At 40.4% G+C, this 72,089-nt stretch overlaps 2 protein-coding genes across 2 annotated transcripts in view; both read left to right on the top strand.

Moving 5' to 3' along the window:
* LOC117438367 (ras-related protein Rab-12) overlaps positions 1-23,376 on the top strand; it is a 25,206-nt gene extending 1,830 nt beyond the window's left edge. Inside the window, exons 2-6 of the mRNA XM_034073908.1 lie at positions 11,663-11,723; positions 18,819-18,957; positions 19,490-19,579; positions 20,516-20,620; positions 21,144-23,376. Coding sequence (XP_033929799.1) covers positions 11,663-11,723; positions 18,819-18,957; positions 19,490-19,579; positions 20,516-20,620; positions 21,144-21,257 — 509 coding nt within the window. The 3' untranslated portion in view covers positions 21,258-23,376. The remainder of the gene's footprint in view (positions 1-11,662; positions 11,724-18,818; positions 18,958-19,489; positions 19,580-20,515; positions 20,621-21,143) is intronic.
* A 37,283-nt stretch (positions 23,377-60,659) lies between these two features.
* On the top strand, positions 60,660-72,008 carry LOC117438366 (microtubule cross-linking factor 1-like; the record flags this gene model as incomplete). The annotated part of the gene is made up of 2 exons (XM_034073907.1): positions 60,660-61,514; positions 71,781-72,008. Coding segments are annotated over exons 1-2 (1,083 nt in total), but the record flags the coding sequence as incomplete, so codon positions are not given.
* Between the last annotated feature and the right edge of the window lie 81 nt (positions 72,009-72,089).

The following is a 72,089-nucleotide window of genomic DNA, read 5'->3' as shown; positions in this document are numbered from 1 at the left end:
ACTAGAGAACTCAGACAGTGATTGAAGCAGAGAAGATTCCTTATTTTAGAAAAGAAACAGGAAATAAACGTGGTATGCTGCTAGACAGAAGATTACATAATGTTTGATGTGCAAAGTGTGCCAACATAAAGCACCATAAAAACAGCTTGTACCAAAATACATCTAGAAAGACCTGCACTAACGGCATTCTTTCAAGGTCCTCTGACTAAACTTGAGAGCTGTTGAGATTCCCCCAGATCTTTTGACTGCCAAGTGGAAGAGCTTTTCACAGCTTGCACTCTACTTTTTTGAACTACAGAGTAAAAAAGTAACCTCTGCTAATAACATTTCATGTAAATTGAAAATAACCCATACTCCAAAATGACCTGAGGTCAGACTTTGATACACAGTTGAAATCATAAAGCCCTTTCTTTGCCACCACTTGCTGCCCTGGTTTTCAAGAGTTACCAGTGGAGAACATATTTTGAAATACTGTTGAAAACCTTGTGGCTGGCTGATCTGATTCCAGGAGAAGTTTTGTAAACCGAGTATATGTCAACATTAAATTTGAAAGGGGATGTAACCAAGCAAACAACTAAATTTGTTGTATCTGCCTTATATTAGTGAAGCTGTATTTTAAATACCATGCTAGAATACATATTTACTCCCTTAACCTTTACCATGGCTTCTACGTTTTCTGATTTAATTCTAAACCCATGGAAGTATAGGCCAAACAGAACAACTTTCAACGCTTTACCTTTTGTATGAAAGTGTACAGGCTACCTGAAGGTCTTCTCAGACAGTGGAAAAATGCACATGTCCAAAATCTTTGGCCATCTCCTGCCCCTAAGTGCTGTTTAGGATAATAACGCTGTGTCTCTGAAAACTGGAGTGTATCTGCTGAAAAGGGGAGGTATAGATTCAATTAAGAAAGGTACAATATTTTAATGCTAATTTAAGAAGACTACACTGCCAGATTGGTAAATTCTGTAATAAAAAACACATCAACATGTCTTCAGTCTTGTCTCAAATACTGAAGTTCTTTGAAAGTGTTCAAAAATAGCTTGGCAGATTTCAGCACATTATTCCTAACGGCACACAATGTGCTGTTGATCTAAAATTCTTTTGATGTATTTATTTTGGGCATTAAGTTAGTTGCATAGAATATTGTGTCTACTGAGTCTGCTATTTACATAGTACTGTGAATACTCAATATGCTCAAATGTTTACTGATTTTAGCATGTGCTTGACAGAGAAATAATGTTGCTGTTTCCAATTTTATGTGGGATTTGAATGTTTGTTCTTACTACTAGGTTATAACTATTTTTATTACTTGTTTGGGTGAAGAAATTGTTTTTAGATATGTTTCTCTGTATCTTCAGTGATGTAAAATTACTCTCTTCTTGCCAGTGTTAAATCCAGAGGAGTTACAGTAACTTCTTTTCTATAATGGATTAACACTTGTCAATGGGTAATATTGGCATCAAATTATCTTTGTCAACGAACAAAATACACATCTTTTTTTTCTAAATACAATTTGTTCTCTGTTTATGGTTTGTTATCTTACTCCCATGCACCTGCATTATTCATACAGGAGCAAAACCCAAAACTGTCACTTGGAGGTTTTTCAGACTTGACAATTAAAAATAGGAATGCCAAATTTGGCATGAGAAAGGATGATCTTTCCAAAAGTAGTGGATAAATACTCACTGCCTCATTTGTGAAAAGATTCAAAGATGGGAAGTGAAGGAAGAATACTTGCCTTTGCTTCTTCCCACTCCTTACCCTGCCCCAAGTAGTTATTATTCTGAAAGAATTTCATCTTAATTCAGATTTCCATAGTGGTGATGTTATAATTTATATATGTATATATATATATATTTTAATGGTGCTATTTCACCCTCTTTTTCATCAGAGTCCCTTTATTTAGCAGTCAAATTTCTCTGTTCTCTTCCCAGCATCTGTCCAAGTCTCACAGTTGTCTGTCCTACCTGCATATACCAATCTTAGCTCATTCCCAATCTCTCTCCTCTGGTTTTCTTCCATGACAGATCAAAAAATTCCTGTACTCAGCAGTATTTCCTGTCTACCTAATTTTGCTGCAGGCAACACCCTTCTCTCTGGGTTTTAATCTCTGACCCTGAGGCCCCACACTGGCTCACCTCTCAGATGGCTGGCTCTCCCACTCAAATCAAGTTGAGCTCCCTTGGCTTTTCTTTTACATGCTGGCTTAGTGTGTGAAGTTTCCGAGGCCTAGTCTTATCCTTCAGCTCTTTTCCACCAAGTCTGAAAGCATCCCAGGATAGAGGCCTTGTCCTTGGTAAGGTCAGAGCTATTCACAGGAAACTACAGTCAGACCTGTAAACACTGAAGGTTTCTTTAGTCCTGGTTTACAAGCAAAATCACAGGTGGAGCTACTCATCTAAATTTGTAGTGGAAAGATTTGTTGTGGATCAGGATGGAAATGTGGCAACCTGTGACCTGTTTTGGACTAATAGTAGCTTATGGGATCCAGATCAGTGGCATGTAAATGTACTGCAGTGTAAGATTCCTTTGACTCACAGAAATACTCTTTGACCTTGTTTCACCTTACTTTGATGTTAGTGTGAGATGGCATGTAAGTTGGAAACTCATTAGATTTACAGCACTCCATAGCTTTTTCTTCCAAGAAGTCTTCTCTATCAGTTCTTTTTAAAATACCCATGTCCATGCAAAATGCCTAACGTCCATCAAATAAACAATATCAGTGGTGAAAACTTTAGGTTTTATATTTTATCAGAGTAATCTTAAGGAAGGCAGCTTCTAGTTTTAATCCATGCACACATATATGATACATGTATACAAACATATATATGCATACATATATTTGGGGGTTCTGACACAATTCAAACCCTTTCCTCATTCTCCTTATCCTTAAAGAATGTGGACTAGCAACATAAATGTTAAGTTCCATTCCCAAAGGCTTGTCATATAACATAATTATATTCACTTAAATGTATCAGCCTATTCATTTAAAAAGTATTAATTAGTCGTTTTTCAGAACTGCCCTAGAAGTTGCTCATCAGTTTTTCAGTTACCTACTTAGTGTTTATTCTCACAAGCACTATAAATGTGGCATGTGGTTTTGAAAAATAGTTTTCTGTAAATAATTATTAAAATTATTTTAAAAACAAATTTAGTAATCTCATGTAATCTGAGATTAAGAACAATCTATAAAGTTTTCCAGAAAACATCCCTTATCAACTAGAACAACATTTATCTTTTTGCTGTGCTTGTATGTGTGTGTACTCTTTGTGATAAGTATAATCTGTTTTAATTTTTCTTTAAAGTTTGTTTTTCCCCTTCCATAAGATGGCACTGAAAACTTAGTTGGGGTGGGGAAGGGGAAGGTAAGATAGAAATAGGTGTCTCTTGCTTTACCACCTCATGACAAAATAGCAGAAGGATGTTCTTGCTTTCCACACAAAATCAGCTGTGAACTCAGACTGATACATTTTTGCTGTTGTACAAACAAAGGAAGAAAATTCTGGTCAGTGATAAGTATTTCTCTGAGAATCAGTCATTCTTATCTTTGCATGTCCAGGGTGTTAATACATATATTTTCTTATATATTGGATTTTTGGCTAGAGAGAAATAGTGTAAATAAACAAGTATCTCATTAATGGTGCTGCAACTGCTTGACAAACTGCAAATAAAAGAGAGCAGGAGGTTGGAAACTCTCATAGAAAACAATTTTGACTTGCACAAAACCTTTAGATAATTAGAGAGTACCTATGAACTTGTCTTGTTTGTTTTAAGTTCTGTAACCATGAGTTTAGGAAATGAAACTTGCAGTAGAAGCCTGTGTTGCCTGGAAGCTGTATTTTACCTTTAGGAGCAGTGTAGCCACTTGTGATTGACACAAGAGACTACACCAGCCTAAAGCACCAGGCAAGTCATGGTTTGCCTTATGTGTCAGCTAAGCATTTTACAGCATTTGGTGTAGTCAGCAATTGTTTTCTATGCATAATGAATCCTCATAACGTAACAAAGCTATATTCTAAAATAGAAATACGTACTAGGTAGGTGACACAAATTACCAGGGTTCAAGAACTCAGTTTTGGGGAGGTATGAGGGTTTTAATTAACAAAAGCTTGCAAAGAAAAGCCAGTATGAAATTGAATTTGTTTTCTTCATTTGTAAATCAGATGTTAACTTCAGCTGATAGAAATGTGCTGGTACTGGGTTATATCAACACTACAGAACTGTCAGAACACCTTCTAGATGCCTAGTTAGTACATGTATGAGAATGTACAAATAAAGCAACAGGCAAAATGAAGAGGCCACTTGAATGGTGTTGAATATAGAGTTTAGTTTGCAAGGAGAGTGGAATGCAGCTGTCAAACTCAGTCTCTGCTGTGAACAGCTGAGCACGTCAGTAGCAAAGGAAAGAAAGTACAGTCAGGTCGTATGAGTCTTGGTTATGGACTTTCTGCTGGGAGCTTAAATGTTCATTTAATTAAAATAGTGCATGCACTATGCAAAATAATTATAGTTTACCTATACTAAAAAATTGAAGAGATGGGATTTTTAGAGTGCTTTTCATCACAAACATGCTGAAATCTTTGTAAACTATCTTCACTAGGCTGTCCTTAAACAGGATTAGTATTTCCAGTTAAGATTGCAACTGTTTAACAGCATATAGCAACACCTTTATAACTTATTTCTTCCAATATGTCAAGGATTGGAAAACTTAATACCCAAACCAAAACACTAAATTCAGTCTTACTTTGAAATATATTCCACCTTTTTAAAATCTAGATAGTGCTGCTCATTAATGTAGGGTTTTTTCATATGCAGTTTTCTGTTCAGGTCAGGTAGTGGTAGACCAGTGGCTTACTATGTTTTCCTGTCTGTAATCAGAAGTTTTGAAATTAAGTCTTGTTTGGAAGACACAGAGTCTTATTCCTTACAAGTTCCCTTTCCACCTCATTCTGTTTATCAAAATTTTGGTGTGCACTTTGAACTTTGTGCCATAAATAGTGCCAAAAGCCTACGTTTTGTGAAAGGTTGAATTTACTGTCCACAAGAATGTAAACAAGTTGTAACTTTCTCCATTCTCATGGAGTTTGGAAGTACTAAAGATCTGGAATGTTTAAAGGATGTATGATGGACATTCAAAAATCACCTTAGTGTTCCAAAACCTCATTAAAATTACACCTTCAACATTTAGTCATGACATATACATTAATAAATTATTTTTCCCTGTTGTTGGTTTATCTGTTCCACTCTGGGCTGTAGCCCAGTTGCCAGTTGAGATACGGGTACACTTTTATTTTAGGCAAGCAGTTCTCGAATGTCTGCATGTCAGTCATTCTAGAATTACATGCTGAAGCTTTATGGACAATTAACTTTACCTGCCTCTAAAATAATATCCAAACTGGCTCATATCTGACTAATAATGCTTGCAAATCTTTAATTTATAACATGCAGTTTGAAAGAGGTGTTTGTGGTTTAGTGTATGTTAAAATTAACTGCATGTCCTACAGCTTAAGTTAAAATAAGATACAGTGTGTTTGGGTTTGTTTTTTTCTCCAAACAGTTTTTATAATCTTTCCCCTCTCCTGCCTACCCCCCCATGTACTTTTTGTTGTTGTTGGCTTCCCCCATCTCAAGAAAGACGGTACAAATCAGTATCGAAGCTACTGAGCATCTTCTCATTGACTTCAATAGTTTCTGGATAGGTCTAAGTGTTGTATTGTATTTAGTTAAGGTCTAATGAAGCTGGTTCGTAGCTCAAGAAGCATGTGACCTCACTCATTAGTTGTAGCAGAAGTTAAGAAAATTTATCTATATGATGCTGTCAGATGTCCAAATTAAATAAACTGTTGCGGTCTTTGAATTATATGTTTGTTCTAATGGTTAATTAATGAACAACCTCTGATTGTTTAAACTGATTGTGTTTCTTTAAATATGGTCTAATTATTTTTCACTGATCGAATTGCTTTGATGCAAATCACTAATAGGCCTATGCAAATTTAGTCTGTTGGAATTGATTTTAGTTGGAGGGGTTTTTTGTGCTCCATTTGCATCTGTTTTCCCAGTTCTTCCTTTAATTTTATTATCAGGAAATCTTGGCCTCAGAAAGGTCACTGTGTGCATTAAGGAAAACAGCTTCCACTTCCTTTTTCTGGCACTGAGTGGGGAGGGGAGAGAAAAAGTATTGAAAACATAAATGTAAAATACATTTTAAGAAGTTTTTTCACTATTTGTTTTATTCCTAAACAAATATTTTTGGCTTTAAAGACAGAGGCTAGACCCAGTTGTGTATGTTTCAGTTTGTGCTTTCATAGATAGCTTTTATTTCCTGTTTGGGGCAAGAAAATAATATGCTATAATCTTTTCTGGGCTAGACTCCATTTTTATTGGATTTCAGTCTCAAGTTTGGAATGGTCTGAAGTTTGGTTCAGTGACAAGATAAATCACCCTCACTGACTTACCCTTATCTAGAGCTTCATTAGTGCACTTCTATTTTGAGTGTCTGTTTTCTTTCCTTTAAGGCTGTTTATTTTTGAAAGGAGTGCAGACAGTTTGCTTAACAGTGTGCTTAACAGACTTGAAAAAAAACCCTCGTCTATTCTACTAGCCCTTTATTTTCCCTGGGAAAAAAAAATAAAAAGCATAGTTTCAATTGAGCGCTTGTCGTAATAGATGTTCTCATTTGCATGAAGCATATTTTTAATCTAAAGTTCATGTGCTATGAAACAGTGTGCTTTGTATAAAATTTGAAAATCCTCACCTAATAATCTTACCTTACGCACACCATGTAAGTGTTAATATACTCAATGCCTTATTTGACGTGTACCTAGCCTGCAGGGAAAGGGAAGTAACTCATTTTGTAGTTCCTAGTGGTAGGCAAGCTGAAGACCTATACTTTGAAACACTTCACAGGTACAAAATCAGAAACCCAAACTAGGGGCTGAGATCTGTATTTTTGTGCCTTTTTCATTACTTCTTAAATGTGTATGGTTGTCTGTTTGGATTGCTAGTTGAAAAAAAAACAACAAACAAAAAACCCAAGCCTTTTTCCAGAGTAAAATGGGGGTCAAATTGACATCCAAAAATGCACAACTTTAAATCATACAAAGAGAGGTGATGATCTGGATTTACTAATAGTGCGAGTATAATGATTTAGACAGCTGAATACATTGATTGCCTGTGGTCCATACAAGTCTGATACGTGGATAGGAGGCTGAATTTGTAATTGCAGGGGAGATTCTGATAAGCCTTTTCATTTCCCTCACATCACTGTGACCTGACAAAGGGGCACACTTCAGTATGATCATAAGCACATGCACTTGTTGGCTCACTGACATGGGTACAGTTGGTTATTCATTAACAATAAATTATCCAGAAGGCATATAAAATGCAAACTAGGTAGCATGCAAACCCAGGCAATAGTTTGATGGTGTTGTAGCAGCTGAAGAGAGCCTTCTAAATCCTTTATTTTTATAAGACATGCTGTTCACATTTAATGCAGTTGTCAACAGTAATTATTGATTCCTCTGTTTTGTTGAACTATATATAAGCTCATGCCCTCAGTTCTATTTACATAATTAAGGACACAAGATGCTTAAATGGCTTGTGTTAGCTGGTGTTGACAACCTTTCAGGCGATACCCACCATAACTGGAGGTGCACAGTGGGAAACTTGTTGGTGTAGCTGTGCTAGTACAATGTTATACCAGTCCTGTCTGTCAGTGCACGTGTCTTAGCACACCACTGTTCATGCAGCTATATAGCTTCAAGTAGCCTTTGGTGGGACTGAACACAGAACAAATGCACAATTTTATTAAACTTGGGTATTAGTTGTGTTTTGGGATCTGGCTTACAGGAGTAGTAGCTGTGCAAGGACTACAACTATCATTACAAACAGCATGAAACCTGAAAAAATTCTGACAGTTTTCCTCTACTCAACATGTCTTAGAATAAGGTTAACAAGACTGAGAAACATGCATCTTGCTTAGAGCAACTGTAAATTAGGAGTTTGTTGAAGGAAGGATTTTAAAGAATTTATCAAGTATTGCTGGCATCAATACTGTGTTGATTGAAGTAAACCCCAAACACCATTTCCTAAGAGCAGACTTAATATCTCCTTTATGCTGTGCCAAATGGAGATAACTTAAAAGAATTGTTTTCAGTTATTTTGCTGAAAAATTGGAGTTTCAGGAGTTAGTCCAAATCTTCTGTGCTACAACTGCAAGTACAAACAATGAAAAGGTGCAGTTGTATAACTCTGAATGTCCATGTGTGACTAGTATTTGTTATCTGTAATAATGGAAAGTGTTAGTTTTTCTGACTGACTTCAGAGAACATTGTTTTTCATCTTGTTTTAATAGCTGGAGTAATTTTATGGATAGAGAAACTTTTCGTTGAGGTATTTCACTGACATTAATCAAGCTAAATAATTTGTTTCCTTGAACTTTTTCTTAAGATGATACTCGAAATTGGAAGTGGAAAAAAATTACTGTGTTGCTGTTTTAATTAAATTACTAATTTGTACGTAAACTCGAAGCACTACCTTTGGCAGGTCTATGGTGAAGCATGGTAATGAAACCTGAACAGGCTTAGGAATTTGTTTCTTCATGTGCAAAAGGAAAGGTGCCAGATTTTTTTCTTTCAGTATTGGCATACATAAAGCTTTTGGTATTGTGTTGATGCTTGCAGAGCATTCCTTATTATGAAAAGCAGTTGAGCAACCTTTGTTTAGTTCTGGCAAGCTATCTGACTTAAGTGTTAATAATTCAAACAGTTCTGTAGAAGAGTCTGCTTTTCCAAAACTGTTACTGGTTTGCCCTGTTTGTTGCAAAATTTAACAGGGGAAATGTTTCATGGTCTGACTTAAGATGATTAATAGAAAGATCTGCCTTTGAAGTAAGTACACTGTTAACGTATTTTAAAATCATCTCTTTGATATGTAGCTGTTTTCTACTCCATATGTTGTGTCTGCTAGTCCCAGGAAGTCCAAGTTGAAAATGTATTATAACTAGGTGAATTTTCTCTCTATAGTTCATTATTTATTTTTCCTTTTAAAAAATGCAACAAAACCTTTTTGTTCATTGGTTCATATAAACCACTTCTACAGAAATAAAAATATTTGTTGTGAAGTTAGTGAAACTTGCATTAAATTTCTTTGAGGGTTTTTTATGGCCAATTTTTGGATTGGAGACGGTTGGACTCCTTTTTGCTGTGTGACAGTGGGGCTTTTTCTTTAAACAGCAGAGCTATATTCTCTCTCTGCTTAGATCAAGCTCCTCTACCAGTATAATTTTTAGCCTAAGACAAGTATACCCACCTGTATACCCACCTTCTTTCTGCTTGTGTTTCTGTGGGAGAGAAGAGCAAGATTATTTTTTTGTTTTACCCTAAACTTCTCAGGTGAAAGGCATATTGTATACTGTGTTGTATATAGAGGTTAATGGCAGGATTGAGAATTGGAGTTGAGACGCATGGGCGGATAATTCAAAACTTCCTTGAGAAAATGAGAGATTTGAAGCAATTTTAGTGAATACCTATTATATCCTTAGCAAGTAAAGTTCCTGTCTTTGCTGTAGACAAAGCTATGACAATTAAGACGATTGTATTTCATAGTCTGAATGTATTTATGTAGAGAAGACTTTTAACAGTAGAAATGGTTGTGTGTCTCTTAATAAAAAAAGACAGCTCTCATTAATAGAATTCTTGTAATTACTGCTTTTCTTATTTCCCGTATTTTGGATAGTACAGCATAGCTGGATTATTTCACTCTCTTCTGCTGTTACACTAATGCAGATGGTGGTTTTTCAGAAGTGTAGAAACTGTTTCTTAACGTGAGGATTAATAAATGCCCTGAAATGATAATCATCCTATTTTTCTATTTTTTTTTCAATTTGCATGTGAATACTTGAAAATTGCCATTAAAATTGTAAGCCATAGTACAAATCAGTTTAACTCTTCAGCTGCTGTACTGGCTAAGAACTTTACTAGGGTTTGAATGGGATACATTTTAGTAAATGAAGTATAAGCATCGTATGTTCTGAATAGTTCTCCTAGAATTGGTGAATAAGTGTGCTAGATGCTAATGGAGAAGGAGGACAAATGTTACGGTGGTAACAAATACTTTTATCACAATGTGATGGGCAAATGCAAGCTGTTCAAAGGGATTTTTGTTAAGGAGAATAAAGATCAGTGATCTTTCCATTTATTTAGTCTAGCTGAATAGTGGCAACCTGTTTTGCAAGATAAAAATAGAATTGACTGTATCCTTTATATTTCAATCAGTAAAGCGTATCTAGTTTTTTAAAACTTATTCCATTTTATTGTCTCATATCAACAACTTTACAGGCATAACTGTCTTTAAAACATTTTGAAATATATGCTAAGTCAACAATGTGTAGCTGGATGTAAAATACCCCCCTTTTTTTCCCCCATACCTAAATTATTAGAATTTTTTAAAACTTTGCATAAGGCCAAGGTCAGTCCTTTTTTTCAAAGTTACAATGCAGTCTTGATTCTAACAACATCAGCAGGGGCACTCAGTTTTTACCAAGGGCTGACATTGGGAAAATGTGTAGTTACAGAAAAAAAAAATCTTTCCTCTTCACTTTGATCCCAATGCTGTACAATTGTACGTGAAGTAGTGAAAGTGTTTCACACTATGCTTCTGCACTTTTGTGTTTTAAGTGTACTAGTCTGTACCGTTTCTCTTGTTTTTTTCTTTCCCCCTATTTTATTTATCACTGTTTACAAGAGATGAATGTTCAGAAAGAACTGAAGCAAAACTCGTCATACACATATGTACAAAAGTCAACTGGTTCACAACCTACAAATGCTGTGATAACTGTAGGACATTTATAACCTGAAATATTCTTGTAGTTGAGATGGTAATCTTTTGTGTTTAGGTATTGTTTGATCATAGTATGTCTGACTTGTTGATTGCCAGCCTAGGATTGTTTTGGGTTTGTTTTTTTTTTTTTTTTAATAGAAGAAAAATTTTTCTGCCTAACAAGGTCTTCATGGTTTTATATTTAGCATGCATTCAGAGTAGGGTTGGAGTTTTGAGATGATGGATAAAAGTACCATACAGGTATAAAAGAAATTATAAAAGTCAAATACCCTTTCTAAATCTAAGCAGTTTGCTGATATGTATTTGCAGGAATTAAGAATGACAGTGCTGACAAACTTCATAAACCAGCCGCTATTCCAGCACTTTCTACTAAATTGCTTTACAGAAGCTAAGCATCCAGCTTGGAAACCAGATGTGTATTGTTCCTTTTAACAGAGAGCAAAACTGATGTGGAGGGATTGGTTCACTCCACAGCTCCAGGGCATCTGTGCCAGTTGGAGGGAGAGCAGGCTTGTACTTTAGAGTCAAGGTGAATAGGGAGGAAACAGACATACCCTGCCTGTTGTTTTACTGTTCCCTTGGGTTTACCTGCTGCTGGAAGTGTTGCACAAAGTGAAAGGTTTATGGTGTGATGCTGCCAAATTGGAAGGCTCACAGACTATATCTTGGTTATCAAATCCCCATGATGTTCCTAATGTGACCCATAGTGGTGCAAACCCTTACTGTTATAAGTTGATATTAAAATTATTTAAAAAAAAAACAACACTCATTAGTTTTGCTTCTTATTCCTCCTTTTCTGTTTACTGTATTTTATTTATAGGTGTTGATTTTAAAATCAAAACAGTAGAGCTAAGAGGAAAGAAAATTAGATTACAAATCTGGTAAGTAAAACAAATGTGCAACCAGCAGTATGTTTTTTTTTGTTCTAGCATGAATTAATATGCTTGTCTAATACTATTAACTGTAATAAGCTGGTTTAGCTCTTACCCTGTTCCTCCTCTGCCATTCCCATAAGACTTAAGCAAAACCAAGTAGTTCTTAGAATTTTATGAGGGGAAAGGGGAAAGAAGGGGAGGTAAAGAGGTCTCAGGCTCCTTTTCCAAAAGAATTACGTAATCTATGTAAGAAACAAAATTAGGAGCTCTACAAACAACAAAAGGTGACTGTTAAATAGACACTATTTAAAAGTACACTTTGCTGCTGCTGTTGTATTTTATTTTTTTTTATTTTCTGGACTGTTTAAAACTGACTTTAATTGTAACAACAATTCTAAAACAACTGTCCAGTGTTTTCTAAACTGTTTTTCTAAAACTTGGTATAGGTAGTGCTGTCTCTTTGGAACCATAGTAAAGAACTTTAAAGTGAAGGGCATTCCAGACTAAGTAAATTATATCCACTCAAAACAACACTGAGAAGTAAAATGATCCCATACAAATAAGACTACACCTTAACTGATACCAGTGTCCTATGACAGAATACTCAAAGTCTGAGCTAAGTTTTCCTTTGTGGAGTAGTTTACATGTTTTCTGATAATGATTCTCCATGTCAATGATAAATACAGTTTTTATAGTTCAGAAATTATTGAGCTTAACAGCTCCTTTGTCATGCAAAGTAATACAATACATAAACATTTTTATGAGAGAATAAACCAGCTGTTCTATACATTAAACTTACATACTGCTGTGTAGAAGCTTAGCTTTGGTTTATTAACAGTGTGTGATGCATAATTGGCATTGTAGTTAAAGTCGCTAACAGTTCATAGCGGGGAGGAAGCTCTAAATATACTCACTGTTACACTTTTGGGATATTCTGGTGGTTTCTCATTAATTACATGGATGCAGTAAATTCAGCTTACTAACTCCTCTTGGCAGGTCACCATCAACTCTGTCACACCATGTGTCTGTCTTGCTTCCCTCTGAGTTAACTGCTGCTTCATCTTTGGTATCATCAGTCACCTAATACTTGAATGTTAGTGGCATGTCTTCATCCATCATCTGTCCCTGTTTGGAAACCTGTGACCACAAGGCTGGCAGTTGAGCCAGCAATTGTTAGCCAGGGTCTGCTGAAGCTAACAGAGGTAACAAAAAAATTCTGATACAGAGATGCTACTGTATGCCTGATATGAATTCTTGCTATGAAATGTGCTAAGCTTATCAAACAATTTCTTCATGTTGAATAAATACTTTATAGGGGTGATCTCTTGTTGGGAAAGATATGTTTAAGCCATTATTTTCCACATATTGAGAATATGCTAGTAGGATATAGAAAACTTAAAACTAAAAATTGATAGGATGCTAAAATATGACCATTACTCCTGTGTGAAGCCCTGCTAAAATGGAGAAAATTGAATATAAAAAGGTAGTATTTTAGAATATGATTAAATCCCTTAATATAACATGTTTAGTAGTATACAAATTGGTCTTGTCTCCTGTATCCCTTTGCTGATGGAATACTGTGCACTAAGGATCACAGAGGCGTCTGCTTTCACCTGTAGCTTACCTATTCCTATCTGGTCCCTGAGTTTCAGTCAGGAAACATTATGAGAGGAGCATAATCCTGCTCGTTAGAGAATTAAACGATAGAGCAGCACTGAGAGCACAGAGTGGTGTCCATATTTTCTATGCCACGTGGAATAGTAGTAGTGCGCCTTGGGCTGCCAGAAGTCGTAAATAGAGTAAATTTGCTTTCACATTGCAGTTCTTGGCTGAAACAACCTCATGTATTCTGTAAGAAATTTGCGTGCATGCAGCTCAGGCTGTGGGTTAAAGTAATGACAACTATTGGATAGCTTAAGTGTCCAAGTGAGTAAGAGCATCTGTGAATCAGTCATTGTTTTTCCAAAGCTTGTTAGACCAAATAATAGGAACCCCCTCTTTCATGCTTTGAAGAATAGGTGTGCTGGCAGTTGCTATGCAGGACAGTAGTGTGTCTGACTGTGCCCCCTTACCTGGGTCTTTTGGGCACTTGGCTGACAGAAGCAGCTGTCACTTCTGGCTTCCCTTATGAAAGGATGTGGTTGCTGGAAGCTGTGGTTCCCTACCACTACACCCAGTTCCATGCTGCGAAGCCAAAGGGGCTCTCTGGTACCTCTGCAGGTTAAATGCCAAGGAAGCCAGTGGCCAGGCAAGGCAAGAGTTTTGATTTCCTTCTGAAGGTTGTTTAAATTGGTTCCTTCTCATAAAAATTTCACATTCTGACAGCTTGGCATTTTCTAATGAACAGTTACTGTCTTGGAAAATCTTTGGGTTGAGGAGTAGTTTGAGGAAAAGATCAGCTATCCTGGAATAAAACAGAATGTAGTTCCTTCTGTTCAGGTCCTCTGAAATAAATAATTTCATATAAGAAAAAGATCTTAACTGTAATTGTGTTTTGTGGGAGGAAGAAAGCTCAGCTTGACAACTAAAATCAATCTCTAAAATAACTAAAATGTTTAAAAAAATACTCCATGTAGGGTCCATAAAAACACAGAGAACGTGGAAGTGTTAAATTTTTATCTGTGTTTTAAAAATTTCCTTTCTATTGCCACTTCACACTACCAGTCATAAAAAACTGATTTATCTTCAGAGCCAGACAGTTTTGAGTCTGTCCTTGTGGTCGTTTTGTTCGTTCCAGTTTTGAGTCTGTCCATGTGTTCGTTTAGAGAGAACATTTATGTAAAGTAAAAAGTATCCAGACCTATTTTAATTAAGATAAACTGTATTTGTATTGTACTTTATGCAGTCTGAAATAGTGTGAGTATGACATGTCAACACTTGAAATGGTCTTTGTGTGTTTTCTCTATTTGCTTTTGTTTGGTGTAATGTTTGTATTTTTGGAGTGGTGTCTAGTTTCTGTTTTGGAAGCAGAAAAACAGTCATGCGGTGGGATTTTATTGTGGCAGATGATAGGTAGTCAAGGAGTCATACACTGCTTCTGATTATAATTTAGAAATACTGGTGTTTTTCCATTAGAACAATTTATTAAAAAAAAAAAAACACAAAACTTTTACTATTAAAAAGGAGTAGTCTGTTGTCCAGGTTGGTTTTGGTTTTGTTTTTTTTTTTTAGTGACGACAGAAGCATTGATCAAGTTGTAGTATTTTATTATTTGGACTTCTTGAGTTTGATCACTTGGAGTATTGTGTGCAGTTCTGGTGTCCTCAACATAAAAAGGACATGGAACTGTTAGAACAAGTCCAGAGGAGGGCCATGAGGATGATCAGGGGACTGGAGCACCTCCCGTATGAAGACAGGTTGAGAAAGTTGGGGCTATTCAGCCTGGAGAAGACTGCATGGAGACCTCATAGCAGCCTTCCAGTATCTGAAGGGGGCCTACAGGGTTGCTGGGGAAGGACTGTTCATTAGGGACTGTAGTGATAGGACAAGGGGTAATGGGTTGAAACTTAAACAGCAGAGGTTTAGACTGGATATAAGGAAGAAATTCTTTACTGTTAAGGTGGTGAGGCACAGGAATGGGTTGCCCAGGGAGGCAGTGAATGCTCCATCCCTGGCAGTGTTCAGGACCAGGTTGGATGAAGCATTGGGTGATATGGTTTAGTGTGAGGTGTCCCTGCCCGTGGCAGGGAGGTTGGAACTAGATGATCTTGAGGTCCTTTCCAACCCTAACTATTCTATGATTCTATGAATTTAATTGAACTGTCTTATTCTGTTATGTTGATTTTGACCAGAGCAAGTAAAGAACTAGTAGCCCTTAGTATCACTTATGAAATTAATGAAGTTGCATACTGTTAGCCCAGTTAAATAGTGCTCAACTCTTTTTCCAGCATTCAACTAGTGCTTCAGTAGCTGTTCTTACTAAAATAGTCCAGTGGCAGGAGTGTAATACGTTGATGAAAATGATGTAACCAACTTAGTTGCTCCAGCACTGCACATGGAAAGAAGGCATTTTAAGTCAGATATGCTTTTAATAATAGCTCTGCATTAGGGTTTGTAATTTTTCCCTCAATATTAGAAGAATTTAGTGCACATTTTCATGAAAAAAAAAAAGATAGGAACTGCTCAGATGAGATTTGCCACATGAAGGATCAACTTGATACTCAAGCAAAAGCTTACTTAGGTAGTTGGGGGTTGCATTCTAAAATTATTGCAGAAATAGTTTTCCAATTTTCACTTTACTATTTGAAGACTAGTACAATGTTATATAATGTTAGAGACCACAAATTCATCTTAGTTTGAAAGGGTTCATTCTTGCAGTCAGAAAGGGTTATCATTCTTGCAGTCACAAACCTGTTGACTGGTTTCATTTAAACTTGCTGCATCAGTAGAGGCATTGGTTGCATGAAGTGTGGGGAAATCAATGACTTAAGGCCAAGAAAGTCAGCCATAATACACTGTAATTAGCCAGGCTATCTGTCCATGGGTGTTTTAAACTGGCCACAGTATGTGGTGTGTCTGAAATAGTCAGCAAGCCAGCCTACAAGTTTCGTGTGATATTTGTGTGAACAGCCTACACAAGGGGAATGCAGTACCTGGGGGTACAGCAGCTGAGAAGAGCAACAGCCTGGGAATACTATAAACTTAAAGAGCCTGAGGGTGTTGTGGGGTGAGAAGAGGCTGATAGTACCAGGTAGACTTGGTGATACAGCACTCAGCGGCATTGGGAAACGTGAAGTTGAAGACAGCTGTAGTGGAAGAGAGTAATGTTACATGATTGGCTCTATTGCTTACCCCTAGGCTTATCCAGTGATGATGACTGTCTTCAGGGAGGGTAGTTGAACACTGGTGTGTTTGTTTCCTCTTTTTTTTTCTAATATATTAACTGAGTGATCTGGTAGTCTCTCAGAGCTGGAGTTGCTGTAAGTCCTTAGCCTGGTGACTCTGAAATAGCCCTTTTAGTTCTGTGTTCTGGTAGGGGCACAGAGAAAACAGGGAAGATTGGTCAGGAGGGGGGGAGGAAGGGAAGGAACATTTTTCTTCTCCCATCATTCTGGCCAAAGCTGGGATTGATGCATTCTTCCACATGAGATATGCCCTTCCACCTGCCATCTAGTTATGTCTTTGCAGAATGATGGAACTAAAATGATCTCATCCTTAATACAGTTGATCAGTATGATGGATTAGCAAGGCATGGCAGTGGCTGCTCTGCAAGGTCTTTATTCTGAGTAGTATGTTCATAAGTACTAAAGCAATGTTATCCATATGTGGAAAATCAACGGTTCATACTAGAATTTTTAAATATTTAATGGAATGAACATCCAAAGCACCTTTCAAAAATGAAATCTGACCATAGCGAAGAAGTGATGGAAGAGCGAGTAGAGTTACTAGCTCTGAGCAATACTTACATATGTAATTTCAGCTGCCAGAACTTACATTGCTTTAATAAAAATGCCTCATTAGTGATAAGAAAGCAACCAATTCACCATCTAAAGTTGGTCTGACCTTACAGAAACAGGCTGCCTGTTTTCACCTTCTGTAGAGTCCCAAAAATTTGTATGAATGTAACTCAGAAGTTCTGAGTAGAGAATGGGATTTGAATAAAATAAAAATGAATGTGATATATTCTCTTCTGCCCCTTGCTGCAATGCCATTGGCTTGCAGTGAAGTGTTAGTGTTTTTCCCCAGACTATGAAGCAGAGGTTTCAAATCTATTTCTTATCAACACTGCTTTACTTCGTGAAATTGCTAGCAAAAATTTGTTGCTATCAAGTACACTTGTGGCAATTTCAGAAGAAAATATTCCACTTACAAACCTGCTTAGCTGAAATTCTTAAAGACATTTTGAAGATCGAGATAGGCTTGTGGTACTCTATTCTACTGCTTGTTGAGCATAAACTTTAAGAGAATTCTTCAGGATAATCAGTGTGGCATGTTGTGAACATTACTTTTTTTTTGGTAACAAGTGTTTCAGGTCTCCATTGTTAATCTCATTCCCAAATTCATCCTCCTCCTCCTTTTGTCTAAAATGTGACTGCTAAAGAGAGTTCCTTTTGAGTGCCAACACACGTGAACTTTTTTCCGCACCCGCTCTTAATTTTGGTCCATCTTTTGGCGTGCTCCAACAGTGAAATTTCAAATTTATCTATTGACCCTGGAGTCTGAATTCAAACAGCAAATGCTTGATCTCTTTGGGGCACCATATAACTTACTTTCCAGTTGTGATACCAGTCACATTTTAAGACTTAGGATTATGCACCAGCTACTTTTTTTAGTATACTAAACTGCCAAAAGTCTTCCATAAGTAGGCTTGATGATATTAAAAGCAGTTCACTGGTTTTCATGGTTCAGTAAAATATAGCCCTTCTGTCTCATCTACGTTGGAACATAATCTGTAGCTAGTACAGAAAACCTGGTGTCATTGCTGGAAAATAGCCTCTAAAGTAAATACCCTTGTCCAAAACGCCTACAGTGATAAAAATGAGAATGGAAATGTTATTTGAACACCTGCATTAGTAGATGCATGCATGAAAGCCAGGCATCTACTTTCAAAAACCATATGACATAGTGGTTGCTCACCCTTTTCATTCAGCTTTGCCAGTAGCATTAGTTTTGGAACCATGGTTGAATTGCTGTGGTTGATCCAGAAAGGCTCTGAAAGCTCAAATCATAGTGATCAGTGCATTGCTCGTTTTATAGCTGGGTGTCTGGCTGTGTTTGATAAGCATGTATCCATTTATTTTTTTCTTTTTTTTTTCCCCAGAGCTATTAAAACAACAACAAAAAAACCCAAACAAACATAAAGACCTCACAAACAAACCCCAACAACACAAAAGGGGCTCCATTCTCAGACACATGTAGAACTGTTTGGTGGCCTTTCTTGGCAAAGTTAGTATGGGATAAGTAGTCTGGATACAAAACTTTCTATGATTGAAAGTGCTGCTCCATTAATTTTTTTCCCTGAAATTCCCACATATAGAGGGAAAACTTGGAAATAGAGTGTCTAATGAGTGTGGGGACATTTTTATTAAAATGTAAACAAAGTTATTCTGTACTTTGCAAATTGGTGAAATATTTGTGCCAATGTTTGCTGCTGCTTCTTAGGGACACAGCAGGTCAGGAGAGATTCAACAGCATTACCTCAGCTTATTACAGAAGTGCCAAGGGAATTATTTTGGTGTATGATATCACCAAGAAGGAAACATTTGACGATTTGCCAAAATGGATGAAAATGATTGATAAGGTAGGCCTTAAGTATTTTCTTTTTATGTAGTTTTTGTAAGAAGCCATTTTTTCCTCAAAAATACTCTATAAGACTTGTAACAGCATTGATACAGGATTGTTAAACTAACGCTGACTAATTTTCAGTGGATTCTTTTAGCCAGGAGTTAACATTAATGCACTGATTTTGCAAAATGGTTGTCCATTCCCACTTCTTTGAACTAGAATTGTTCCAATTGTCTCAGTGGAAATATGTAACATTACTCATTTACCTGTTCACTGGGGGCGAGTTTTGTTTCCTGTCTGTGAAATAAGGTCATTCTGTTCATTCTTAGATAAACTAGAACAGCTAGTTCTAAATTCTTGTTTTAAAAATGGAATTTAAAAATTGAAGTTGAAGATTTTTGAAATACCTTTTGGAAAGAACGCTTGCATATAAACTGTATAGGTGTGGTTCCTTATTTAGTAGGGAAATTGCCCTTTTTCATATTGTGTTTACATTACACAATCTTTACATTTCTAGATTTAGTTCATTAAAAATGTTCTAATTGCAGTATGCTTCAGAAGATGCAGAGCTTCTGTTAGTTGGCAATAAACTGGACTGTGAAGTTGATCGAGAGATTACTCGACAGCAGGGAGAAAAGGTAAGAACAGGTCTAACCAAATTCTTAGTTATTATTAGAAGCAAAACTGCTGTGGGGTTGTTGCTGATCATCCATAGCTAGCCTTGTTCAGACTTATATATTGAGAAGCATATTGAGAGTGCTGGCATTCTGTCAAAATCCATATGGTATTTACTTCTATGGAATGTGCAGATATATGTGTTGATACTGGAACAGCATGTCTTTGATCTAAAGAAAGAGTAAACTACAAGTTGGTTTGCACTACACAGTAGTTCAGGGGATACTCCTTTTTGGGCTCTGAAAGATTATATAGTGGAAACTTGACTCACAAATGCTCTGCACATCTTTGTGAGCCTTCTTCCAAACATGCTTTTCAGTAGTACCTTAGGACAGGCAGCAGTCCTGCTTGATTACTTAGCTCACCTTTTCATGTTTCTTTTGTTCTCTTCCAACTCCCAAAGTGGTAAGGAACTTGACAAAAGGATACATCTTAGTGTGACCATCATAGCACCATCTTCATCAGGACACAATCAGTATGGACATCCTCAAAACATTTTCCTTCAGCTACCTGTTATCTGTTGGAGTCAAGGCTAATTCTTACATCTGTACTTCTCTTTTTTGAATTTTAATAGTAAGGTTGAGATTAACTCTTGTGAGAAGTTCCTACTTTTTGGCAATCTGCAACAATCCATGTTAACTGAAGACATGAGTTTCTCAGACTTAAGTCTGGAAAAATGCAGCACACTTTTCAAGTAAACAGACTTAAAGTGAAAATTATATGTGGCAATATTTGCTGTACCTCGGAGATTCAGAATTATTAATTGAATTAGACTTTAGTTGCAGATTTGAGGAAGGTTATGGGTTTTGTTTTCCTTGAAGGTTTAATGAGGAGTGCTTGTTTTGCTGTTTTGTTGCTATTTGTGCATATCTTCATGTAGTTGTTTTCTTTTCCATCAGTTTGCACAGCAAATAACTGGGATGCGGTTCTGTGAAGCAAGTGCCAAGGATAATTTTAATGTGGATGAAATATTTCTAAAACTTGTTGATGACATTCTGAAAAAGGTAAAATATATAGAGGTGGTAGCACCTCTGACCACAAAAATGGTCAGTGTTTAAATAGTGACTGCTGATACTTGTTGGGAGGACATAGAGGGCAAGTGCACAGTCAGGTGAAATTTTTGGTTAATACATAGTGAGCATGATGTAGTTCACAGACTCTGCTGAACACTTCTGTTAATAAATACTGCTTTCAAATTTGGTAAACATCTCCTATTTGCTATACTTCCTCTTTGCTACAACTTCCATATATATCAGCAGCTGACTGTATGTTTGCCTGCTTTCATTTGTAGGCAGTTCTGTTGTGATTTGTTGTAATTAGTTTAGGAAGTGGCTTTATTTTCACCAATGTCTTGTAACTTTTTTTCTGAAAGAAATTATTAACTAAACTTACTAGAATGTAGTTCACTCATACAAACCAGAAGATCCTTCAATTAAGGCTTTGGCTGACAATGAACTCTTGAAACGAGTTCTTTGTGCCGAGTTCTTTGCAGATGACTGTTTACAGGTGATTTTTCTTTTCTTTAAGATGCCACTGGATGTTATAAGAAATGAGTTGTCCAACAGTATCCTGTCCCTGCAACCAGAGCCAGAAATCCCACCAGAACTGCCTCCTCCAAGGCCACATGTCCGTTGCTGTTGACTTGTTACTCCATACAGTGTGAAAAATAGGAGCAGGAGGGTAAAGAAAGTATCTGTACTACTCTGCACTACAATCATTCGGCAGTTTCTCGTTGCACTTTGTTATTCAAGTCAGAGCTACACACTAACTTGTAAATATGCAAATATGTGATCCTATATAGGATTCAGCTATAACATTTAATTATTACCCCTCTCCCTCACAATGATGTTTCATTCATTGCCCCAGTGTTATAAATACTGTACAGTTGGTGGGGGGTTTACCACACTTCTGGTTGAGGAGGAGGAGAAATTAAATCTATACCTATTCTTGACATAAATGTTGTAATAGTTCTTTGTTATTATAAACAGGCAGGCAGAAGCTCTTCTGGTATGAAGATAAGTATATGGTGCTTTGCTAACTATTTTAAAGACAAATTTTTTAAAAACAGAGGACTTTATGTACAAAGCTTCCATAATCAGCATTATGTTTCCTTTTTAATGTAGTGAAAACACTTTTGGCTGTAGCATCCTCTGCTGACTGGATTTATTGAAAAGCTAAGTTTAATTTTTTTGGCAGTCTTTTATTTATTTTGTTTAATGCTGCACCCTTTCTTTGTGTACCAAGACATCACATCTGGTGCAGATCTAAGATTGCACTCTGAGATAGCATATATAATTTTCTGCGTAAGCATAAAGTTGGTTGCAAGAATCATTAAGTTTCGATAAGAGAATGGAGATATATTCAAGTTTTAAAAGAAGGTATAAAAAGCAATGCTGCTGTCCTAGACAAATTCTTAAAAAAAAAAAAAAAGAAAAAAAAAGATACATTTTCCTGTGGTAAGGAATATATATGTGTATTTGTCTGGACATCTGTAGGGTTGGGGGGAAGGGACTCTAAGGTAAACTTATTTTCTTTCCTAATGATGGAAATTATTCCCATCAAGCAAATACTGTGTTAGGTTTTGGTCTGATAATGAATTTGTGAATTATATCTTTGGTATATCTTTTATTAAAATGCACTGTTTAGTTTAGCTGTGGTAAATCAATAGTTACATATTTGAATAACTTGGTGTGTCCTGAATGTTGTGGTATTGAAAAACATTGTGGTCTTTCTAAACTAATGAAGTGCAAATAAAATTTTGTATTTATGAATGACAGTGGAACTGCACCTGTTATTAGAATGGCAAGTATCAAATGATGGGTAAAAGGTAGAATCTGGACTATGGAACAACACTTGTGTTAATTTTGTTAGGATTTGATTTTCAGTTTGACAGTTCCTTTAGGTGTAGTTAGAAAAGCAGCAGATGTTAGTTGTTCACCTTGATCACTGCTCTGTTGGGAGAGCAGCTGATGACCTAGCCCAGCTGATACCTTCAAACAGCATGTGACTGCTTGTCATGCTATCTTAGCGGGTGGTCACCAAACTATTAATTACATTGGCAACACAAGTATGAACCAGTCTTTTTCACACTACAGCTTCTCTGCTTCTCATTCTCTGGTGCCAGAACCCAGTTTGTCACTTTTGCCACTCTTCTAGCCAGAACACTGGAATTGACCAGGAAAGTATACCACTGACTTAAACAGCTTCTCTCTGTTTTCTAGAAGGAAAAAAGACACAGCAAACTGTTAACATTTTAATAAATAAATAAGAGATGAGCCTTTATTTCACCGAGTAAGCTCTGACATTCTGAATACAATACCATGCAGGTCCTTAGCACACCTGGATTTCAACAGGCAAAGTAAAGAAGTGTGGTTGATATTTGTGCTTATGTCTTCTGCCACCTTGTGCCTAAATGGTTTGCTTTTTTACATAGTAAACTTCCTGTTTACTATCATATTGATAAGATGAAATCAATTTCTAAAGTGCTTACAGGATTTCTGATGGTACTGTGGGCAGTAGCAAGGAGGGGAAAATTATGGAAATGAGTTTTAATTTGACAACTATTTTATTTTAGCCAATTTGTCTTTATTTGTACTTAGAAACTTGTGATTTTTTTTTCCTGCAGTTTTGGATTTAATAAAAATTAAGAAATTTGACTTAGATAAACTTTCTTTTTGTAATTCTGTGCTGTTTGTATATAGGTAGATTGGGATTCCAGTCTCTTGTACCAAAAATTAAAAATTATTGCATTTGAGAAAGACGTATTTATGTAAGTGTGTTTGATTATTCATTAGAAATTATAAAACATTCAGGAAACCTGTTTGCTTTGCATCCATTGTACTATGAGACCAACGAGGGTTTTCTCTCCTAATGTTATCTCTGCAACTTTTATATCAGTCAAAAAAAGTTCATTTATGTCCTTGTTTTACCTAGTATGCCTTTGCAGTGTGCCATGGAAAGATGGGTTGGGAAAAGGGTTATTCTTGTTGCTCTGTTGCCTCATCTGGAAGTTCAGCAGCCATTGTTGACATCTAATGATAAACTGTTTGAATGGTCTGCACAACCACTGAGAGGTCACAGGATGAAGGGGAGATGACCATTAGCTGCAGCATTAAGTCTGATTTAACTTACATTAGCAGATGGCTGTTCTTTGGGAGTCCTGGTTAAGGGTAACCCATTCCCAGTCTTCAGGGGGTGTGTGGGGATTGTTTTCTTTTAATACCAAGCCCAGTCTGCTTTATCACCAAACTCATCAGATGCTGCCAAGTTCCTCTAGTCCCTGGCGGTTTCTTCATGCTGACAGAAATACACAGTAGTGTCTTTCAATAAGCAAACATGGCAAGCAGAAATCACAGGAGTGTCAGAAATTAGGTAGTAACATCTCCAAAGTAGTGGTGGTTTCTTGACTTTCATGAATTAATGGTAGGCAGGTCATGGTCATTGAGCAGTAGTTTGCCACTGATTTCAGCGTGGTTAGGTTTTAAAATACTGAATTCCTGCAGTTGCACAATTTCATCTGGTTTGCACAGTTTCACGATCTAGTTAGCAGTGTGTCTTGTACCAAAACCAAAGGTTATGTCTATCAGAAGACTCATACAGTATTTGATTGTGTCCATAAAGTTTTAGATCTACCCGTAATGGACATCTAGCCAGTGGTTAACAGACTGCTTCTTCATAGGTGAGCAGAAGGAAAGCAGGAAGATGAGAAGTTTCTCTTTTGTGTAATAGTGAGTCTTGGTACAGAGAAAGCAGAAAATTGCTGGCTTACCAGGACATCTTTAATTACATACTGGTGATGTGAGCTAGAGGAATAGTGACAGTCACATCTTCCTTCCACCAGATGTTCTGCTGCTGCAGAGCAGAAATACACAACTAATGTCAACATTTGGTACTTCTGATGAAGGAGGATGAGAAGAATGGGGGGAAAAAAAAAAAAAAAGACTGGAAGTTAAAAGCCAGGATACAGAAACTTACTAAAGCAAATTGAGGGCTGGGTGTTTGTGCCCTTGCTGGAGATTTCAGCATTCCCTCATTTATAGTATCATAGAATTAGTTAGGTTGGGAAAGACCTTTAGGATGGTCAAGTCCGAAAGTTAACCTAACCTTGCCAAGTCCACCACTAAACCACATCCCTAAGCTCCACATCTGCCTATCTTTGAAATATGTTCAGGGATGGTAACTCCAGCACTTGTCTGCAGAGCTGTTCAATGGTTGACAACCCTCCGGGTGAAGAAATTTTTCCAAATATCCAATCTAAATCTCCCGTGGCACAACTTGAGGCCATTTCCTATTGTCCCTCCTGTCCTGTCTCGTTACCTGGGAGAAGATGCCAACACCCACTTCACTACAACCTCCTTTCAGGTAGTTGTAGGGAGCTGTAAGTTATCCCCTGAGCCTCCTCCTGATTAAACAACCCATTTCCTCAGCTGCTCCTCATAAGAGTTATGGTCTAGACCCTTCACCACTTGTGTTGCCTTTCTTTGGACACACTCCAGCACCTCAGTGTCTCTCTTGTAGTGAGGAGACCAGAACTGAACACAGGATTTGAGATGTGGCCTCACCAGTGCCGAGTACGGGGAGATGATCACTTCCCTGGCCCTGCTGGCCACACTGTTTCTGATACAGGCCAGGATGCTGTTGGCTGCCTTGGCTCGCTGGGCATAAGCTGGTTCATATTCAGCTGGCTGTTGACCAACATTTCCAAGCCCCTTTCTGCCAGGCAGCTTTCTAGCCACTCTTCCCAAGCCTGTAGCATTGCATGGGGTTGCTGTGACCCAGGTGCAGGAACTGGCACTGAGCCTTGGTGAGCCTCATGCAATTAGCCTCAGTGCAGATCTCTCTGCAGAGCCTTCCTACCCTCAAGCAGATCAACACTCCTGCCCAACTTGGTGGTGTCTGCAAACTTAGTGAGGATGCACTTAATCTCCTTATCCAGATCATTGATAAAGATACTCAACAGAACTGGCCCCAATACTGAGCCCTGGGGAACATCACTTGTGACTGACCACTGCCTTGAACTCCATTCACCACCACTCTTTGAGCTTGGACATCCAGCCAGCTTTTTGCCTAGCAAGCAGGACAACCATTCAAGCCATGAGCTGTCAGTTTCTCCAGAAGGATGCTGTGGGAAACAGTGTCAAAGGCTCCACTGAAAAGTCTAGGTCGACAACAGCCACAGCCCTTCCCTCATCCACTAAGGCGGTTACCTTGTCCTAGAAGGAGATCAGGTTAGTCAAGCAGGACCTGCCTTTCACAAACCTATGCTGACTGAGCCTGATCGCCTTACCGTTCTGTATATGCTGTGTGATGGCACTCAGGACAATCTGCTCCATAACCTTTCCCAGCACTGAGGTCAGACTGACAGGCCTGTAATTCCCCAGATCCTCCTCCAGGCCCTTCTTGTAGATGGGAGTCACATTTGCTCCCTTCCAGTCAATGGGGACCTCCCTGATTAGACAGAATAGCTGAGAAATGGCTGAAAGTGGCTTGGTGAGCCCTTCTGACAATTCCCTCAGTACTCTTGGGTGGATCCCATTGGCCCCATAGACGTGTGTGCCTGAGTGTTGCAGCAGGTCACTGACCGTTTCTCCCTGGATTATGGGGACTTCATTCTGCTCCCTATCTTCCAGCTTGGTGGAGCTGGGTAGCCAAAGAACAACTGGTGTTACTGTTAAAGACACAGGCAAAAAAGGTATTAAGCGACTCAGCCTTTTCCTCATCCTTTGTCATTACATTCCCCCAACATTCAGTAAAGGATGAAGATTCTCCTTAGCCCTCCTTTTGTTGCTAATGTATTTAAAAAACATTTTGGATTGTCCTTTACAGCAGTCACCAGATTAAGTTCTAGTTGAGCTTTGGTCCTTTTAATTTCTCCCTGTATAACCTCACGACATCATTGTAGTCCTGAATTGCCTGCCACTTCTTCCGAAGGCCATAAACTCTTCTTTATTTTCTCCAAGTTCCAGTCAAAGCTCTCTCTTCAGCCAGGCCAGTCTTCTAATGAGCTGGCTCATGTTTTGGCCAACGGTGATGTCCTGCTCCTGCACCTCTAAGATTTCCTTCTTGAAGAATGCCCAGCCTTCCTGGCTCATTTGCCCTTCCAGGACTGCCTTCCAGGGGACTCTATCAATGAGAGATTAATTTAATTGATCTGTTGCTTCACTGTTGCCACACTGAAGGATCAAGAATTTCTGGCAGTAAAGGGCTTGCCTTCATTAGTTTGCCTTTTTATCATTATTATTTGTGAAAGTGATAACATAATGTAATAAATCATAAAGTAAATCATAAGCTGATCATTACTTAGAATGCTAGATTTACCCAGGGTTGGGAATTTGGTAGGTCTTTCGAACTTGGGCAAGGATTTCTTGTTATTCCAGTTAAGCTTGGAAGCTAATAGTTGTCTTACAGGCTAGTGCTATCAGTTGTCTAAATGGGGCTGTTCTGCTAGCTGTCAGTGCTAGCATCACCTCTGTGATCCTTTTGTTCCATACCTTTACCTTTCTGTGTGTCAAAATCTCACTGAGATAGGAAATTTTATAACAGGTGCATTTCTGAGGTGGGAAGGAAAGGAAGGTACGTAAGAAAATGGGAACAGGGCAACCAAGCTGGTAAAGAAAGAACATGGACACAAACATTTTCTAAAAGGGGAGTAGGGAATGTAGCCCATTTCCAGCTTGGTCACAGTCCTGTAGTGCGAGTTCATTTACATGAGTTCATCTCTGCAGTTTGTGAAAAGACAAAAAGAAACTGCACCAACCAGCATGAATTCATTCTCCCTTCTTGTGTTGGCAGTTTTTCATTCAGTGGAAACGGTAGTAGTTTTGCTAAAGTAAAGAATCCTTTTGCTGTAATGAAGATGTCTCATTCCTGTACTAACGGCAGGTATGCATTACTTCGGGGAGAAAAGGCAGAAATACTTTGACTGTGTCTTTCAGCTTACTGCTGTCATTTATACAGACTCTTCTTGATTGTCCTGATTGCAAATCTTCCTTCTCAAACAGCTTAAATGGATCAGTTTGAGATATTGGTCCTTGATACTTTTTGTTTCTTGTTGCAAGATGTAAAACCAATTGGCTCTAGTTCTTAAAAGGCTGAGTTTGCTTTGTCCTAACTAGTTGTCTATCTGAATTGCACATACTGTTTGCTCACCTTCCTCTTTCTTCTGATTTAGAACATTTCAGCCTAGTAGATACAGCCGTCTTGAGTGTGAGCTACAAATACGTTGATGCTAAATAATGAAAAGCCGAAGTGCCAGAGTTCATATTAGGCTGAAACGAGAAGGTTTGGGTACTGCGAGTTTTCATGGCATACCTTGAATGTCCTGCAAGGGCAGGCGCACCGATGGAAGATGTCCATTAGGGGTCACTGAAGATCCGCCGGTGAGAGTCTATTACCTGGCCCGTTGGATAGCAATTGCTGTTCACTGATTCCTACCGACTGAACGTCCCTTTTGTCAAACTGCTGCTTTTTCCAAAGCAGCAACTTAAAGTATAATAGCGGTGAATAGCTGTGGGCGATGAAAATAGAGCCAAAGAAATGCACGAGTGTGTTGTGTTGATACAAGGAAGGAAGTAGTGAAGGATTAAAAATAGACACTTCTCTTTCTGTATGTGAAGCTGTGTTTGCCTAAGTATCTTTTCTGACAGAAAGGACATTTTAATCTAACTTCCAGAGGTCTGTGTGATAGATGCAATTTATTTTAGCTGTAATTCTTGAGGATCCCCTTCCGTAACCTATTCAGACATCGTTAGGTATCCAGATGGTACTTCCTTTCCTAATAAATGAATCAAAATGTAAAAAAACCCCAACCAAACAGTGCGGTTTATTACTTGTGTTTCTATCAGAACTCATAATATCTTTTCTAATTCTTAGATTTGCCGCTAAAATCTGTTCTTTGTTCTATTACTTGATTAAGTGGTCTTGAGTAAAATTATTTTTCCTTCTGACTGTGGCCACATTTTCTCTGGGGAATGATGTTTTTCCTTAAAATCGTAAAGCTAAAATTTTGATTTTAAGTATTTCAGAGGTCCAATTCTATAAATTATGCTTCAAGGATGCTGGTCTGTCACAGAGGGTTACAGGGGCAGTGTTATTAAAACAAAAGTTTATGTCAGTCTGGGTATGTGCCAGCCTTTGCAAAAGAATCCATCTTTCTGTAGATCCTAACAAATACTTACTGAAACATTTAGGTTTTATTTATAATTTAAAATTTTTATTTCTTGAAGATTATTTTGGTTCTGGAATCAAGCAGGAGGAATCCTATTTAGTATTTGCTAAGATTTTTATTGTGATGTGGCAATTAAGATGCTTTTTAGACTAAAATCATGTTTTTCTCTAACTCAAGAGTTTCTTATCACATCCTCTATAGCCTCATGTTGTGTTTAAGGGTTATAAAATCTACCAAGTGTATCTCATGTGTTACATTGAAGCACAATCCTAGAGACATCTTCACTAGCTGGCAGGAAATTTCGGGTCCCTAGAAGCTGGCTAATACTGAAGCGGTCAGTTTTCTTTCTCAGGGACAGGGATGCAAATTCACAGTAGTAATGTAAACACAGGTTTTATGGAATTGTCCAAGCTTGCATAAAAAGTGGGAGGGAAGGCAGTAGGACAACCAAAATGTGTTACCTGCCAAGTCAAGAATTTACTTACTTTATGCTACAGGTTTCTGACTTTGGTCACTTCTTGGAGGATACTTCAAGCTGCTCCTAATGGGGTTTCTAGTGGCATGTCAGGAGGGGGACAAAATCCAAAGAGCTCTGATAACAGCTGGGAGAAAAAGGAAACCAGAATATCCATCTGTAGCCAGTGATGACCTCTGCATTAGGGCATTGCTTTGTTTGCTTCATTGCAGTTCCAGTTTTTAAGAACAGATTAGTGGAAGGGGCTGCTCAGGCCTTTTTAACTTAATCCCCCATGATCATAGGCAAACACCAATAGAGGCCTTTTCCCTACTGCCATCCTGTAATAGACACAGATTTAAAGAAAATAAAGCTTTTTCTCTGCTGGATAAGAAATCTTGATGGTGAACTGCTCTCCCTGAGCTGATAAATCGTAATAGCACAATGGATTTTTCTTCCAAGAACTGGTCTGATTGCTTGCATTTTTTTAGACCCATGTGACTTATTGATACCTTCAATATAGTGTGGTAGTAAGTTCTACAGCAAAACAGTACATTGCAGGAAAAAGTGCTTCACTTTACTTTTAACCTATCACCTGCTAATTCATTTAATTCCCCAGCATTCTCTTACCAGAATAAACAGTTGAACAATTGTTTCCTTTTTGCCTTTTCTATGCTTCCCATAAATTTCAGATCCTTTATAAAATGTTTCCACCAGTCATATCCTTTGCAGGCTTGACAAGTCCTAATATTTTCAATTGTTCCTGTTATCGAAGCCATTTCGTACCTTTAAACATAGTACAGCCGTGCTCTGTATGGGGTTTTTTATTGCTGTCTTTTATTCAAGAAGGCCAGCACTGCATTCAAATATGTGTTTTCAGCATAGGTTTACACGGTAGGTCTTTATCATTTAATCAGTAGTTTATCCACAAGAGGACTTTTTTTTTATCCTGCAGCATCTTAGTGTCTCTAAGACCCTTCAATGAGGGATGTGGTTGAATGGCTTTTAGAAATCCAAGGAAATTAGATCAGATGGATCCCTCTTTTCATGCAGTCCATGATGGCTGGATGTCACAAATATTTTTAGATCCCCAAAATAATTTTGTCTTCTATTCTTTGATGTCAGTACCTGCCAACTACCCCATATCAATGTCAGTCTGATATTCCTTCAAGAATTCCATTCAGTGGAATGTGCAAGGGAGGACAGACAAGATGGGTGGGTTTTGCACTAGGTGTACATAGTCACCGCTCTAGGGAAAGCACAGGCAGGTTGCACTATTTCTGTCAGCTGAAGAGCAGATGGAAAGCAGTTTAAAAGCAGTGAGACTTTCCATGTTCACACATTTCAAAGTTTAAACTTGATTATGTTTAACTTGCATCACTGGGTTCTTCTGGATACAAATCTATACTGAAATAACTCACCTTTGCAGGTTCTTGTGAACTCTGTGCATCCACACAAGGGTTACTCAAAATGGCAAAGAAATAAATCTCAATTGGAATCAGCTTGTTATTCTCAAAATGTTATTATAGGCAAAAATGGGGACATGCCTTGTATGCAAAGCCCAAAATTGTTGGTGTAACAAAAAATTTAGTAGAGTTAAATATAATGCGGTAAACAGTTACTACTATTAGTCCAGTTACTAGATTTCACAATCCCAATTATCTAATTAAGTGAATACTTCTCACTGTTTAATAAAATACCAGTTTGAATTGTTGCAGTGAAGCACAAATGAGCACACACACACTGGGTGGAGTGTGATGTTGATGATGGGCTTTCATGCTGTTCTTTGCCAGGAGGAATATGATGTTGGCCACCTCATCACTCTGGATTCCACTTGGAGCTATTTTCATGTTTGCTGACTCTCCCATACACTTTGTTCTTTCTTCACTGGTCCGCAAGTACATTCCATCCATGTTTATGATGCACAGTGAATTTTACATGTGTTGGATACTACATTTTATTCTTTTACTCCTAACACTGGTTTTGCCCAGCTCCAAATTGTGCTTGTCTTTAATTGACTGTGGGTGAGCACTTACATCCTTAATGTTACCTGGAGGCAAGGCCTTTGTTTTTCTAGATTGCATCTAATGTCCCAATTTTGGAGGCTTTTGCTGCCATACCTCTTCTATCTGATTACACTGACCACTGTAGGTTTCAGTCCTAAATACATCTTTCAATGTAAAATAACCAACTGCCACTACTGTATCTATAAAATTAATACATCACATGATTAAAATAAGCAAAAGTACACAGAATGGGTAGTAGCCATCTTATCACTAGAAAAAGTGTTGTTACAGCTAAGTGAGTTCAACCAAGGTTTCCAGTCAGACCTAGACTAAATTCAGCCAAAGAGGAAAACCAGACAACCACTCTAGTAAGTCAAACATCACATTAAAGAGACATCACTTGCAACAGAAAAAATTACAGAAAAAGCTTATTGTTTTCTATAGGTAACTGTAGATCCTCTGTAGGTTCTTGCAAGGAATCACCAAATTAAAACAGAAGAAAGCTGTATACAGTTAAGTATGCTGTGGATGTTATGTCAGTCGTAACAAGTAATGTGTTCCCAAAATGAATAAATCTTGAATTGGTGCTGGGGATAGAGTCATAGAATCATAGAATAGTTAGGATTGGAAAGGCCCTTAAGATCATCGAGTTCCAACCCTCCTGCCATGGGCAGGGACACCTCACACTAAACCATGTCACCCAAGGCTCTGTCCAACCTGGCCTTGAACACCGCCAGGGATGGAGCATTCACAACCTCCCTGGGCAACCCATTCCAGTATCTCACCACCCTCCCAGTAAAGAACTTCCTCTTTATATCCAATCTAAACTTCCCCTGTTTAAGTTTGAACCTGCTACCCCTTGTCCTGTCACTACAGTCCCTAATGAAGAGTCCCTCCCCAGCATCCCTGTAGGTCCCCTTCAGATACTGGAAGGCTGCTATGAGGTCTCCACGCAGCCTTCTCTTCTCCAGGCTGAACAGCCCCAACTTTCTCAGCCTGTCTTCATACGGATCTGCAAAGACATTGCTAGGGAGGGTATTGGGCTTTCTCTGATCTGGCCTTAGGCACTGACTGCCGATAGCAATCAGAATTTGTTTTCTTGTGCTCCTGAAGAACATCTTCTGGTTTAGACTCCTCTAGAAGAAATCCACTCCATTTTCTTTCACACAATTCCACAATGTAAATGAAAGTGCAGTAAAAAGGGATGATCTTGATCTGAATTAAAATACTAACGTAGGCATGCCTTGCATAAGATCAAAACCATGGTGATTAAAGCTGTTAACTGGCATTTTTTGCTTACTGAAGCATCTTCCAGTAGTGAAGGAAGAAAGTAGGAAATTAGAGCTGGAACCAGGAAACTAAACAAGTTAAATGTGAGAGAAATGTGAGGTTGCATAATAAATGCACTCAAGCAACCAGCGAGATATCTCTGCAAAGGCCATGAAATATGAAATGTAACTGTAAGAGACCAGGGTCACCTACACTTAGATCAAGCTGATAAATTCAAAAGCTCTGTCTGCAAACCTGGAAAAGCATACAGTCATGGTTCAAAAGCGTACAGTCATGGAGGAAAAAAAATGGAAAGTTACAATATTGAAAGACAAGTGCACTTCAAACTGAATCTCATTCTGCTCACTCCAGTCCTTATTTGTGATGTCATGATCTCTTTCGTGGCAGCTGGGGCAAGGCACACAAGGCTGTATGAAATGCCAGCTAACATCTTGAATTACAAAAGTCAGGGAGAAAAACAAGATCTGATTCTGTGGTGAAACCATCCCCTTGGAAAATGCTTTTCAATGCAAAAGTAATAACTGCATGCTATTAAATGTAACTGTAAACCTGAGCTAATATAATATTCTGTTTATTCCCACTGGGTGGGTTCCTGTGAGTCTGATCTTTTGCATCTCCTTAATCCCTGCACATGTAACTTTATGCATTTTCCTTTCTAATACTCTGCTTTGCTACCTGCTGTCTGTGCACTACATAAATTATTGTAAGCATGTGGGATTATCTTTTTAGCAGTAGCTAGCACTGGCTGGCATTTGCATGCTCCCCTCATTCAATTCAATTACTGATTGTCCACAGGGCAGTAATTGCAGTTTCAGGAAGCTGAGGTTAATGGGTAAATTGAGTTTTATGTCTTCCTGGGTCATAAGATACTGATGGGTAAAATGTATTTGGATAGTGTAGATTTAAATTGTGGCAGGCTGTGCTAGCAGCTCATAAAGTTTAGGTGTCTGCTGAAACTGAAAATGTCATTAGTGATAATGGAACCGAAAGGATGGAAGAGAGCTATCCTGACCAGTTCAGCTTCTCTTTTCCCAGTAAATAGACACAGCATGCAATTTGGTTGGTGAGAAAATGAGCATTTCTGGTTTTCTGCAATAAAGACAACTTTCCCTGTGCATTGTCCAACTCATAAGTAAACATCATTGTTTGAAGGACAAAAAGCTTTGAAGAGGGTTTTGTCTAATGTAGGGGTCCAAATGAAAATTGGACATTTGCTTCCAGGTGCCCGTCCATTTTTGGAGATGTCCCTGGAGTACATCAGTTATCAGCTTGATCAACAGGCATGAGGGTTGATGAACTGTATCAGCCATCCAGTTCTAAACAGCCACTATCTAGAAAACAAATTCCCACCAAATATAGGGCTTTTCTGTATGTCTCAGTTTTTTAAAAAACCTTTTCAAGTCAGTGGTTCCAGAGAAAGACTAATTTGTCCCAGCTCTGCCAGGCGAAGAGAAAGAGGTTTTGCTGCCATAATGGCTTTCTGAAAGCGCTGTGCCTTTCAATAAAACATTAAGGCTCACATTTTCCTGTATGGCAAAAGGTTAAGAGTAACTAAAATGAATAAGAGGGAGAATGCAAATGTAAGTAGGGATGTGGGACAGGCAAGCCTCACATCTCAAATGTTACACACCAAGTAGTAATTCAGCTGGGAGTCAGGTCTGCTCCGTGTTGCTTGGGGCATTCAATGCCTTATGCTTTCCATCTTTCTTTATATCCCCTCAGTCTCCTGTGGGGTGCTTCAGCGAAGGCTAACTGCAGGGATCTGGCCCTGTTTTCTTCCTCCTCTGGCACGCTGCAACCTTAGCCCATCTGGCCTCATCTTTGACCTCCCTTAAAAACTCTTCATTAGAAAGTATGTCTCAGTCACAGCTGGAACCTTGACCTCTCTCATTTAACCCCATACAAGGCTGTGTTAGCCAGGGTCTGGAAGGTCAGTAACTGCTTACTGGGCTTTAACTTCTCAGTGCACTTTGCTACTGTGGCTTTAGGGAGGAGAATTAGAGGATTGTTTGAGGAAAAAACAAGAAGTGGAGAACGGATGGCGGTATATCACAGATAGACTGAATTTAGATGAGTGAAAGTGGGGAGGCAAAGGGAGAAGACATGAGAATTATCAAGCAAATATCACTTAGGTACTGGAAGAGGAAATTGTGCTCATTAGCATTAGACCTGTAAAGTCAGCCTGTTAGTTAGTGGAGGAGATGCCTACCTTGTCAGCACTAGCTGAGCTGAGCTCCTGGTGTGCCCAAACGAACCATCAAGACTGTGTCTTGCCAGTCAGAAGGGGGGTAGCTGAACACCAGACAGGTTGCACACCAGTCCCCCCTGGGCAGCCCTGGTGAGCAAGCAGAGCTCAGATCCTCAGGCCAGGATCCAAGGACCCATAGCATGAAAGTCTTGTGCACATTTCATACCTACAGGATGGGACTGACAGGAGCCTGCAGAACACTATTGCAATGACTGCAAAAGAATTAGAAGAGAGAAAGAAAAGGGAAGAAAGAAGCAAACAGACTGAAATGGAAGAGGAAAACTGAAATTAATGTTGATAATATTGAAGGCATAGTCTAGATCTTGCCAACAAAATAGTTAGCATGTGAGTGGAAGCATCTTTCAGCTAGAATCCACTTGTATGCACTTTGGTTATTTCTAAAATGTATATGTAGGTCTGCTTTTGTGGTGGCATAGGAAACCAGCCCTCTGCTTTTTTTGAAACTGTGCCAGTAACAGCAGCAAAACCTTTTTCTAGCATTGCAATACTGGGACTTGGCATCACATGTGATGCTCAAGACAGCAGAAGCAAAAGGGAGGTGGTAGGTATTTTCTGCACTGGTTTCAGCTGGGATAGAGTTAATTTTCTTCCTAGTAGCTGTGTTTCAGATTTAGTATAAGCATAATGTTGATAACACACTGATGATATAGGTTGTTGCTGAGCAGTGCTTACCCTAAGTCAAGGACTTTTCAGCTTCTCATGCCCTGCCAACAAGGAGGTTGGGAGGGGCATAAGAAACTGGGAGGGGACCCAGCCAGGACAGCCAACCCAAACTGGACAAAGGTATATTCCATACCATGTAGCGACATGCTCAGCATATAAACTGCGGGAAAGCTGGTCGGGAACCACTGCTGGGCAGCTGGCTGGGAATAAGTCAGCAAGTGGTGAGCAATTGTATTGTGCATCACTTGTATAATTTAATAATTCTAACATTATTATTATCATCATCACTATTTTCTTCCTTTTCTGTCCCATTAAACTGTCTTTATCTCAACCCACAAGTTTGAGTCTTACAGTTCTCTCCCCCATCCTGCTGTGAGGGGGAGTGAGAGAGCGGCTGTGTGATGCTTAGTTGTCAGCTGGGGTTAAACCACAATGATTGGATAAACCTATTTAATGCCATTACACTATACCTTCTTATTCCTCCCTGTGGAAACACAAGCACCTAAGCATATGGCAAATAGTTTGAAAACATTGCTGGCAATTAGAAGTCCTGTGTCCTTGACCATCCACCTCTGGCAGAGCCATAATTAAGTTTAATTCCTCAAATTCTGAATGGGAATTATGGGAGCATTTTATACCATTTACTTGTATTTTATGGTAATGCAACACATCAAAGGTATATCTTGGCCTTTCTTTGCCTTCACATCTTTTGTTTTCAAATTTCCACATAATATTGCCTATATCCCACTCCTTCTCTTAGCATATGGTCAGCTGAGGGTGCTCTCTCCTAATGACTAGTAATTATTTTCTGATAATACTAGTGTTTCCATAACCAAGATGGATATTTCTAAGGGAATGAAACAAGGGGAACAGAAAAATCACAAAATGGAATTTATAAACCTTTAGAATTAGTTTTAAGCAATGTTAAGTTTAATGGCTTTGTAACAGTAGCAGTGGAAAATTACTGAGGTGCATAATACATAGAAAAAATAGAGTACAGATAGAGAACATACTGGCACAAGATAAATCGTTATAGTTGATGTGGTCTTAAGAAAAACAGTCTAGAAAAACAGGACACAGGGATAAGGAGTATCTGGGAATAGCAGGTGTCCAGGATAGGCTGTGGGTAAACTAACTGATAAGTAGGAGGATAGGGGGATTATTATGTCTCTGGTGCTAGTGAACCAATTAAACTGGTATGAGCATCTACTGCGCGTGCTTCAAAGGCTGCCAGAAGTGATGAAGATTGTTGGAAGAAGTAAACGACCCTCAGAGACCACCACCACAGTTCTGTACGCATGCGGGGAGCTTTCTGGAAAATGATGTAATCCATACGTAGCCTCATGAATATGTATGTATGCCCAGGGACTATATAAGGATGGCTTGTGTAGTAATAGAGAGACACACGTTAGGAGGAGTTATCCCCCGTGTCTCCCGGCGCCGCAATAAAGAATACCTGCTTGTCAGCTTGAAAACTTTGTTGGCAAGTTTGTTCCTGGAGTTTTCTCCGAATCAATTTGGCGACCCAGATGGGACCCTCTCTGCTCGGCTGCAGGACCCGCTGAGGACAGGGCTCCCTAGGGCCCTCGGGAGTTTTTCCCGGAGGGACCCCTCGACTCATTCGGATCACTGCGGGAGCAGACAAGGACCATCTTCATAAAAGGTATTCTTTTCTTTTCTGTAGTCTGTAAGGTGCAGGGGGCATCTTGCATAAAGACTGCATTGGTAATTGGGTTGGTTTGGTAAGCGTACGCATTGTTTGGAAGCCTTCCGTAAATCGAGATAAGAAATCTCGTAGGTAAAGGCGTATACCCGGCTGCTAGCGTCCGTTTGGTATACACCCACAAGAAGCAGGGGGCTTCTTGTGGTTTGGGTTGTACAAGACGCAGTGGGAGTCTTGTACAAAAGGTTTTGGATTTTACTGGTATACACCCTCAAGAAGCAGGGGGCTTCTTGTGGTTTGGGTCCTGCAAGATGCAGGGGGTGTCTCGTGGAAATGGTTTTGGATCTTGTTGTGGCTTGTGACATTAAGGATTTTGGTCTTGTGATTTTGGTATTGGTGACAGGATATTATAACTGTGTTATTAACTGTGGTTTGTTTGATAGAATTTTAGTCTCTGTCTGTTTCAAGTGTTGTAACTGTGTGGAGCGTGTCTGTGGGATCCCGTGTGTGTGTGGGTGAGAGATTAATAATGGAAAATCAGCAGAGTGAAGAGATCATGCAAAAGAGTCCTTTAGGGTGCATTTTGGCACACTGGAAAGAACTAGGAGGGTCTCCTGGGGGCTCGGTAAATAAGAAAAAGTTGTCCAGCTGTTTTGAAAAATTTTGTAACTGATGGTGACCTTTGTATACTTTGGAAGATCAGGAAAAATGGTCTAAAAATGGAATCTGAACTATAATACATTGTTACAATTAATGTTGTTTTGAGGCTGCAAGAAAAATGGCATGAAGTAATGTATGCCGATATGTTCTTCACTTTAAGAGACCACGTGGAGTGACAGACGCAATGCAAAATTAATATGGCTCCACCAGATCCCTTAATTTTGGCTTTGGAAAAGGACAGGGAAAAACTGAAAGTTAAGATGGAGAGATGTTGTTCAGCCTGTGATACTGGGGAAAGATGTTTAAAGTTAAAAAACAGTAATCAGGAAGATAGGCTGTAAAATTATCTATCACAGGTACCTCCGAGGAGCACCCTCTGCATCTCTCCTATCTGATATTCATAAGGAGCGAGAGATCACTGTCACTGGCACCAAGCGGCAGATGCACATTCCCAGTTCAGAAAGGGTTAAACCAGCAGTGCTGTTGCAGAGGCATCTGCAGCCCCTGCAGAGCAGGGTGAGCAGCTGTGAGGAAAAAAAAAAAAAAGGAAAACCAAGGGGGAAAGGAGGGGGGAGCTCGCGCAGCTCCTGTGTTTGAGCGTGGGATGCTGGGTGCTGGGGCAGGCAAACGAGTGGGAACAGACATGTGCACGGATGGATCTGAGGGGTTGTTGAATAAATGTGGACAGGAGGAAGCATGGAGAGCGTATAGGAATCGGGAACGAGTAGAAAAGAAAAAGCCGGGTCGTGCTATAGCCACGGCTGCGGTGGTTGCTTTGAAACTGCGGGAGAGAGTTCGGACGCTGGAAGCGAGACTGCCCTTGGGGGGGGGGTAGTGCCATAGTGTGGCTCCAGCGACTGAATTGGAACCAGACTGACAGGGATCTGGGGAATCTACCCTGGCAGATCCACTGGTTAAATTAAAAGTAGAAACTAAAGGAAATAAAGTGGAATTTTAGTGGATAGAGGAGCAACTTATTTGGTGTTAAATCTGAGAGAAAGGAATTTGTTACAGATGTGGGAGCTACTGGCCACCAAGAAAAACAGAAAAAAAAAAACCAACTCACAAACAGCCCGAGGCATTCTTTCTGAAACCCTTAAAGTACAAATTGGGAAAAAAAAATAGGAATGCATAAATTTTGATGCATGCCAAATTCTCTAAAATATTTCTTAGGGTGAGAAGCCACATTTAAAGAAGGCAGAATGGAATTTAGAGTTAAAAACAAACAGTTAATTGCAGTTTTGAGTTTATCTTTAATTCAACAGAAAAGCAAACACGAGAACCTCCCTGAAATAGAAGAAATCCTTAATCAGGTATATCTGGGAGTATGGGCATCTGAAATTCCAGGTAAGGTGAAAAATGCTTTGCCTGTTAAAGTGGAAATAAAAAGGGGGGCCTGCCCAATTAGAATAAAACAATATCCCTGAAAATTAGAAGATCAAAGGGAATTAAAAAAAAAAAAGTCATTGATAAATTTTAAAATATACATTATTAATTGAATGTGAATTGGAATATAATATTCTGGACAGTAAAGAAATAGGATGATAAAAGTTGTAGATTGATTCAAGATCTCAGAGCAGTCAACAAAACTGCAGAGGATGTTTGTCCAGTAGTAGCTAATTTGTATGAATTATTGACTAAATTGAATAATAATCAGAAATGTTTTGCCATCTTGGATTTAAAGGATGCTTTCTTTTGCTTACCATTGGCCAAAGAAAGCCAAAATTTATTTGCTTTTAAATGGGAAAATACTGACACAGGAAGGGAAACTCAATTAACTTGGACGGTATTACCTAAAGGATTTAAAACAGTCCAGCAATTTCTGGAAATCAGCATGAGAACTAGGATCATGGAAGCCACCTGCTCAGATGGGGACTCTGTTACAATATGTGGATGACCTATTAATTGCTACAGAAATAAAGGAAGATGTATCCAGTGGACAGTGAAATTATTAACTTTTCTGGGACTGAATGGTTATTGGGTATCCAGGCAAAAGGCCCAACTAATCCAAACCCTAGTTTCCTACCTAGGATGTGAAATAACAGGAGGACAGAGAGAACTTGGAGCTTCTAGAAAAGAAGCTATCTGTCAGACTCCACAACCATCAACTGGCAAGAAGCTCCGGACATTACTGGGAATGACTGGATGGTGCAGACTTTGGATCCATGATTACGGTGTTCTGCATCCTTTTGCAGGAACAATCGACAGAACCACTAACACAAGACTGCTTGGCCACCATAGAGACTGTATATTTGAGCCGACCAGACTTGAAAGAAAAACCTCTGGAAGATGCTGATTCTTGGTTTACTGATGGTAGTAGCTTCATGAAGAATGGTAAACGAAAGGCAGAATATGCCATTAATACCACTTCACAGGTAACAGGGGCTAAACCTTTACCCTCGAACACTTCTGCCCAGAAGGCAGAAATAATAGCATTAATGAGAGCCCTGGAATTGGCTAAAGACAAAAGGATAAATATTTGGACTGATTATGTACATGGTGCTATCTGAAAAGAATGAGGACTTTTGAACAAACATGCTGCAGAAATTCTACAATTACTGGAGGCTGTTCAGCTACCTGAAGAAGTAGCTATTATGTACTGTAAAGGACATCAACAAGGTGACTCTGATCAGGAAATTGGAATTAATTTGGCCAATTCTGAAGCCAAACGAGCAGTTGAACAATCACAAATCATGTCCTTAATCCCTGATGGCAAACTAACAATTGAAAAATCTAAACCTAGGTATTCAAAAGGGGATAAAAATTGATTGAGGATCTAAAAGGACAGGAAAATAAAGAGGATTGGGTTCAGATACCTGTTGGACGAATTGTAATCTCCTATAACCAACTCTGGAAGTTAGTTCAGGGAGAACATAATAAAACTCATTGGGGTAGCAACTCTTTATATAAATATTTAGACAAACAAATTGTAGGAAGAAATCTATACAACACAGTTCAATCAGTGACAAAACAATGTCAGCTATGTCTTAAGAATAAGCATAAAACTGAAAATAGAAATCAAATTGGGACAACTGTAAGAGGAAGTTTCCTGGGACAGCAGTGGCAAATAGATTTTTCTGAATTATCAAGAAAAGGGGGTTATCAATATTTGTTGGAGTTAACAGATACTTTTTCTGGCTGGCCAGAAGCATTCCCTTGTAGGATAAATAATGCAAGACAACTCATTAAAACATTATTTAATGAGATAATACCTTGCTTTGGAGTACCAGCAGCAATTTCTTCCAACCGAGGTTTGCAGTTTAGTGCAAAATTGTTATGAGAAATTAGCAAAAATTGGAAATTGATTGGCAAGTACATGCTCCATACAGGCCTCAGGCCAGTGGGCATGTAGAAAAGATAAACCATCTGATCAAAGAACAAATTAGGAAAATATGTCAGGAAATGAAATTATATTGGCACCAAGGTTTACCACTGGCTCTATTAAGAATTCGAACTAAACCTCGGTGGAAAGAAGAGGTTAGCCCATTTGTAATTTTATATGAAAGACCATAACAGTCCCAAGTTAAAGGAGGAAGTCTGCAGGAAGTGGGGGAAGGCTATCTCTGACAGTTTTTGGTCAATCTGGGAAAAGAATTGGAAGAGATAAATAAGAGAGTAGCAGGGACAAGAGCAAGAGGTTTGGATTATCTGATTCACCCTTTCAGATCTAGAGACTGGGTTTATGTTAAGAATTTTTCAGGAGATCCTCTACAGGACAACTGGAGTGGACTGTACCAGATATTACTGACCACCTTTACAGCAGTGAAGATAAAGGAACGACCTGCTTGGATACATTATTCAAGAATAAAGAAAGCACCAGAACCAGAGAAGACATGGCAGATGGAACCTTCAGTACTCTTACGTATGAAATTGCGTCGGTGATAATTTGGACTCATATGATAACTGGTGCATAAGCTTGAGACCAGAATTTATACCTGAAATTAATGCAAAATGTTACTGAAGTTTTAATTGTAGTGACTGTTGGGTGTGTGCACAGTTGCCTAAATCAAGAGAAAGCCTGAAACTCCCATTAATTGGAGTTCCAATTCCTAACACTGTTTCATGGACAAATCTGTGGGTGAACACTAGCAATTTGTATTCAAGTGAAAGGTTAAAATTTGGAATAGTTAATCCTAATCCAGGCAATAAATATTACACCTGTGCACAAAGATGTATTACACCAGGAACCAGGGTAGGAGACTATACTTGCTTAAATGCCACAGATATAGGTCACCATTCAAATTGCAATTACACTATTAATATAGATGGTATCGTAGTTCAGTGGTGGCCCGTTCCTAAAGGGAAAGGATGGTATTGGTTATGTGGAGAAAATGCTTATAAAACTTTACCCCCAACTGGAAGGGGGCATGCACCTTAGGTGCTATAATACCCAATTTTACTATTATCAACAGGTATCCTTCCGGAACCTGGATTAGAAGTTTTGTTAAACGGATTAAGCAAAGGTTTAACCCTATTATTGAACGGCACACTGCATTTCATAGTTTTGTGAGAGGGCTAATTCCATCTTTGGGAGTAAGTGAATTAGAGAAAGCAATTGTAAATATCTCAGCAACCATAGAGGAAATGGAAAGTAAAGATATTGATATAATGCAGGCAGAACAACAAAACATAACGAGCCTATCTAAAGTGGTATAAAACCGAATGGCTCCAGACATGTTATTGGCATCAGAAGGAGGAGTTTGTTCCATAATCAATGAAAGCTGTTGTTCCTACATAGACCAAAGTGGCAGAATTGAAACATATCTGGAGGAAATTTGGAAACAAACTAAGATATTTCATGGGACAGCCATGGATGACACCTCTTATGGTTTTGAAGAAATATGGAAAAACTACATGGTTACCTAATCTCTCCTGGTGGAGGCAACTGATTGCAAGAATATGGATGTTAATTATTTTAATATTGTTTACTTGTGGTATGATACAATGTTCCCTCTGGCGTTGTAAACTATCTATGATAAATTATGAAGATTGGAAAAGGAATGAAATTAGGCACCGAGTAGAAATGGGAAATTATTTCAAAGGACTTTTGATGGTAATGGTAATATATAAGATGTTGCAAAAGAATTTGCAAAAGGACAGAAAAAGGGGGGAATTGAAACAAGGGGAACAGAAAAATCACAAAATGGAATTTATAAACCTTTAGAATTAGTTTTAAGCAATGTTAAGTTTAATGGCTTTGTAACAGTAGCAGTGGAAAATTACTGAGGTGCATAATACATAGAAAAAATAGAGTACAGATAGAGAACATACTGGCACAAGATAAATCGTTATAGTTGATGTGGTCTTAAGAAAAACAGTCTAGAAAAACAGGACACAGGGATAAGGAGTATCTGGGAATAGCAGGTGTCCAGGATAGGCTGTGGGTAAACTAACTGATAAGTAGGAGGATAGGGGGATTATTATGTCTCTGGTGCTAGTGAACCAATTAAACTGGTATGAGCATCTACTGCGCGTGCTTCAAAGGCTGCCAGAAGTGATGAAGATTGTTGGAAGAAGTAAACGACCCTCAGAGACCACCACCACAGTTCTGTACGCATGCGGGGAGCTTTCTGGAAAATGATGTAATCCATACGTAGCCTCATGAATATGTATGTATGCCCAGGGACTATATAAGGATGGCTTGTGTAGTAATAGAGAGACACACGTTAGGAGGAGTTATCCCCCGTGTCTCCCGGCGCCGCAATAAAGAATACCTGCTTGTCAGCTTGAAAACTTTGTTGGCAAGTTTGTTCCTGGAGTTTTCTCCGAATCAGGAATGACTACATGAGTGCTTGCAGCTGTGTTCAAAACATAGTACAGCCAAAGACAGTCGGGAGTGTATGTTACACACCCAAAATTCAGTTCCAAGCAGTATTGGGACTGTGTTTTAAGAGCTCACATTAATTCCTAGGCCTCTCTATGAAAATCAAAATTCTTGGTATTTTAGGATTAGTCCATGGCAAAACTCATCTGGAAGATGATTTTTCAATCCCACTGAAACTGTGGGTGGAGATCTGGTTTCACATCCTTACTCTCTAACTATTCTCTGCTCCTGGCCAAAGCAGAATTGGTTGGGATTGTGATCCTTAGCCTATTTAAATGGCCCTTTAATAAGGATTCAGGTTTTCTCATTATAGACAAAGATCTCAGATCTGAGGTTCCGGTGTCTCCATAGCTCTTTTCGAGCCTCTACAAGATTATATTAGCTCATGGTTCTAGCCCTGAAGAGAGTGTAATTTCATCCTCACATTTCAAAAGGTTAATCTCTTCTCATTAGCAATAAAGGGTCACATCACATGGCTAAAAAAATAGCAACATACATCTGAATCTCCTACCCATGTGAGCAGTGGAAAAATGAACAGGAGTGGGAAGGAGTCATCACATCATATACATAACTCTTCTAAATCTGGATGCTTAAATTAGGTTCCTCCACCAAGTGGAGTCAGGAGGAGTCATCTCTTTCCCTGTTAGGAAAGTTAAAAGAGCTCTTCATTTATTTCTCAAAATGTTTGATTTTATCTGATTGTGTATCAAATACCTTAAAAAGGTGCTGTGAATATCTTGCCTTCCTCCCAGGCTCTCAACTTCTTAGGCTGCCAGCTTGCTGCTCCTGCTGACCTTTCAGAAGCACACCAGAACATCTTTCTTTGGGCTCCAGGCCAACAAGAAACAGAAAAAAAAAATAAATTAAAAAAAGGTTGAAAAAAGCCAAGAGGGAAGGATTTTCAGAAAAAATCCAGAGGTGAAGAGGAGGAGCCGCAGATGTGTGTCACAGCCACAATAGCTGCTGCATTTGGAGATAGATAAACTCTCAGCCCACATGAACTGTGAGATGTGAGAGCTTAATGAGCTAAACTGGCCATGCACTTAATGTTGTGTTTGGAAAACCTAACTACAGACAATCCAATCATAATGGGGGTAACAAGGTATTTCTCGGAGGCAAAGGTGTCACTTCAGCAAAGCCAGGTAGGCAAGAGCTGTCAGAGGAAGGGCTACTAAGATCACAGCTCTCACAAGCAGATGCCAGCATTCCCTATGGGACTGTAAAGGCCCCTCTGCTATGATAGCTTCCCTGCCCTTGTCTTCATTGGCCCAAAGGTTGCAGAAACCTTTAATCTGAATCTAGCTAGATGTGAGATGCTGCAGGTACACCTACACATGCCATAATGGCAACTTTGATTACAGTGTAGGTATCTTTGAAAACAGAAGATCTTGAGAACAGAGGTCAGGGTGTGATTATAAAAATTACAGGCTTTCCTAAAGGCAATGAGGAAAACAGGAACACAAGCAAACTGAAAAATCCATTGATTCTTCTATTTTAATCCTGATGACCAGCTACATCAAAATTATCTGCCTGGAGCCATTGCAGACAAATCCACAATAAAGGAAACACCATTTGGATCAGCAGCAGACATCAGAAGCCTTCCCAGAGGAGAGAAAAGGTAAGGAATGTAGTACTGGCCTTGTTGCTTCTCCTTTGGCAAATGACTAGCTCTAAAAAACCCTAATTAAGTTTCTGTCTTTAAAATGTGATTTCCATTTGCTCCCTAAGGTTTAAAAATAGTGAAAAGATTTCAGCAATTGATGACACTCTCAGTTGTACTAAATTAGAGCCTAGAGGAATTAGAAGCTGCTGCTGTTGGTTTCACATCATAATGGTACCTCCTTTTCTTCTTCCCCTTGTACCAGGACGCTGTTCCCTGACGCCACCCTAATGGGCAGCAGCTACATGCCAGAGAGGTAAATCACTTGCCAGTGCTGCTCGGTGATCAGAGTAAGTTTTCTAGCACTTAGAGGTTTCATGTTACCTTTGGAGCCCTTCTTTCAGGTTATCCCGTGGTCCTGTACCTCCATCTTTCTTTGCATATGCAGTCTTGTGAATGTGGGAACAATTTTGCCTTTATGAGTGATTTTGACAACAGGTTAACTTTACTGGCTGTGATGGAAATCCTCTAGATTTGCAGAGCAATGAACTAAGCTGGGCTCAGGGGATCCATGTGTGTGGGTACAGACTGCTTAATTGCGTGTGAGCAATGTTGTCCTCTGACTCAGAAATATCTTTGCCTTGGGGAAAATATATTCCCCCAAAAATTCTTGTCTTTCTCTATACACAGACATCATCTCTTTAATGTTGCTTAGTTTGTCTTAACACAATTTCTTGGGTAAATGGCATAAAAAAACTATTAGTTGTTTCTACTCCAGTCTCTGAATGATAAACACATGTGGTTTACTCCTGTACAGTAATTGGGCATTTCTGTGATTAGATAGTCCCTAATTAAAAGCATCTCACCTGCTCTCAATATGATGGCAGTAAAAACATAGCTATGTGCTGTGTTTCTGGCATAGTTTCAGCTTTTCCACAGAGCTGAAATAATGACCATATATACCAGTTAGCTTAGGCTTCAGGCTTTGAAAGCTCAATGTGAGTAATGAAGAGAAAGCAATCTGATTAGCTGGTGGAGCTGTCTAAAAGGCACCTTCATTATGAAGGAGCTTTAAAAAAGAATAGAACTATACAAAGTAGATTAAAGATAAAATAATAGTAATAGAATCAAACAGCATAACAAAGAAAAATGTCTGCATTCATTTGAAATTAATATTTAATAGATTGCACAGTGACATCCACGGCTTTATATTCTTCTATTTTAATGATCTTCACCACAGCTTGAGATCCTTTGTCTTGTCCCCTTCTACTGACATCAGCTGGAAGAGATAGAGATTAAAACAAGGGTAATTTGCCCATGGTGGTTCTTTGGCACTGTTTCTGCTTTGCTCAGCCATGAACTGAAGTTTAAAGGATGAAATGTTGTCATTCAGACTGATTCTTCCCTCCACCCCTCCTTACCAGGGTTAACCACTCAGCTAGTCACCAAGGAAACGCGTGGCTCCTTTGCCCATCTTACTGCCATCCTACAGCCTCATATTGAGAACGTCACCATAATCTCATTAGGAGGTTGAATTTCCTATTGAAGCTTGAATTCCCTTAATAGGAGGGGACTAGACTAATGCAATTAAGCAAATTAGCATTTTGAGCCATTGCATGGTATCTGTCTAATACCATGAGCAAAGGCTAGGTAGTTTTTTCCTCTGATAAATAAATAAATCAACAAAACCAAAACCCCAGGCCTCTCCCCATATTATGTTCATGGAGATACTGTAGTCCTCTCTCAGCGGTAAAGGTCTTTACAAATGGGAAGATAATTGTTCACTTGACTAAAAACACTAATTGCCTTCCCCTTCTTTTTCCTAGTACTCCCATCTGAGTGGTTCTGATTATTTTTATCTGTGTAACATTTATGCTTCTAAAGGTAAAGCAGGGTAAACCTGAACATTTTGTTTTGTTCCTCTCTTATGGTATGTAACAATGGTTACCAGATTGGAACAAAACTCCTATTGGTTTCAAATCTATTTTGATGTGAAGTGCTTGTTAAGTGCTATGAATAACTATTTTAAAATGCACTGAATTTTCTGGAGATAATTCCATCATATTCAGTAATTCTCTAGATATACAGATTATTAAATGCCTAATGCAGAGCTTTGCTGCATTTTTTGGTGTGGTTTTGAGCCTAATCCAGTTCCCTCCTCCCTCCCCCAAGCTGCCAAGAAAACAAAGCCGTAAGAGCGAATGATAGCAAGAATCAGAATCCATAGATCTTTGAATAATATCCTGGTACATGAGTTTCAAAGCCAGTGTATTTCTCTAGGAGCCTGGGGGAGGGAGAGGAGAAGCAGTATCCTCCTGTGGATAATCCTGCAATCTCTGTCACAGCATTTCTTCCTGGGGAGATGGAAGATGGAACAACAGGGTCTAGGAACCTCTTACACATATCGATTACAAAGGAGGTTATGTTGCTGGCTGTTTGCTTTGAATGAGAAAGGCAGGAATAACAAGTGAATTTTAATAGATGTTATTGTGCTACCACTCATCTTGTCAACGAATAAATCCCAGTCTGCCACTGGGCACTACAGTCAGAAGGAGTGAGAACGTGGGTTATTACTAAATAAAGGCACTGGATTTACACTCCACTTTCTGTAACACACAGTCCCCATCCTAAGCCGCTTACAAAATAGATATGTATTACATAGGCAGTATACATAGTCCCAAAGGATAGACTAATCTTAGTATTTTTGCCTGAAAGAACAAGTAACTTCAAGACTGAGTCAGTACTGAGTATATCTCTCACAAACCTGAAAATAGAGTGTAGTACACATAATGCTGCGGTTATTTCAAAAGAGTCAAGAAGCTAATGAGTATTTCTGTGGTCACAAGCTCCCAAAATGTCAGACCTGAGCTCCTGAGCTGGTATTGAAGGGAAACTGAAATATGCTAAAACAAAATACAGGACTGAGGCTCACAAACAAAATGAGCTCTGCACTGTTATAGCAATAGCCATACAGTTTGGATTAAAGTTTTTCAGTATTTATGGTGTCAGATTAGATAAGAACAAAAAGAACTCAAAAAACCACCAAAACAAAAAAATGGCAGAATTAATATTCTGAAATACCTTTTACCCTCTTGATATCATTACAGGGGATGAATTATTTCCCTATGTAAGTTCTTACATAACAACTAGTCATGTTTTTACACATTTGTTTTTTCCCTCCTATCATGTTTGGATTTAAATATAGCCTTAATCCTGCATATCCTGCTTTGAAAAGCTTAAATCTGTAATGTATTGTATAGTATTCCTTAAAGGCTTTGCTCTGTAGTATATAGTGTGTGCTAGCCTTGGGCTAACAATACAGATTCCAATTCTTAACCTTATACTTGATAGCTTTGTTTGGATAATATTCTTATGCGGAATGTTCACCTAGACTGCAGCATCTGTTCATCCCTTCCTCATCTCTTTGGGAATTTGCTAAAATAGTACATGGCTTTGCCTCCTGAGGTAACTAGTTCTTTTCTTGAATGTAAAAAGGATGGTGTACAGAACCCCAAATTAAAGCAATTAAAGAGAGCTTGAAAGTTACAAATTTTGATAAGCTTAAAAATAATGAGCAACAAGTGCCAGTTTAAACAAATGTTAAAGATATTTTTTGGTCTTCAACAGAGAACACAACTTATAAAAATTGATGCACATCTCTGGAGTGTGGCAATGCAGATTTGTAGTAAAAAAGGTCCAAAAGACACAAGGACATAATCTGTGTGTGGCATGCAGAGACACTGCCACCTCCAAATGTATTACTGTTTGCAGACAGCAAAAAGGATGAGTCAGGTGTGTATACTTCTTCATTCAAATGATGGCTGTCATACTATAATGGTTTGTGTTATTGTTCACTGTTTATTGCTAAAGAGAAGTGTCCCAATTTTAATATCATCATTTTGCCTGAATAAATCCCACATGCCTGGTTTTTGAGAAGCAAGATTTATTCGTGTAGAAAAGGTAACTAACAGCAAAGCAGAAAAGGGGGAAGAAATAAAAATAATGGATCCTTAGTGTTCCTTTGCAGGAAAGGCTATATTTATGAAGCAAATGATACAAAATGCATGTATTAATGAATTAAAACTGAGAGGTGGCACAAACATAAATGGACTGTTGTTGAAATAAAACTGCACTGCTGTGCTGAGCAAAGCTGCTTAGTCTCATGGGGTGAGTGGCTTCTGCACTAGTGAACACAGAAAGCAGAGGGATGTCCTCATGCAACCATGACTTCTGATGTTTGGGGTGGATTTGTTAGAAAGAGGCACTGCCAGTAGGCATCATATGCACCTATGGTGTCTCATGGACATGTCTCATGTCCACCAGCCCCTTCCTTCTCCCTGCCCTCCATCACTCACCTCTTCTTCATGCATTCGGAAAGATCAAGTGAACCACGGGAAGAGAGGAAGGTATAAGTTTTCATCAGACTCCACTGGGATAGTTTTCCAAATATACTGTATGCCCTAGACCTAGAGGTATTAGTTGTTAGAAAGTAACATGCTTTGTACGCTTCTCTTTTTCTCCTTCTCCAGATTTTTTCCCCCAAATTCTCCACGTTGCTATGTGATAGTAGTGTTACAGAAATCTGATGTGCAGTATAATTACAATCCAATGCTAGCTTTCTGTAATATGTGCCAAAACAGGCTCAGCACAAGTCTTCATTAAATGATGAAAGCTTGGTCCAGTTCCCACCTCTGAGATGTTCTCAGCACACACAGTTACAGTGCCCAATAGCTGGGGGTTTAGGTGCTGTTGACCAACATAGTTTCTTACTTTTAACACACAGATTAATTCATTTGCAAAGCAAATTGAAATTATGTTTTTAACTATTGAAGTCTTTTTTGACCGTCCTGGTAAAATGACAGCACTAAGAGGGTCCTGTGAAAATGGACCGATCATTTTGGGTGCTTCTCTACAGTCTTTCTGTGGTTTTCCTTCAAATATACAGTTTTTACTAGGATCAGTTCTCCTCCACTCCATATTTACTCCTGCAATTTTTCTCAAACGCATTTTTTATTTGTTAACTTAGTTTTCCTTTAAGCTCTGATGAAGACCACATTTTAGCTCATGTTTTAAAAATCCTGTAGGGTTTCCTCTCACACAAAAGAGGTGAAGAAAGGCTGATCCATTTCCTGTGTCTTACCACTCTATCATACATTGCCCTTTAACTTGACTTAATTTATCTAATTTTAAACTTCTAGAAATCTCTCTTTAGCATATTTAATTCATGGATAAATGAAGGATGTTCTGGGGTTAAAACCACAGAAATCAGTTTGCACTGCTGTTTTCAGATACCACTAACCCAGCATCAGGAGTCAGAACAAGTGTTGTGAGGTCTTACCTAATGAAATGGTGAGAACTTGCCATAAATATTTTAGGACTTGAGATTCATTCAGGACAATTACGTTGGAAATTCCTGAAACAAGTAATGAGTTTCAGAAAAACATAAATGGATTTTGCAAACATACACAGAAGCTAAATATGCTGGATATGGTTTAAAAATAATTATTCGCTCATCTCTGGTCCCCAGTCTTGCATGGGTCTAAATTTAATTTACCACAATTGTCTATGCCCTAATTTCATTAAGATTTTCCTAGAGTCTGTCACAGTCTTGAGCCACCAGAATAAAATTTTGCCATCAGCAAATTTGGTGAATGAGGGCATTCACTTCTTCTTCTAAATTGCCAATAAAATGTCAATTCTATTGTGATATTCCTTGACTAATTCAACAATTAACAGCTTTCCATTTTTGCCAGTTATCCCTGTGTACTTCCCACCTTGCAGTGAGTTCAGACTTTGTCACAAGGTGAATTGTCAAGACAATCTCCCACAGACAGATTTTATCAAAACCCTTCAGAACATCTTAAATAAATGGCAGCTGCTGTTTGTTGTGCGTTTCATGAACTCCTGGTATTTAGAAGAATGTTAGTTGTCCTGTGAAAGTCTCAGTGGTTTGGTTTTATTACTTTTAGTTAAGGTCTACACTACACCCAATGCTGAATCACCTTCTGCGCTCTCCCAGAGGGTTAGCTGGTCTGTGATTTCAGCTCCGTGCTGACATCCCCTCTTGGTAGGTAGATCATCCTCCTCCTTTACTTATTCTGGGTTTATTCTGGCCTGACTCAAGTGGTCACAAGCCAATTAATCCACTATAGTCAATGGATTTAACTTCCTGCAGGGACACAGCGGACACAGGCCTCCAGCTCACACCCCAGCCTACACTCCCAGATCATCCACATGCTCCATGAACAAACCACTCAGCTCACCAGTACCTCCTTGGAAATGCACAACACAAAACCCTGGGACAGACAGCCAAGCCCACGGCAGCACGGATGGAAGAAAAGGTGGAAAACCAAACCCCACTCCTATCTCCTCCCAGCTGAGGGCTGAGGGGTCAGGGTCAGGGCAAATGCCTCTGCCTGTGAATGTGGGCAGCATTGCCTGCACCCCACAGTGGTGCTGCACCCTGCTGTGAAGGGGGCTGGTTCTTACTCCTGCCACAGCAATGACACTGCTTAAATACCTACTGCTATGGCATCCCTGTAATAAGGGTCGGTTCTTCCTGAGGGACAGAATAAATTCATTTAGTGTCAGTGTAAGAAAGGCAGCAGCATGAACCTGTAATCACTCCCAGCCGATGATATGTATCCAAGAAACTGAGGTTTTGGTTTATCTTGTCCTTAATGTAAAAAGATCCTCATATGAATTTTGGACAAATTATGCTCAGGTAAGCCAATCAAGTACATTTAACATCTCAAGACTGGTCAATGCTAGCACTGTGCTGTCACCTCACAATGTTAAAGAGAGAATATTAGAGCTGTAATTCCACTGCCAGACAAGAAATTAAACAGAAAATATTTCTTCCTTCAGAACTTTCTTCTCTCAAACTTTCTTACAAGTTAAAATACTAGAAAACTCTTCCTCCTCCCCCTGTTGTTTTCTGTCCAGGAAGGGCACTTCAACAGTTTTGAGTTCAACCCTACAAACTGGAATGCAGTAAATCAATTAGTTGTCAGATTGTATATTATTCTGTATAAAATGCAGGCATTTCCAGTACTAAATGACATAAAGAACTGCTTCAAACTAGCCTCAGAAAATAAGAGCCCCAAGGAGTTGTAAAGATACAATGGGTGTCCAATTTTTTCAGCCTTGTTTTTGGAATTCTAATAATTCAATGCTAAGAACACTTCTTGGATATGCTACAGGCATCTGCTGATCTGAACATATTTTTTAGTGAACATTAACTCCCTGTTTCAGTGAAAATCTGTATTGATGAACCATTTGTTACAGTTACAGGGAAAAATCACTATCCATTCTGCTACTGATCAGAAACAAGCTGTAATACACCATGAGGCAAATAAAGAACGCAAGCAAAGCTTATTCTTTGAATTCTGAATAGGAGATGCTAACAGTAATGATTTAAATTCACAAATTAACATCAATGACTTATTTACTGAAGGAGTGTGGAACCCTGAACATACCACTAGTACTATTTTTGGTGGGTTATATTGTGCTTAGATTGTATGTATGTAGTGCCTCCATCTACCCCCTGCAGTCAGTGGCCCATCTTCTAAACATCCCTCTGATGTATGGAAAGCAGTCTTACTTTCATACATTTCTCTTTAGGTTAGGATAACACATTCATGCTCATTGGTTTCTGCTTCTTCTGGGCCTTTGTTTTATGGTACTCAGACACTGATGGATGAGAGTTCGCACATTCCTTAAACATCATTGATTTCTCAATGGATTGTGGAGCCTTCTTGGCTGAGTCTGAACTGCAGGAGGTAACTATAGGCTTTCCTCAAAGGTGCTGCATAATTAAGAGCTTGACTGTCACACACAGATGCAATGAGATGCTCCAAATTTGGATGGAAGAGAGTTGGAGAGGAAATTCCATGTGGAAGCAAAGGAAAGGAAGTAGACTTCAGTAATCAGCTTTCCTGAGCCCTAACAGAACAGCAGATGCACCGAGGACAAAGCAACTCCTAAACCATTACAGTCAGCGTATTTGTAAGAAGCAATTGTTTGGGATTGTCAGAGGCAGGAAAAAACCTAGGGAGCAGCTGTCTCAAAAAAACAGACTTAAATCAAAACCAGCTACAGCTTTGAAGTGAGCTGGCACTAAAGCCAGAGGTCCTAAAGGCTTGGGATCAAATGGAGGTAGATTAATTGAAATTTCTGAAAGGAGATAAAATAGAGAATACAGCATGTCTGCCCACAGCATCTTAGGAGGAATTGAAGTGGAAATGAAAATAAAACTTGGCATTTAGTTACTGCTGAGAACAATTACAATACTGCTAAGTCTTCTTAATAATAGTCAGAAAAGAAACAGTTGAAGAGGTGCTAGGGGTGGGAGGAAATAATACAGTGGGAATGAAGCACTGTGATAAAATACTCTTTAATTGCCAAGTTTGGCACAGATACCTCTAGGAAGTTAATCCTATTGAATGTTTGCTATATTGGGATATCAGTTAGTTATCAGAGTGGGGGTGTGCGCAGAATGATATTTTCTGGAGTTTTCTTCAGCTAACTGTACCAATAGAAATTGATAACTTTTAATATTCTGAGATTGATGTTTTGCTTAGTGTAAGGTGACACTTTCCATGCAGAATATCCAAGCTAATAATAACTATCAAACAGGAGTCATCTTATTAATCTGCTCCCTTGGCTTTTCAAATATGTACATAATTCTGAGAGATATTATTCTCATGTTGAAGTAATATCAAACTATATCTTACAAACAGTATATCCACTGTACACCAGTGCGTACCAGTTTCAACGAGAAACTGAAAACCTCTGTCTTCAGTCAGTAACAAGTATACAACCCATCTTTCTTTTTCCTTATTGAATGCCTGATAAATTAATGCTACCTTTCTGTGCCAGCTCCTTACTGGCTATGAAGGAAGACTCAAAATGCACTGTTCCTCCTTTGGTGCTTCTAATTAAAGCCAGTCTTTGATTCCCAATGATTCTTGATTTGTTTGGTCTCTCCCTTTTGAATATCACCAAACATCCAGGGATTCAAAACAATCAAATGTTTTATGGCTTTATAAGTCTTGATTTAGTACAGTTATATTCCCCTATCCCCCCAAAAAAATCCTCAAACCCTAAAACAAACAGTAGTGGCCAACTGGGTTGAGCTGCACTTGCAGGATGTAAGGGTTAACCAGAAACAGAAGAACCTGTATAAATCCTACTTTAAGAGAGGCTTGTTGAAATGCAAGAAATGATCCCTTGAAAGTTAGAGAGCTGGAAAATGAGTGGCACACAGTGCTATGCTACAGACAACAGCAGATCCTAGGTACTTGTGCCTATAATGGGGAGAGGGTGATAAATATTAAAGTGTACATGTAGGTGTTTATTGAGGTCACAGGTGGTCTGTGAGGAGAAGAAGTACAAATTCATTTAATATTGGAAACTGCATGTTTGCCTTGTTTAGTTCTGAAATAGGCAATAACCATAATATGTGCTCTTTGGTTCGAAGACGTCCCTTGGTATGATAGCACAATATATTAATTTTGGAGGTTTTTTTCCCATTGGATATTACAGTTGGCTGTACTATGCAGAGATGGGACAATGGGTAATAGACCAAGTCAGGCCTCAGCATGAACTTTTGTGACTCTCCAGCAGCCACTAACCTGGAAAAAAAACCTGCCTTGTAACATTGAACATGTAGGGCTTTACATTCTGGCTCTTTGGTGTTTCCTTGGCCATTGAAAGTATGCACACTTTGGAATACCCGCCCGTAACAGGGTTGCAGATTTCAGTCCAGGCAGCGGTGGTTAACCCAGAGCTTGAGGAACCTGGGGAAGGTTCCTCTTTCTTTTCCATGCTCAGGAAAGGAAGGAAGGCTTCACCTGTGGGAACCATCTGCTGCTTGCACAGGGAGGCCCAAGCTCTCACCCCAGCAAGGCTGCAAGAGCCATGTCTGCTTCCCAGTCTCAGGAGGATTCACACATGCACAGAAAGGCTCAGCAGCAGCAGAAATGACCGACAGCACTCAGCAAGTCCCATCAGCCCCTTGCTATCTGGGGGTTTGATCTTTAATCCCTGCAGAAAGGAGAAGGCTTCAAAGCCAGTCCTCCCATTTGGTGCCCTGCAACATGGCCTCCAGGTCCTCTGCAAGAGATGCTGCTGTTTACTTATCAGATCAGGTCCCTACCAGAAAGCATTAGTGCTGACCACATGATGCCTGGGGCTGCATTGCTGGCTCTGAGTGAGCAGGGATGGACATATACAAGGAGAAAGCTCTGGTCATCCATGGAGCTTTATGGCCAAAATTAAGATGGCAAACAGAGCTAGGAGTGTGTGGGTTGGGTGATGGGTTTGGAGGATCACGGTTTTGGATGAAGGTGACTAAAGTGTCTCTAAACCCTTCTGCTGCTGCTAGAGTCCTTTATAGGAATTAGTCATGCAATTATTTCCATTCCCTGATGGAATTATGGCAATCAGTAATATTGTTACTGCAGGACAGGAGCTCCAGTAAAGAACTGAGACTTTTAATAGTGGGGCTTTGTATAAATAAGGAGCAAGCAGCCAGAATTCAGCTACAACTCCTGGAACTAGGAATAAAGCTTTTAAAAAGGTCTCTGGGGCTTTGAATTCCCCAAGGAGGGATAGCAGTTGAGAGAGAGATTGAAAAAAAAAACATAGTATTTGTGTACTTGAAAATGTCACACATTTTGTCTGTTGCAGCTATGCCTCGTTGCTGTTGTTAACGTGTTACTGTAACACCTGCTGGCCCTGATTAGGATGCCTCCGGGATGGTATAATCACAGAGCACAATATGGCCACCAAGAAATTACAACTCATGATCTGCAGCACATAAAGGGGGAATAATGATAGACTCAACCAGATAGATATATGCTGGCTTATCCATACATATGGCCAGTATGGATGAATTTGCATCTTCATTTACTGTTTTGCTTCAGCCCTATGAGCATCAGTGCTCCCTTATAACTCTGAGCCTGTCCATTATAAGTTGACTGTTCTTATTGTGTCATTGAAATAAATCTCAATAAGGATTTGAAACAAGGGAAAATAACAGCTTAGGTTTAGGCTACTGTAAGCTGGGCTGGCTCAGGGACAAATTTACACTTAGATTGAGCCTCTTCACATCTTCTGTAAGTAATTGTAAACTCTCTCATGCCTCAGCCTTACAGAAGAATTTAGGCAGCCCTGCACTGCCAGAAACTGTGCCTTATGCTTTGTGAGACATGTGATAGCTAATCTAAGTAGTCAGGCTTAGCATCTACTTTTCATTATTATTTGTGCAAGTACAACTCGGTTTATCAAATGTCTGCATTAATCAGACAAAGGGTATCAACATTGCCAAAATAAATCTGTTTTTAAAGTGTTATGTCTGATTATTTGTGTTATTCAACCAACACCCAGACGTCCTGTTATGTTAAGAGCTACACAAGCATGTAAGAAACCGTTCCACCACCAGGGAGTGTATGACTAATTCACGATAAGAGAAAACAATTGGACATTACAAGCAAATAAAGGGAGAGGAGAATGAGGGTGCACATGATTGTCTGTGACTGGGTATTCCTATGAGAACTGTGGGTGAGTATTAAATAAAGGAAAAAATGGTTTGATATAAATAAATTGGAAATATGATATCAGTAGTCCTTACTGGGCATTTGCCTAGCCCAATGGAGATTTCTGTGGTATGTACATAGCTTTCATATTAGGGTCTTACTCACAACCGTGCCTATTTACACCACTTTCACAAGGAACTCCAAATGGCATCGCAGAGACAGCAGAGGACAGAGGAACACAGCCAAAACACTACAGCTGGCCTCCTCATACCACACAAATCTGCCATCTGCACCCAGCCAGGCACGTGCCCAGCGAGGGTTATGGAGGCTGCATTTCTTTGTTATTAAATGCTTCATAGTGCCAGCACAACATAAAGGGATCTTAGTGGGACTGAGCGTTTGTCTCAGTCTAATGTGTTTTGCTGCTGTATGTTTTCAGTTCCACAGCTATTCTGCTTGAGCATTAATGTGAATAAATCACTTCATTAAGATGCCTACTTGAACTGGTGCTGCCTGGAATAACAAATCTTACTGTATGTTTCAATGAGAGGAAGATGTACAAAATAAAAGGATACATGTTTACAGAAGTCTCTGCTTTCCAGTACCCTTTCTGATCTGAGGTCACCCTGCCATGTCATGGACCTTCAATTATTCTAAGCCTTTATTTATCAAGAACACCTCCTTAGAAGCCAGGTTGAGTTCTGGTCCTCTTTGCCTTTAGAAGCTTGTGGTCAGTGATGCACAGCAATATAACAAGGTATCTTAAAAGAATAAAGCATTTAGCAGCTGAAACAAAGAACTTAGTGGAAAGAAAAAACAACATAAAATTGCAAAAATAGTATTTATTAATGTATTTTCACATGTAAAATTTACAAGGTAAACTTGTGAGAGGGAACTGGACTCTGTCAGGCACTCAAGTGTCTCAGATTAATTCTCCTGGACAATTCCCAGCCTTTTGTGAATGTGCTCCTTTCTTCACATCCCTAATTCTTTTCCCATCCAGTGCAAAGAAGCCTGGCACTATCTCTCAACTATTGTTTGTAGGAAAGTGGCTTATCTTGAGCCATACTTTTTCCTTTCATTTTCCTTTTGAATTGAACTGTTCTGTTCATGGGGCAAAGTCAAAACAGAGTGCTCGTAAATTATCACAGTGCAGTTCCCTTTTCATCACAGTCATAAAACACATTGCAAATCTAATAGATGAAGTTGGAATTCCCATCTATTCTTGAAAGTTATAACCAAAACCAAGTGCAAGTGGCAATACAGTAATGCAAAACAACCTTTGTGATACCTCTCATCTAGGTTAACATAATATTTAGTATTTACATAATAATTACTATTTTTCAAGATGGAACACAGGAATTGCCATCTCTTTCACCCTCCAGCATTCTTGAAAAGGAGCACTGCTTGAACTGACCAGCAGCATATTGCCAGAAGAAACCCCAGCTAAGAGCACAGCACCTTGGTAGGAAACACCGATAACATGTGATGGCCTGACACAAATGCTATGTCATTAAAATGTAACAATAGTTTATGTTTCATAAGTCACCTTCTGTGTCAAAGCCTACCTGACACACTTCATACTGCTTCTGTAGCCTCAGAATCACCCAGTCATCATTGGGTCATCTCGCCCAATCACATAAATTACTGACATTGTACACAGAAGGAGAATGAGGGGGCTTACACCTGTGAGGAAGGTTGCTATTTTCCCTTCCTCAGGGTATTTTGTGTAATTTTTAAAGGCCTTGGCCAAACCAAGTCTCCCGGGAGCTCCACTTGATGTGCAGCCCGGCACCAGCAAGCGCATCTTTGCCACAAAAGGCACTGTGTGGTGTGACCCAAAGGGCACCTCTGGATGCAGAAACCAAGCCGCCCGGTAGCGATGCCAAGGGGGGGAAACCGTGACCAGTGACAGAAGCCGATTAACAGAGATTAACCAAAAAAAAAGCCGCCCAACGACGGCAGCAGCCTGATGGGTGCCCTGGAGCAGGGCTTTCATCTCCTACCCACTAGCGGAAGGACCCGCCAAGGGGGGGTGTAAGGGGGGGGTGTTTAAAGGGGGTGTGTCCCACCGGTGGGGACGGGGAGGGACCCCAGCAGCCTCCGCCTCTGGTCCCGGCCTTCTTTGGGGTGCCTGGCCACGCCGGCAGCCCTCCCCATCACCGTGCTCCCCAGCTGCGCTGCCCACGCCGGTAGCCCGGGGTGGTGCCGAAGGGCTGCTCCCAGTTCCTGGAGACCTGTAGATACAGCTCTGATTTGAATATCTATCTATCTATCTATCTATCTATCTATCTATCTATCTATCTATTTCCCTCCCACCTCTGCAGCCTTTGCAAAATAAGGGACTACCTGTTGCATACTCATGCGGCAGCAGCGGTGTTGCCACTCAGCAGGATAAATCGGTTTTCCCCTCGTTTACAGGGACATGAGCTCGGGGATGCCAGCGTGGCCCCAGCTATTCCTCAGGCAGTTCTGCCCGGTCGTCTAGCGCCGGATCAGAACCGGGACCTGCACTGCCGAAGCCGGCTGCCCGACCTTACCTTGGGCACCCTGCCTATGCTGTGCTGGTGCCCGGTGCCCCCAGCCCCTGGGGCTTTAGCCTTTCGGGGTAACACTCTCTGCCCCTAGATACTGCCCCCCACCACCACAGAAGTGCCCTTCCCGGGGCGCGCTGTGGTCATTGCCTTTCAGGCGTGGATGACTTGAACCTCCCAAGGCCTTCATGCGCTATGCCCGCGTTTACTGCCTCCGGCTGGCAGATAAAGGGGAGCCACGGCCGCTGGTCCAAGGTCCCGCTGTACCCGAGCGGAGGAGTCCGAAACATCCCGGTGCGGCTCCTCTGCTCTGCCCATTGGGCTGTGCCTCTTTCCCACGCCTGAGCCTCTCCTCCCTCTCATTTATTCTCCGGGTGCTTTGCAAATGCAAGGGCTGTAATTTCTGATCCCCACGCTCCAAAAGGTTGAGTCCGTTCCTTTTGTAGTTTAACTACCGCCAGGAACTTGCTGGGTATTCGCTCGGATACTCAGCTCTGCCTCTGGGTGAACCTGTGTCTGCCTTGAGAAACGGGATAATGCAGTGGATGTTGTTTTGTTGCTGCCAATCTCTGGAGAGGGTGTTTTCATGAAGTCTTAGCTCCGACAGCAAAACACAAAATAACACAAGGGCAATGCCACACACCTCATGGCTGGGGATTTAAAATTTCCCAACATGAGGCTTCCTGCTAGGAAGCGGCTGGCAAAGGCGCCCCTATAATAAAGCGTGCAAGGAAAGTAGTTTGCTAGGAGAACAGGCTGGCTCGCTGACAGAGGGGGCGGATCCTGCGCACAGGCGGGCCGCGCCGGAGCGGCCCCGGCAGCATCGGGGCTATTTCAGGAGCCGGGCGGAGGCGGTAGCGGCGGCCGGAGTCGGGGGCAGCGGGGAGCCATGGGCTTAGCGGAGTCGGTGGGTTAAATGGGGACTTGCAAGTGGAAGCGAAGGCAGCCAAGGAAACACGGATTTGCTTCGGTTGAGGGCAGAAGGAGGGGGGGGGTTGAGGGCTGCATCACAACTTGAGCTGCATCAAGCTGAGCCAGGCAGAGAGGGGAGCGGGAGGAGAAGAGGGAGGTGGAGACGGGCTGCCACCGGGGGATTTGGGTTCGCTTTATTGAAACAAATCAGTGTTCGGGAGAGAGCGGCGAGGAGGAGGAGAAAGGAGAGGAGGAGGTGGGGGTGTGGGGGCAGGAAGAGGGGGATCGAGAAAGAAAAGTGCGAGGGTTGTGGCTGGGAGAAGCAGAAGTGATGAGAGAGCGAGAGGGGAGGCTGGAGGAGGCTGCCCGTCCTGCTGCTGCGCCCCGCGGGGACCGCCGCTCCTGCCGCCGCCGGGCCCCCCCGCGGCCGCCGCTGCCGCCCCGCCGCCCCCGGCCCGCGACATGGAGGCGCTGAACGGCCCCGGCCCGGGGCCCGGCGACGCGCTGCGGCCGCCGCCGTCTTCGCCCGGCCACCACCACCCGCACGCCGAGAAGAAGCGGCTGCACCGCGCCCCATCGCCAGCCAGACCCTTCCTCAAGGATCTCCACGCCCGAGCCGCCGTTGCCGCCAAGCCACCGCCCGCGCCTCCCAAGTCCCCTGGCCTCCCCAGCCGGGCACCCCCATCGCCGCACCCGGGAGCCCACCCGCCGGCCGCAGGGCTGCTGGCGGCGCCGGGCCGCCTCTCCCGCCGCCCCGCCGCCACGGGGTGCAAGGCCGCCGCTGCCGCCGTCGCGGCCGCGGGCAGGGCGGGTGCCAAGGCCGCCCCTTGCGCCAAGCGGACTGCCCGCGGGCCAGAGCCGGGCCCCGGCGGTCGGGGCGGGGGGCGGCAGCCCAGTGGCGAAGCGGCCCCGCCGCCCGGCAAGGGCAGGAAGGGGAAGCGGGGAGCCCCGGCGGGCAGCGGCCATGCGGCGGCGGCGCTCGCCCGGGTGGGCCACACGGACAGCAGCTCCGATCTCTCCGACTGCCCCTCCGAGCCGCTCTCCGATGAGCAGCGTCTGGCTCCGGCCGCCAGCAGCGACGCCGAGTCCGGCACTGGTTCCAGCGACCGTGAGCCGCCGGCCACTCAGTCAGCCGCCGAGCCGACCCGCACCGGTGCCGGACGCGGAGCCCCGCCGACCACCCGACCCAGCGGGGACCCGCTGCCCGTGCCCTCCGGCGGGGGACGAGTGCCGGGCCGCGGGGAGCCGCCGCCGGCCGCCTCTGAGGAGTTGCAGCGGGAGGTGGAGGAGCTGCGCTCGGAGAACGAGTACCTCAAGGTGAGCATCGCCCGGCGTTGGCGGGTCCTCGCCCTGGGAAGGGGAGGAAATGGGGAGGCAGCGGTAGAGGTGCAGGTCCCTCCTGCCTGGGTCTATAGGGTCCGCGCTGGGGTTGGCGGGTGCATTCGCGCAGCCTGAAAACACCTCCCGTAGGACCCCCCACACCACCCCTGCCAGACCTAATGTTCAACTTCACCCGCGGGAGAGAAATAGGGGCAAGGGAGAGCCCGCCCGGGGGCCTCGGCGCTGTCCTCCAGATCGGGACAGGGCACCACTTAAGGGCAGACACGGAGCTTCAGCGTGGGATCAGGGCTCCCAGTAAACCCCGGTTTGTGGAGACTGGATGAACCCAAATCCAGTGCAACATGTGCAGTGTAGCAGGACTACGTTTGGTTGACGTGGTGATAGCTCAGCAAGCCCCAACTCTTTCTGAAGCGCCGCAATCACTGTACTGGTTAGCAAGACCTTGCTTTCCAGGAACTGTTCCTCTGTGTCACCCTTTAAGATAAGCCAAAGAAACTGGTTCGCTCCTTTGCTGTGGAAAGGGTGACGGGTTTGTTATGTTGCTTTATCAATGGAAAGCGAAGCCACTCATTGTGAAGTACTAGTGGAGTAACAGAGCAGCAATGAAAAGTGTCATTGCATCCTTGTGCAGGTAGAAAAGTTCAGCTATATGCATTCATCCTTGGAGAAACAGGAAAGCTAACTGCAGGCGTGCTCTGAGCTGGGTTGACCTGCAGGAGCCTCTAGTTGGACTTGCACTTACAATCTGATCTTTTGGCACAGCAAAGAGGTTGCATCCATAAAGATCTATAAATAAGATAAGCTGAGATAATTGTATAACCACATCTACTGTACCATTTGACTCTTTTGCTAGTGAGAACAATCTTTCTTCCCAGATGTTGGAAACACCCGGTTGTTATGCAAAATGACCATGGAAATCCGTGGGAGTTTTCTTGGATAAGGGCTGGAGCTGAGCTTAACCTTGGGAGGGAAGGGTGGTAAAGGTACAGACTGGGCTTGTTAAGGGCTTTTGACTAAGGAACAAGGAACAGTGTTCAGTGTAGCAAAAGGTTAACAGTGGGGGTGCTGCAAGCTTCTTTGCTGGGTCTGGTGCTGCTTAATGAAGTGGGAAAAGGAATGAGCAATGATACAGCAAAATTTGCAGATGGCATTAAGGCTTTTCTGTCTTAACTCAAGCCTAGAAAAGATCAGACAGAACTTAATTGTAGACTTGACCCCTGAGAAATGGGTGAAAAATGAAGACAGAAGATGAGAACAAATCTCAGTATTGAAAATTTAAAGCACTTGGCGAGAAGGACTGAGTATGCACTTTTCTGGGTTTTAAATGTGTTTTTGTTAACTCAGGAGCATAATGAGAAAAGGAGCAATGAATGTCTCTGCTCAATGTGACACTGCAGGCAAAAAATGTTAGATTTCAGGGGGAAATCAATGTTGTTATTCTTTGAACAAAGACTGTATTATAATATTTTATAGATCTGTAGCTGTTACACAGATCAATAGGTGTACCTGAAATACTGTGGGCACTGCTGGTCACCTATGAAAGAATAACCCAGAACTAGAACAACAGAAATTATTGGCACATTGCAAAGCTTTTTTACAGCACTTATTGGATGGAAAACTCTGGGGTGTGTTAGGTAAATGTAATAGTCTATAAAATGCTGAGCAGCAGAGAAAGCCTTTATCAGAAGCTTCTGTTTTACTCAACAGCCCAGAAAGAAGAGATGTAATGAAGTCACAGCTGGTAAAAGTATTGAACTGGTATTGCTTTTTAAGGAGCAAGTGAACTGGCACTGCCACTAGAAGTTGTGGAGGCCAAAAGCCCAGGAGCATCTCTTTGCATTACAGGCTTTGCAGAATTACAGTACTTAACCCTTTAGGAAGAGTGTTTAAGCTTCTTGTTTCATATTTAAAGTACTTTTTAACTATAGGAAGCTGAAAAAAAAATAAGAGTGTGTCTGAATTGTCAAGGACCAGCTGCTGCTAGGGTGTCCCACCTGAGGGACTTTCTGATCACGGGACCTGACTGATACTGACAAGTCATAGAATCATAGAATGGTTTGGGTAGGAATGGACCTTAAAAAGCATCTAGTTCCAATCCCTGCCATGGGCAGGGACATCCCCCACTATAAAAAACTTTATTCTACATAGTTTCAAACTTCTCACCCTGTGCAACAGTGTCTTCAGGTCTTTCACCTTGAGCTCTTCATCATCTACAACAGATGTGTCCCAGTCCTTTGATTTGGACTGTCCCTTTTTTTGGGCTACAAGTAGTTCTGAGACCAATAGGATACTACAGACTGGTTTCCTGGGGCTCTGTGTCTCAATTGACTTCTAGTGGGCTTGTCCTGGTGCCTTGACAGCCACGAGCTCGCACAGTCATCTCTTCTGAGTGCATGGTCTCTCTGCTCTCCTTGGCCACCTGGGTGCATGGAGTCCTAACAGTTCTGCTCCTCTCTCAGAATGTTTGGAAACAACCCAGTGGTGCAGAAGTTATCAGGAGGATTCCCAAACTTCATTTTTCTTTTCTGGGGAAACCTATAAAAACCTTCTGTGAATTAAAACCACAGCATTGCCCAAGTTGTTTACTTGTGGGTTTGCTCCTCGTGTTTCTCTAGTTTGCCGTTAGAGTTTTGTTTCCCCTTTAAGTGGAGGGAGATAGGGGATAACAGGGAGGCTGTCAGCTGTAAATAGACAAATCATGAGATAAATCCCAGAAGAAACTGTTAATTTCCTGAGCATAGCCATATGCTGATTTTTTTTTGTTTACACTTCTTATCCCTCTCTGCAGCTGGAGTGCAACTGTAAATGCACACGGTTTTAAAGTCTGTTTCAGGGAAATCTATCCTTCACATAGGAAGCTCTTTCATGTGTCTTTCAAGTGTCCGGAACATAGGTTATAGAACGTAGTGTGTGTGTGTGTGTATATACATATGCACAGACTTAGTGCTAAAGACTACTGGAGATTAAAGGGCTACCAGAAAAACAAACTAAACAATTGTTTGTTTTCCTTTCTCATCAAGAAGTGCTAGAAGGTCTCCCAGAATCCTGAATGGAAGCAAACTGTTGGTGATGCAAGCACCTCAAACTTCATATCCTGTGAGCTAGATCTCAACCTGATACCAAGTTACTACCTTATGTATTTCCAGGAACTTTGATTTTATCCTAGATGAGACTGGCTCCAGCAGTGGCTAGCTATCTATAAAGTTAAGCCTGTAAGTGAAATGGCTGAGGAGATGTGTTTACATTGGGAAGTGTCTCTTCTACTGCTTCTGCAAGAGCTCATCATTGATTTCACTTTCATATATTTCTTGCATAACCTCATTTGAGCTACCTGGGGGGAAGACTGTAATCCTACAGTAGCATTTAAAAGGTATTGCTTATTTGTTGATGTGCAAGAGGAATTATGTTGTGGAGCCAGGAGGTCATCAGTAAGTGCTAGTGGAAGGTGAAGTTTTAGTTATTACTAGTCAGTACTGTTAGTAATAGCAAAATACTACCCACACAAGTGGTTGTTTTTCAGGATTACTTCAAAGTGTCCAGCATGCAGAGAAGCGTCTTGTGCTGTACGAATCCTTGGGAAACTTTGAAAGAAGCTCTTTGTTGTGTAGAGCCCTCTAAAGGATAAGGGATCCTAAGGAAGGAGGACCAAATTTTAGCAATTTTCTAAATTTAGCAATTTTAGCAATTGCATTGTATTTCTTGGCATCCTTGAAACTGTTAAGTCTTCAAGTCTGTAGGCTTGGGATGAACTCATGAGGCGTAATGCCACCATTTATTTTGTGAACCTGCAGGGAGTTGTGTTCTATGGTTCTATGTCAATGGGTTTTGCAGGGCAAAAATCATGTGAAGTGATGGAACCAATTTTTTTCCATTTAGCAAGGGTTACCAGGGTTAGCAAAACAAAGCTTGTCCCTCATCTCTGCCTGACAAGCTGCTATTCCCACCTGGTGACTGACGGTCCCAAAGAGAATGGAGGTGATAACCCTGCCTTGGGCACAAAACCCGTGTGGCTGGGCCCAGCAGGAGGGACGATCAGCTGCTGGAGGGAGATGTCACTTTGGGGAAGAATAGCAAGGCAGTGTGCCTTGTTAGCTCCAGCTGTGTCCCTGTCAACCCCACTGCTGCCTGGAGGGGTTTAGCTGCATGATGCACGGGCAATAGTTTCTCTCGGTGGGCTTAAATAGATTGTATCAGTGTTGCACCAGCCAGATGACTGCTTAAACGGCTTCAGCCACCCCAGTTGAGGAAGTGTGTTTGAAACAATACTGGAGCTAATGCTTGAATGGAGCAGAAAAGCTGCCAGATGCTGCTCTTGCTCTTGGATCCTACAAGCCTAAACCAGCCTTGAAATCAACAGGTGCTTGTGATCCTGTGATTTTTGTCAGTTCTCATTTTGTGCACTAGCTTCAAACAATCTTGGGTTGGTGTATGACTTGTAAAGTAGTTTGGCTTGAGAGCTAAACAGTAACATCAGTGGCCCAGGGGCTTTAGGTTTGTTAACATACTTCGCAAGAGGCAAAAATAATAGTTATTTCCTTCTTCCCGGACAAAGCTCTTTAGAGCATATTTATCCCTACTGCAATTCTGCCATAAAGTGATATGGGGGATGTGTTTATTCCTTAGCAGCAGCATCTCCTACATACAGACAGTTTGAGGTGTTTAAAATACAAAACCAGAGATTATGTAAAATCACAGTTCATGAATCTGTGATTTATCAAGGACTTTCTAGAAGTTCTGTATTCACTAGAGCAATATCAGCTACCCACTGTTATTGCCACCACTCCTCCCTTCCTCAGTCTACTCTCATATCATTGAATGTATATTGAACTTCTTTCTATTTTAAAAAATGCGTAGTGGCACAGTCTATAAATATGACTATTGGCTAAATGAATAAATACTTCTATGTTTTACATAGACAATTGAATTTCATCCTTCATTTGCATTTTCTTAAATACTGTACGTTTTATTGGTTTTGTATGTTTTTGTCATCCTAGCTGGCAAATACTTCAAAGTTAGTACTTAACTGATGCATTCTAATTCATAGGAGACTTAAAATTTTCAGTTTGCTAACATGCATAACTGTAAGTGCATAATAATGCATTCAGTATCCATACATCTTTTATGCTTTTCACACTCTGCGTTAAGAGCTTTTTCTGTATTAGCCAGTAATTCAACTTGGTGGGGGTAGATAAGAAGGCTGACCTAGAGGTGCTGATGCCCTTACTCCTGCTTTTATATGCAGTTTAGAGGTCTTTGGTTTGTTTTTATTCTGTCCCATTAAATGGAATATACCTATTATACATGTGATTTATAGCTGTCCAGAGGACTCAAGAGAACGGAGCATATTCAGTACACCCTTGGAGTGTAGGTCTCTCTTCTGTTTCAGAATGGATCTGGTTCTTGCATGCTCTGTGGGCTGAATGAGTGTGTAGTTGGTGGGGATAACTGGAAAATTTACTTTCAAACCTCATTATGGGTCTCAGCCAGGCTGGCTGGGTAGACACAGCCCATCAGTTGTACAAGTATGCCTGGTTGTTTCAGTGGGAATGACTCATAAGTACGGGTTACTTAGTGTAATAGCTGCATGACCTGCCTCCTTCGCTCTCTCTCTTCCTTCCTCACTCTCTCCCTTTTTTTTTTAACTTTCCAGAATCCTGAACAAGGCATATTCCTATAATTTACCCTTAATTATACTTCATTATAAATTAAATCCATAATAAACAAGTATGACATCACTAAAGGTATTAATGAGATAATGGCTTCTCTTCTGACAGGCAAGTCTTAAATTTGCACAGCACAGATGTGAAATGACACCATCAGTATGTATGTGATGTAAACTGCACACAGGCTTTCCCCTTTCAGCCTATTCACCTTGTCTTTTTAAATTGACAGGCAAACAGTGAATCCTAAGTCTGTTGCCTTTGCACTGACATCTAGGGGAATCCTGCAAATGGAGCAGTTGTCCTGTGTTCATACAGTCACCCTGTGAATCTCAGATGAGTAATTCCTATTACACTCCAAATACCTGACCTCTAGGAAGTCATTTGGGCCAAGTATCTGAAACTGTAAGTGCTTAGACTCCGAAGCAACCTAGATTTCTACTGCAAATTTGGAAAAAGCTGTCAGTTAGAAGGTTGTTTTCTTTCCTATTCTTCTATTTGTTCTTTCTGGTGACCAGGGTGACATCTGGAAAGCAAAGCAGTTTAGCTTTTTCCTAAACAATATTCCAGGACTCTGCCTGCTGCTGTTCCTACTGAAAGTAATAATTACCATTAAATTAAAAGCGATCAAGAGGAGGCTCTCATCCCCTACAGGAATGTACAGCAAAATGAAGCTTCTTATGCCTGCACTTAACCTCTCGGTTTCAATTGCCACTTTGGAATGCTGCAGTAGGTCCTCCATGTTTAAAGAAGGGAGTGGGCTCTTGATTTTTTTTAGGTACACAAAGAGGGATGGCTGCTTTCCTACTTGTTTGGTTTAATTACTTTAAAGTGCCTATTCTGATCTCTTTCTTCAGCTTTACAATATTAAAATCCATTGTATGAAGCACAATACCTCCTGAGAGAGACCTTTAATTCTTATTCACAATAATCATAGTAATATGAGCAATACATTTTAATGAAGTCAGCAGTTGGGTTTATCTGGTGTTTCCAACCACCTCACAGCCAAAGCATCTTTTTTTTTTGCAAACTACTAATTTTGGTATTTTCAGGGTTCTGCGTTACCTTCTGTTTCTCTAATGATTGATGTGTTTTCCTTCAAAGAGGTAGGTTTGCAAGTTTAGTAAGTAGGACCATCATAATTTCAGTTGTAATTTCTACTTCTCTGAGTCTTCAACTTACCTTCCTCTGTTTTGTGTGCGCTCTTCATTTCAGAAGAGGAGTTTAAGGTGTCCTGGTTTTGTAGGTGTAACCGTAACAGCTCTGACTTAGAAGATGCTAACACAAGGTTTCAGCATGTACAGCAGACTCACAAGTACCTTCCAAGGAGAACAAGCTGTTATGAACTGGAAGCATCTACAACCTTGCTAGTGATTTTGTGGCCTGTATCAAGAGCAAGGTTATATCTTTACTATAACTAGTAAAATATTATCCCAGCATCTATAATTGTGTGCTGTCATACAAAATCTGAGTCACATGTTCTTTTCCTCTATTTTGGTGTTTTGGAGGTGATATGCTCCTGTATATATATTTTAATATATAAAAATGAGATTCATCTTGCTACTCATCTGTCCCATTTCGGTTTGTTCTCCTTGGGCTGAGCCAACTATGTAGGTCCAAGCCCCAGGCACTGTAGTAACACAACAGAAAGCGAGCTGCATTTAAACTGTATGATGAAGTTTCTGTTTCTTATACACACAAAATGTCTGTGCCTGCATTGTTCTTGAATATATGTTGCCATATTCTAAAGTTAATCCAAAGGATGCTGTATTCCTAAATACAAGGGTCTGGGACATGGTCCCATTTCTACATTAAAGTTTTGGGAGTAGAAAAAAACTTGAGTTTTCTTATTTAAAAAAATAGTTTATCTGCAAAATTACACAAAAGAAAAGCAAGCTGTGTATTTATAAGCAAAGCCAGAGGCAAGCATAACAATAAAAATCACACACTTGCAAAATCAGAGTTGTGCTTTTCAGGGAGACAGATAACTTCTTGTTTTCTGGAGGCAAAAGCCAGGCCTATCTCCTGAAATATAGCTCATGCCAATGCTTGCAGCTCTTTTTGGAACTACTTTGGTGGGAGGAAAGACATTGGATTCAAGTCTCCAATGGAGACAGAGTGACTTTTAAGGCTGGGAGAGCTCCCGTGCCTGCTGAAAGGATCTGGGAATATTAATTTTCACTGGGATGACTGTTTCAGGGGTTGGGTGGATTAAAATGCTGTGACTTTCACTTTCCAAATTTGGTTGTAATAAATACTTTGAAGTCAAATATTGTACATTATTTGTCTTTAGAAACCAACTGTATTTTACTAATAAATATATAGATAAGAAGGAAGTTAGAGAACAGTAACATTATAGTTGCTTTTTGCAGGCCACTTAATACATGAAAGCTATTGCTTAGTTTTTAAATAGAAACATCCGATTATAACCAGATCCCCACTAATCTGTTGATGCCAGATATTTTCTTTATTGTGGGTTTGTGTTTCAAATTCTCAGTTTACAAGCAAATTATTAATCTAACATCAACATTCTGAAGATGATATTAAAAGTTAATTGAACTTAAATTTAGTTCAGGTAGATTTACCTTCTGAGTCTGCAGACAGCCCTAAGCAATAACTTTGGTCCTGTTTATCCCAGAGGGCTGTATTAGCTCTGACAGGTAAAGACTGTACTTTTGATATGAGTACTTTAGCCAAAATACTTAGCTCATAAAGTGGTAACACAAATTGTATTCCTTTTCTTAAGTTCAAAGCCACTGCTACTATCTAATCAGTTTCTACCAGCTCACTGAGGAATAACCCTTTTGTTTCTCCATCCATGCAAATATCTTACTCCTGCAGCTCTCCCAGGGAGACTGTGGAACAGGATGCCCCTACAGCTGAAATCTGAATATACTGGGAATGTATAATGATATAGTGGGCTTGTGAGAAAAAATGTCTGTCCTTTCTGAGCATCCAAAGAGAACTCTGTAGAGCCCTGGGAGAGCTGTACTGGTGGAGCAAAGCCTCCCTGCTGAGCCCAGAGTGGTCATTTTGGAAATAATGAGCTTTGTGCTTACCTAAAATTTGACTCATGCTGGCTCAACTAACTGAAGCTAAAACATAGCTGTATGTATACTTGTCTTTTTATATGTAGATGGGATTTTGGTCAGAACAACACTGTAATTCTAACATAAACATACTAACAAGGCTAAAGAAGTTTGACAAGTCTTCCTTTGGTCAGGACTGTGCTCAGAGACAAGATCTGTCCCTCATCTGTCCTTCAGTTACTAAGCTTCAGTGGAGCAAGATGAATACAGGTTAGAAACATGACTGTCCACCCAGTTAGGACATGGGAAGGAAAATGGTTTGAGAGGACCACATGAGGCAGACATGTTCATGGAGAGACTGGACAGGGATGGTCCGGCCTCAGAGGGAGCTTTGTCAAGGGAGCTAACCCCATAGCAGTGCCTTCTCCATCCAATGCAAGTGTGAAATATTCTCCAGCCATCCTTTGTATTTCAAGTGCCATTTACATATCTAAAGTGAGGTGAAGGTGCAGCTAGCCCTGGAACAAGTTCTCCTGTAAACTTATTCAAACCATGTTTTGCACAGAAAATTTGGTTTTTATAACATCAAATCCAATTTTGAAGAAAACAATTTAAAAATTAATAGTTAATTTCAAATATTCTTGTTCTGTCTCTTGATTTATGTTTTTCCCCCAACTTGGTTCAAAGTTAGTAGAGTCATAGTTTTGGTGTCATCCAGTAGTTTAATGGCTTGTACCTTTGGGCTTGGAAGACCTTTATAAGAGTTTTAGCTTTGGAGCTTCAGTCATGCACAGATTAAACAAATGGGAACGATAGAGCTATCCTCTTCAGCCGTAAATCTTTAAATCTGACTTTAGAGAGCATGTGCTGCGCATGGTGTGATGTAAAATCGGGGCAGATCATGATGCCCAGAAAAGAATGACCAGGTTATTCCCAGAGGCACAAGTTTTTATATTGTCCCGGTGGTCCTGTTGAAACGCTGTGTGCATACAACAGAATCTGAGTTTCTCCCACACCCAACCCATCTGTCACTAAGCATGTTCATGGTGCTAGGGTCAGATGGACAGCATTTCAAATAAGCAGTTTGGTATTTGGTGTAAAGATTTGTTCAAGGTTTCAAGGGACGATTTCATTTTCAGGAAGTGCTGGTTGTTAAAAGGGACATGACACAGAGATGCTGATGTAGCTGGTTAAATAAGTTTACTGTAGTCTAAATAATATGCATTTCATATGTATATAAAATGCAAATTCAGATATGCATGTTTTAATTAGAGATAGTAAAATGAAGGTGTCACCAGTTTCAGGAGACCGATAAGCATATGTTCTGGTTTTAAATATTAAAGCAATTGTAAGAAATACAACAAATATTCATTAATTTAATTCAGCATAATTAGTCAATGTTTGGATAAAACTTCTGTTCCTATGACTTCCGGAGCTGCATGTTTCAATCTGTATCACTTCATTAATATGGTATCCTAGCGAGCATGTTTCCTATTTTGCTCTCATGGGTGAGATTTAGAGGTATGATGGAGCACTGTTTTGACTTCCCACAGGATGAGCTGGATGAACTTCGGGCTGAAATGGAAGAAATGCGTGATAGCTATTTAGAGGAAGATGTTTACCAGCTGCAGGAGCTCCGGCGAGAGCTGGACCGGGCAAACAAGAATTGCCGCATTCTGCAGTATCGTCTCAGGAAAGCAGAGCAGAAAAGCTTGAAAGTTGCACAAACAGGCCATGTGGATGGAGAGCTCATTAGGAGCCTGGAACAGGATTTAAAGGTGGTGAGAGATTCATATTCATAGTGAAAGAGAACAGACCAGAATGTGGCTCCTGCAATGAAAGGGAAGGTGAACATGGAACAG

Source organism: Melopsittacus undulatus, unplaced genomic scaffold (assembly GCF_012275295.1).
Source record: "Melopsittacus undulatus isolate bMelUnd1 unplaced genomic scaffold, bMelUnd1.mat.Z mat_scaffold_175_arrow_ctg1, whole genome shotgun sequence".
Classification (NCBI taxonomy): Eukaryota; Metazoa; Chordata; class Aves; order Psittaciformes; family Psittaculidae; genus Melopsittacus; species Melopsittacus undulatus.
This window is presented reverse-complemented; position numbering and strand designations above follow the sequence as displayed.